This window comes from Platalea leucorodia (assembly GCF_965183815.1).
Source record: "Platalea leucorodia genome assembly, chromosome: 7".
Taxonomy (NCBI): Eukaryota; Metazoa; Chordata; class Aves; order Pelecaniformes; family Threskiornithidae; genus Platalea; species Platalea leucorodia.
In genome coordinates this window covers 29,594,063-29,666,151 of record NC_138829.1, presented here as the reverse complement: position 1 = coordinate 29,666,151, position 72,089 = coordinate 29,594,063, and the positions used below count along the sequence as shown (strand labels likewise).

At 44.3% G+C, this 72,089-nt stretch overlaps 2 protein-coding genes across 7 annotated transcripts in view; one reads left to right on the top strand and one right to left on the bottom strand.

Moving 5' to 3' along the window:
- Positions 1-4,284, top strand: part of NPAS3 (neuronal PAS domain protein 3) — a gene marked incomplete at both ends in the record, with an annotated part of 624,151 nt that extends 619,867 nt beyond the window's left edge. For 5 of the 6 annotated variants that reach the window (XM_082317264.1, XM_082317263.1, XM_082317262.1 and 2 more), the window contains 2 exons: positions 53-180; positions 2,975-4,284. In XM_082317264.1, coding sequence (XP_082173390.1) covers positions 53-180; positions 2,975-4,284 — 1,438 coding nt within the window. The remainder of the gene's footprint in view (positions 1-52; positions 181-2,974) is intronic. The other variant, XM_082317265.1, reaches the window with a different exon arrangement.
- Positions 4,285-38,805: 34,521 nt separating this feature from the next.
- Positions 38,806-65,758, bottom strand: EGLN3 (egl-9 family hypoxia inducible factor 3; the record flags this gene model as incomplete). The annotated part of the gene is made up of 5 exons (XM_082318323.1): positions 38,806-38,843; positions 40,214-40,287; positions 40,991-41,127; positions 43,056-43,175; positions 65,402-65,758. The coding sequence occupies 5 exons, from the start codon at positions 65,756-65,758 to the stop codon at positions 38,806-38,808; spliced, it is 726 nt and encodes a 241-aa protein (XP_082174449.1).
- Between the last annotated feature and the right edge of the window lie 6,331 nt (positions 65,759-72,089).

Here is a 72,089-nt window from a genome sequence, read left to right as displayed (position 1 = left end):
TATGAAACTGCAAATCATCCAATTGTGTTTATATTTGCTACCTCCTCTTCAGTAACCCAGAGTACAAGGACACTCCAATGGATATTGCACAACTTCCTCATCTGCCAGAGAAAACCTCAGAATCCTCGGAGACCTCTGACTCTGAATCGGACTCAAAGGACAACTCAGGTAACACATATGGTGTACCTTTACCCCCACTAAAGGTTCATATCATGAGAGCCACGTGGTTGGCTTTCCAGTTGCTTTTTTTTCTCAAAGATTGTTCCATTATAACAACAACAACAAAAATTCCCGTAAAATTAAATAGAAAAACCCTAGCAAAATCTTTCAATGACCTCAGCATTTCCACAGTATCTCCATTTCCTCAGTATTTCTCTTCACTCTGTGCACGTATCCTTGCCTACCTTGCACTGAACTAAGTACTTGATTTCCCAGCTGAGCTTCATGAGTAGGTATTGTGCCTTGTGCAGAGGACCTGGGATTGTAACTGTTGAATGTAATTCTAGTTCTTTCCAGAGTAGGCATACGTTCTGAAGATAAGTCTCTACTGTCAATCTTTATGACCCTTTTTGCTGTATAATACATTTTTGAAGAGTCTCGCTAGGGGGCAGTGAAGATTGCAAAATTTGAGGGTTTTCTGGGGTTAAAATATTTTATAATTTTTTTTAAAATATATTATAATATATTTTATTAGAAGGTATGTGTTCAAGCACTTGTTTCTAAACTCTTTAAGTCTGGGACTTCAGCTGTTTTTTAAAAGCTAAATGTACTTGTCAAACTCTATGTGTAAATTAGTCCTACATATCGTCCAGTGCACAGATGGTTCACACATTCCCCATTAGTTTTAAAAGTGGTTACCTAGGCACAGGTACAGATCATCTTGCTTTGAGAGGAGCATGGTTTCCTGTGGCCCAAGAACTAAGGATGTTACTCTGCTGTAGTATGCAATATATATATATATATATATATATGTCTGATTTTTCTCTCATGTCTATGACAACAACCAAAAAAAATCTGGAGAAAATGGATCACAGTGACATAAATCAAAAAAAAGCAAGAAGAGGATCAGGCCTTAATGTTATATTATATGATACGGCTGTTCTCTTTCATCTTTTGCCTTTATTTGTTCGTCTTTGACAGCTTGGTTTGATGGTTTAAGTCAACATTAGGCACACATACGGGCTTGTTGCCCACCATCCCTGGGAACCTCTTCGCCCATTCCCAGTGCTTCCTTTATGCTGTCTTGTTCCTAAATAGCCAAATAACGCACATGTGGAGAACAGTTTGCACTGCTCATGTGCACTGTAAGTTTCTCCAAGCGAGACGTGCATGTGCATTCATGACTCCTAAGGCTGATGCAGAGCAAGAGAGCATTCTACAAAGGTGCACGGATGTTAACAGCTCAGAAGGAGATATCTCGGAGTCTTGGAAGACAGCAGAGGCAGGGGGTTGTTTCTTGCAAAAAAAATTATATAGAAATGCCAAAGGACCTGAAATCAGAACAGCATCTTGGATGAAACCAACAAGTTCAGTTCAAGCTCTGATAAAATCCCAGGCAAATTTTGTGCAGCTTTAGACTACCTAAGCCCACTCTTGACCAGCTAGAAACCATGTCCTTAAAAGAAGGCATCTTCAAAAAAAAGAAAAAAAAATGTAGGAGAAATTCAGCCCTAGGTAGAACAAAAAGCTGGATGAAATTTAGGGGTTTGTGGCTGTTACTTTGCTTCTGTGGGTTCTGTTTTTCAAAAGGGAGGGTCTCTCTGCTGCTGGTGACTCAAGCAAAAGTCCCACCAAGTGACTTGTGAAGTGCATTGTCCTGAATCCTCAGGCAGCTTCCCTGTCAAGCCCACCTTCTCCAGCACTTCTGGGAAACTGTTTGGTATTGACATAGCTCCAGGAGTAACCAATCTTTAGAGGAAAACTGGCCCTTCCCCTCTCCCCCTAAAATGAGTATATTGAAAAGGGTAGTACTTGGCTGTGATGAGTGAAAAAACATCTTTTATTTCCCAACAAAAGATTTCTGGCTGGTCTGTAAAAGACAGGGTCTCCTGAAGCCTTTCATGACCCTTTCAAACATAGTATAATAATGGAGAGTATTCATTCTCAAAGCTGCTTTGGCTGTCTGAGTCCAGTGGACTAGAGTGTTTATCTCATCCATATTAGAATTAGGTGAAAATCTAAAACACAACTAAGTTAATTCAGGCAAGAAGAGTGACAGCTTCTCAGTGCTGTAGCTGGACTATTTTCAATAGCCCTTAGATGATTTGGATCAATCAAGAATTTAATTCACTGCCTGAATTTTTTTTCTGGTTTTTTTTTTTTATTTGTTGCCCTTCAGGGGAATATGAGAAGACAGTCTAGCAACGTAACAAAATTGTTATAACTGGTTTATTCATTCAGATTTATACATGTATGACCTACTTCTCCTCTCACACGGAAGGAAATCAGGAGTAATTCCACTGAAGTCAGAGAGACTATGCCACTTTGAAAGTGGCAACGGTGAGAGGAAAATGAGATGAGAGGACTAGAATCTTCATTAGTAAATAGTGCTGCACCTGGATGCCTGCCCACTGTGGGAGAACACGGATGTGAAATAACAATCACCAGAACATAACGGTCATAATGGGATTGTTCACTGACTCCTCTTTGGATGACACAGCTACAATGCCATTGTGCTCACAGTTGTCAAAATGATTCTTGTCCAGCAAGCAGATGAAAAGGCCCCCTTCATTTAAGGTGCAGGCCATATAGCATAGGCTTTTAGTGCATTAACAATCCTGAGTCAGAGAGATTCGTGGTGACCAAAACTCACCCAAAACAGCATTGAAAAAAAATTGTGGCTCTACAGAAGAGACTGCGTTTTGCCAAAAAAGTTTACAGCAATCAAATCTCATTGGTAGGTAGAAGTCTGGACTTGGGTTATGATATTATGTTCCTGTTGCTAATGGTTTGTTTCACTTTCCTTTTGCTCCAGAGGACAATGAGAACTCAAAGTCAGATGAGAAAGGAAACCAGTCAGAAAACAGTGAAGACCCTGAATCTGACAGGAAAAAGTCAGGAAATCAGTCAGATAACGAAATGAACTGTAATGATGATGGGAACAGCTCCAGCAACCAGGACAGCAGGGACAGTGACGACAGCTTTGAAAACTCTGACTTCGAGAATCAAAAGGCCCCTGAGGACAGTTTTGGCACTCTTGGTTCTATGCAGATCAAGGTGGAGCGCTACGTTGAGAGTGAGTCAGACTTGCGGTTGCAGAACTGTGAATCACTGACCTCGGACAGTGCCAAGGACTCAGACAGTGCAGGGGAAGTAAATGCCCAGTCTTCCAGCAAACATCAAAAGAGGAAGAAGAGGAGAAAAAAGCAAAAGGGAGGCAGCATGACCCGGAGAAGGCTGTCAAGCACCTCAAGTCCGAATGGACTTGACTCAGCTTTGGTGGACCAGCCCCAGCTGCTCTCGTCGCCAAACAGTGCCTCAGTGCTCAAAATTAAAACAGAAATCTCAGAACCTATCAATTTTGATAATGATAGCAGTATTTGGAATTACCCACCCAACAGGGAAATCTCAAGGAATGAATCACCCTACAGTATGACCAAGCCCCCCAGCTCCGAGCACTTCCCTTCCCCCCAAGCCAGCAGTAGTTTACATGTCTCCATTCCAGACTCCGTTCTCACCCCACCAGGGACTGAAAATACTGCCAGCCGTAAAACTCAGTTCAGCACCTCATCCAACTCAGCCTTGGCTCCTGTGTCCTCTGACCCTTTGTCGCCCCCACTTTCAGCATCTCCACGGGACAAACATCCAGGAGGTCCCACAGCTTCCAACTCTTTGTTGTACACTGGGGACCTGGAAGCCCTTCAGAGGTTACAAGCAGGCAATGTGGTGCTTCCTTTGGTTCACAGGGTAACGGGAACCCTTGCTGCGACCAGCACTGCTGCTCAGAGGGTCTACACCACTGGCACTATTCGCTATGCTCCAGCTGAAGTTACTTTAGCCATGCAGGGCAACCTCCTCCCCAACACCCATGCTGTTAACTTTGTTGATGTTAACAGCCCCAGCTTTGGGCTGGATCCTAAAACACCGATGGAAATGCTCTACCACCACGTTCACCGACTCAATATGTCGGGACCGTTTGGAAGTGCTGTGAGCGGGGCCAGTCTGACCCAAATGCCTGCAGGGAATGTGTTCACAACTGCCGAAGGACTTTTTTCCACTCTTCCATTTCCTGTGTACAGCAATGGCATTCACACTACACAGACTCTGGAACGGAAAGAGGATTGAAATATGACCACATACTGTGTTCAGTGTTATACTCTGAGGCATAGACTATGTTTTAATTTAGACCTTTAATTCTAGCACTTTGAATTTGAGCAGGTCAGCTTATTCTCTCAATATGATGGTCCCCATTTCATTCCCTTTCTCTTTAACTTGACTTATTCTTTAATGTAAAGATATTTTTTTATTTTTGCCTTCAGAGAGTCGAAGTACCAGTTGCCTGCCATTTTGTCTTCTTCTAAGATGTGTGTTTTTTCCTTTGCATCTTTATTAAGATGCCTTTAATATGTGTATGCCTCTGCCATAGAATACTCAGTGTTGTGGTAAAGAGATTTTAAAGTGACAACCATTGGTTTTACTTCAAAATGATCTTGATATGATCAAGATTAAAAGAGACAAGCATAAACAATGTGCCCTGTTTGACTAAGTCAAATGAAAAGGGGTTTTTGTTCCTAATTCCTTTAAAAATAGGGGATAGTATTTTAGAATTTTATGCAGAGTTTAATTCTCTTTTTATGGTTAAGATTTTCTTACTTGCACATAAAATAATTTGGGTTCTTAAAAAGTTAATTTCTGGCCTGTGACTAGAATGTTAAAAAGTTGGACTAAATGTTAATTACTGAAACTTTAACTTAATTTCTAAAACCATGGTGCTATCATTTATTAATCTGTAATGTCTTCATACAATATGCAGCTTGTGGGCTGGGTTTTTTGGAAAGAATGTGTTCCGTACTGGTTTATAGTCGGGTGCTGCAGTCTCCTTGGTTAGTTAAGACAAAAGCCCTCATTAACATTTGCTGCAGGACTTTAAATTTTTTACCTCCAAACTAACAAGCATAGCCTCACATCAAATTTAAATGGGTCAGGAAGCCTTTTTCAAAAAGTGCTTACAAACAAAAAACTCAATTTAATTGACGCGAGGAGCAGTTTCTTAGGTGCATATTGTTTTGCTTTATTTTTTTCTCAGTGTAACTGAGGCTAATTTTACAACATCAAATAACACTTCGGAGTAAAAAAAAAAAACCAGAAGAACTATTTAACATGTTTTGTTTTGTTTTTCATTTAATATTATAGAGGGAAGGTTGTAAATTTCTTTTTCTTCTTTGATTTGGGTATTTTTTGTTGGGTTTTCCTTATTTCTAGTGTTGAAACCAATATGTTTTAAAACTAAAGAATGGGTTAATAAGCTTGAAATAGATAACTACAACTGAAAACTGCACATTAAGTAAAAGAAAAGAAATCTCCTATTTTGTCTTTGTTGCCAGAAATCACAGTGTAGTGTCAAACACTCCAAATGACTGTCAAATATAAATTCTTCTTCCACTCCATCTTTGGCAGCTGTTTGTTAAGGCATCTAATAACAGATGTGAGAACTGTAATGTGTACAATGTGTAAGTGTCCTTGGCTGTCAGTCCCATTGCAGTTTCAATGTGTGTTACTATATGCAGTATATACTAAGCTAATGTAGTTGTTTTGTCCTTTGTCTTCTCTGTGCTTTATCTCTAGTCCGGAGTGGTAAAGTCCCATTCCTGCAGTCCTAGTGAACCAGTGATTCTTGGGGGTTAGTGGTTTTTGTGTGGTGGCCTTCCTCTGTAATGTCACCTTATGCTGCTTCCACTGTCTGTATACCTTTTAATTTCTGCTGTTGCTTTGCTGTTGTGTATTCTCAAACCTCTCTCTCCCCCTTCCTCTCTCCCCTCCTCTCCACACCTCACCCCTCTCTCTTTCTCTCGCTCTCTCGTTCTCTCCTTCACTCTCAGAGATAAAAGACTCTTAACTAGCTCAAGGTTAATGGAGCCATTTTTCCCACAGAGGAATTCTGGGTATGACTTACTCTTCCAGTGTACCCCACAATGCACTCCAGAGTAATGCTCAGATATATTAAGCAAATTGACGCCATATAGCCTCAGTTGTTAACATTCCCAGAGTCCCTTGTGCTCAAACTGTAAGCAGAGGGTGCATTTCTTTGGTTTTCTCCCAGGTGGGCTGGCGGAGTAATACGTAGAGCAATTACCAGTGAGATAGGAAATGCTTTCAAAGGTCAACCGGCATTGTTTGAAAAGGAAACTGAGCTTAGAATTGTCATATATATTTGCTTATGTGTGCAATGCTAATATATTAACTCAGCTGTCCTTTGAATTTTTGATCACTCACTGTGTCGAGTCAATTCCTGCGGTAGCTTTGAATTTGAGAAGTAAGTCCAAGCCACAGCGGAGTAATAGCGAAAAAGGAATTGGACGCCACAAATTTAATTAATGAGCTTGTAAAAGTTCCATTGGAAGGATTTAAGTAGGTCTAAAAAAGGTGAGAAAGCTGATTGGGAAATTCAAAGTTTCATTTTGGAAGCTCTACTCTAGCTATGGAACAATCAAAGGAGTGCACCTATCAGCTACAAAGAACAGCTAGACAGCTGTTGTTGTTTTGTTTTTTTTTTTTTTATAAATGTTTCTGTGTTGTGTCAAAATGATTTCTGGTGATTTAAACTAACAGATAATCACAGCTGCTGTCTAAATCCATAGTGTTTAAAATTACAAAATGAAAAAAAAACTTCATTACCTGTGAAGACTGTGTCTGTGTTTTTAACTATTTCTTGTACAAATATATGAAATCTTTTATGAGGAGACTGGTGCCAAGTAGCTGAATAATGGGGAAAGGGATTCTGTTCGTATAAATCTTAGCAGTGTTACCAACTCTACAATATAAAAAAAATTAAAATGTTAAAAAGTGACAGCTATGGTACATTTATTTTGTGTTAAGCTAACCGAATCTAACTTCTTGAGTGCCTGGCTTATTTGAAACATTTTTTTCATTGATCATTGATAATGCTGCAAATCAGAAATGTACATACTTCATTTACAACAGGGTTCTTTTTATACTTTTGTAGATTCTCATACATGTCATACATGGTTGTCTTTATGTAACTTAATTTTTTTTCATCCCGCAGGTGCCATTTTCATAATAAACTTCTCTTGGATTTGTTACTATCTGGCATCATTTCTTTTACATATAACCATCCTGACTAATGAATGCTGGTAGTATTTGTTTGAGCAGGTATTTTTTAATTGTTTTGTTTAAAAAAAAAAAACAAAAAACAAGAAAAAATAACCAAAAATCAAAGAGGATAAAGCTAGATTTTATTAACGCTTGTGAAATGAAGAAAAGAAGCTGTCAAGATGTAGGTTAAGAATGCTAATCCAAATACTACAACAAACTTGCCACCATCCTAAATTCTCAGCTACCCCAACTCATTGTCATATTGAGCATTTTTATGCACATTATCAAAGCTGAATAATGGACCTGCAACATTAACCACTATAGAAAGTGTGCATTTTTTCTTGATTAATGCGCACTGGAAGAGGTCGGCTTTTGTACATTAATCATTTAAAATGCACTTTATATTTTCATTTTTGTACTCTACGATGTTACAGTGAAACTCTTCAGTCACATTATATTCTACCTAGGCTGCTGATTCTTTTAAATGTGTACTTTCTTTCCGCAGACTGGCAACATGTAAGTTGTTGGTGTCGTGTGGCTAGACTTTCTGCCTTACAAACTGAGGACAGAAACATTTACCAGCGTAGAAAAGACAAGGCAAAAAGCCTTGACCTCACAACTGAAGGGAAAAAAAAAAAACTTAAATACAGTTTTGATTACGCAGACATCCACGCACAGTGGCTGACCCTAAAAAGGGAACAGCCATCGGCGATGACACCTGCATAAGTTCTGAAAAAAGGCCCAGAGCAAGTGTGTTTGGTCTCTGCTGTGGAAAAGCAGGGAGAAGCTATGCCGCAGGAGATGCCGCCCCAGGTGCCCATCGCCGTGTGCTGACCCTGGCGGTGGCTGCTGCACGCACGAGGAGGGGCTGGGTCGTGGCAGGGCTGGGGAGCGGGAGCCTTCTCACCCACGGCTCACGCGGTCTCTGCGTTTCTCCCTCATTCACTGGCTTGCTTTACAGTGCCTCCCTCACCTGCGACAAAGATTTCCAGATTCCATATTTTATTTTGTTATTGCTGAGTGTGTGATCTAAGAACACAAATTTTAGGCATGTGAAATCAAGACAGGGCTGCCCATAGCCAAAATCTGTAAGCAACTTTGAGTGCCCAAATCTTTTCTCCTCTGTGTGACCACTTAGAAATTAAAACTATTGGGCTAGTCATTCTGGATCAGATTTTGGTTGCCTTATTAATGCTGAGTAAAACTGTCTTATCAGTTGCACAGTTTTCAGCACATCTTTTTAAAGCAAAAGATAGATAGATACACTCAGCTGAAGAAAGAGCATGTGGGCTGCTAAACCAAAAAAAACCCACAAAAATGTATGCACAGTTATAGCTTGGTGATCCAGTCCAATGGCTTAATAGCCTGAAGTCTGGCTCTTTGCGTTTCCAAGCAGTTCAGGATTCCCACTTCCCAGGCTCCAAGCACTGAGTTTGATATGTCTCCAACTTGCAGGGGGTAGAAAGGAGCAGAGGTTAGCGGTGCTTCTTTCAGCTCTGCTCCCATGTCCCAGTTGGCAATGCATCTTGTTTATGAGGTAGCTAAGGGTACGGATGCCAACCAAGAGGAAAACAGAATTTAAATGGAGATTGGAAGAATGACTAGAATAAAGCTTAATGGAAGAATAACATGCCTGTTCCAAATAAATGTTAACTAATATTAACTAAAGCCACTAATCCCAAGAAGGGGCTTGAGGGGGGCGTTTCCAAGCTCTTATAAAGGCTCATTAAACCTCAGCCATACTGCCCATACATTGCACCAGAGCACAGAGTTGATGGTCAGAGTTAATAGACTGCTCTAAGACTTCCAGTTGAACAAGAAAGTTTGTGCATTAAAGAAAATGATGGAAAGGCTGTTTTGTGGTTTGTTTGGTTTTTTTTTTTTATAGTGATGATGTTACATCAATATAGCTCTGGGGAATGGATTTTGTAAATTATTATTTGTAGCAATTTTAAGAAACAAAAACAACTGCTTGAAAGGGTTGAATCCTTTGACAAGGGTTCTTTGGGGTTGGTCTAGTTGCTATTTTTATAATATTTGGAGGAAAAACTGTCTGCCATGCAGGAAGCTGGGCAAACTTTGTCAAGACATTTCATCAAAGCGCTTGTAACTACCATCTCTGGAAAGTTTGTTCCTGAGCCCCTTGTTTTGCAAGGTGATATATGCAGGTATCTAGAAGCCACCTGAAGAGCTGCAAGGGGAAAAGGGCTCTTTTGAAGCGCCATGACTCTGAAAAGTTACAGTGATAGAAAAATGTTTCAGGACTACTTGGATAACTAGCTCTGACAGCTTGCAGTGGTGCTATTGCAAGGTGGTCATGTCACTGGAGTAACCGTGATGCCCCTGACAGCACATTTATTGTTATGATTCTAGGAACTGCATTAGTTTAAATGTGTCAGTGCTTTCAGAGGTATTTGCATAGTATTTTTCCTTCTTGCCATTGTAATTTCTTCATTTTAGGGCTGAGGGAGGAGGGTGGAAAGGCTGGATGTGCATTGTCAACTAATTTAATGAACTGTCATCTATCCAGTGAGTTTACTGAGGAGCCTACAGAAACGTGAACAAATGGGATGTCACCAGAGCCACAGATGCTCAGGTAAGATCAAACCATTTATAAAACATGCACGTGCATGCACACAGACACACAGATCTGCTATCTCTGAAAGCCGGTTGGGCTTTCAGACTGGACAGGGTAGTACCTATGTATATAAGCATAATAAAGGTCCTTTCTTCACCTCTTCCACCTATTCTTTCTTCATCAGGAGTGAATACTGGAAGCTGTTATTCTCTCTCTCAGTGTAAGTAGGGTTTATGTATGTATGAACAGGTATATTTTACTGGCTGAAATAATAACACCCCAGTCATTCCTCTAGTAGTCTTGAAGTTTCCAAATAGCACTCAAGACCCAATTTTCATAAAACATAGCCATAAATTGTTTAGGTTGGAAAAGACTTTTAAGATCATCGAGTCCAACCGTTAACCTAGCACTGCTAAGTCCACCACTAAACCATGTCCCTAAGCACCACATCTACCCGTCTTTTAAATACCTCCAGGGCTGAGGACTCAACCACTTCCCTGGGCAGCCTGTTCCAGTGCCTGACTACCCTGTCAGTGAAGAAATTTTTCCTAATATCCAACTTAAACCTCTCCTGGCTCAACTTGGGGCCATTTCCCAATCACATCAACACTTTCTTTCACCAAATCAAACAGGATATTTCTGAAAGCAATAGGACTCAAGCCAAGGATGCAGAGTTCTGCTTTTAATTGACCTGAATCAGGATGGGTATTCTCCACCACAGTTTTGTTCAGAATCCTAAATTCAGCAGGATAGAGTGGAAGAACAGCTTTCATTTCCATAATCACCATGAGATGGGTCTTTTGGCAAAATAAAATCACAGAGTAGTTTAGAATTATTTCATATAAAAAAAAAAAAAATCACATTTCTAGAAGTATCCCACTCTAGAAGGAAAACAAGAGAGCTTAGTGACTCAGGTCCAAAGCCATGAAAATGAAGTCAATAATTATGAGTTTGATTACATTTGCAGGAAGTTAAGAATCTTTCCCATCTCGTAGGAATTGTGTAGTCTAGATGCAATGCAGAAAATAAGGGATCTTTTAATAGACACCAACAGTACAATGAGTACTGACTTCATGCCCAGGCAAAAAGGACCGAAGAAAGGCTTATGGGAAGTTAGTGGGAGAAGGTTTGTATTGCTTTGCAGATAGAGGACTTTATTGCCCAGTACTTTGTCTCAAATTACATTTCACTGACTCTAGAGACATGGAAAGTATTAAAATTACCTTTCCCATTACAAGTTTTCCCAAGAAAGAAGACCTCTGTCTTGTTTGTAATAAAAGGGAGTGTAATATTTTCTTGCAAAAGGAAGGGAATCAGTTTTCCCTCTTGTTTTAAAAGCATTCACAGATTTATAGCGGAAATGACAGGAACAGGATGTATTAACCGTATGACCCCAGCAGAATGAGTCTACACCCTTGACTGATTTAAAAGTTTATCTGTGTCCTCTGAATAGCCACAAAGGGTCAAGTCTTGGTCCTGCTCAAATCAATGAGAGCTTGACTAATGACTTTAATGGCTTCAGGAACAGGACCAAAGTTTTGAGCCAATACTCATAAGCAAATAACAAAGCAGAGCCTATAGCACAAACCGCAGACAAATGAGTCTGGCTAATTGGTACAGTGCATCAAGTTTCCTTTCTAATCTGGTACGACGCCACTCACACGCTAAGAGAGCAGCTCTTTTCTGTTTAATTAAAAAGTCTTTCCCAGTCTTCCCAAACTGCATGATCTGATCCTTCCAGAGATTCCTGCCTTTAAAACAGATGGAGAGTGAGGCAGAGGCACAGGTAGGACTGGGAAGACTGTTTTCTCACGCACGCTCTGCGGCAGTGGGTTTGGCTGCCTGGATCTTTAATATGAAAGCAAAAGTCTCTGAGGTGGAAACTCTGCTGGATGTTGAAGCTTGTATTCTCTTGAACTACCAGCAGTGCAAACCCTGATGGCAGCACCAGCGTCATCAGTACATACTTCCCAGCCCCTCTTTGAGTATTATCCAAGATATGGGGAAGTTGAGCACATTATAAAGAGGTTAGTATTCACTGAAATCAGTTTCCAATTTCTGTTCAGTACTGTGAGTCTCTGAGGCCTCTTAGCATCCTTTGCAGTCTCTCCCGTACCTCAGGTAAAATTTCATTTCTTTCTTCTAGCCAGTTCTCTGCTTTATTACAGCATGTAAGATAGCATCTTGCAGGGTAGTGACAAAAGCTGATTGCGGCTCAAGAGGTCTGGTCTCCTTAGATTATAGCAAATGGAAAGAACTAGGATTCTCCAAAGATTACTTTGGCCTGAAAACACACCCTAAATGCCGTGACCCATCCCCATAGCAAGGACCCAGGGATCTTAGACTTTGCAAGGTAAGATCAATTTCTGAGAACATGCCTCCCACTTATTGCTCATTGGCACTTTGAACAAGCCCTGATTTTTGCCTTCTTTCCCACTTAGAAGGAAAGGTCCTTGCTGCTCTGTATACTTTCACCTCTGCCGCAAGACCTGCAGCTGTGGGGCCTGGCTTGGTCCCCTTCAGTTCCTAGATAATTTTCTTCACTGAGTGTTACCTGAAATTTCCAATTGCACATTGACATGATCATTCACTTCCCATGAGGCTGTAGCCTCATGCCTTCATGTTTTCTGTACGGCATCATTTTTCTTCTTTTTTCCACCACCTTTGTTTCTCGTTTTGCCCGTGCTTTTTAGCTTCACAATGGCTTCAAACACACACTCCTTGGTGCGTAGCACTTCCCCAGCATGATCTATAACCATTGCTGCCACTCCCTGGCCCTTGTTACCAAGCCAATTTTATATCCAATCGAGTATTTTACCATCAGTCCCATACTTGCTAACCTTATAAATTAATCTGTTATGTGGCACTGTATTGAGAGCCTTTTCAAGTCCAAGTAAATTATGTCTCCTTCTTCACCCCTGTCCATTCTCATTGTCACTTCCTCAGAGAAATGAATCAAGATTGTTAAGCATGACCTACCTTTTGTAAATCCATGCTGACTATCTCTAACCAATCTATATTAGATTGATATTAAATCAGGACACAGACTCAAAGGGGGCCTGCTATATAAATGCAACCTAACGTTGCTTCATGTGGAGATGAGCGAAGGGAATCACTGATACACTGAAGTTAACAGTACCAGGTCTGATGGTTTGCCGATAACTTATTAGTGGTCAGATCCCTCCCCAGGGTGGCAACCAGAACTCCTCTGGAGAAAACAAAAGCTTTTGTCTGCATTTGCCTAGCATGTTTCTATTGCAGAAGTGAATGTGATCACTGAGGACGAGAGAACTGGGTTCTGCTTTTAGTCATCCATGATGAAGTCAAAATTACAAAAACACTGCAAAAACTTAAATTTCAATAGAATGTTGTCCCACAGCTTCCAAAAAGAGCTGTATCCGCATTACCTAAGGTGCATATCAAAAGGCAGCATGGGCATTTGCTTCTTGTACAAGCACAGCCAAAGGATACCAAGAGAGTCCCCTGCCTTGGCCAGGGTGCTGGAGAGCACGGGTGCTACGTCAACTATAACAATTTTCCCAGTATCCCACTAAGACATTTGGGATCTTGCTTCCCCTGAAGCACACGCCTGCTCTGAGTACATGTCACTACTGACTGATGCCAGAGAAAAAAACTTTTTCCATGGAGATAAACAATAGTGAGAGGTGGGCTCAGGGACTGCAAGGTACAGCTGAGTGAATTGCACACCACATCCCCTTGCTTGCTTGCTTGCTGGGGTACAAAGATGGCAGCCAGCACAAGCAGGTTGAAGAAAGAGGCTCTCAGCAGTGAATCCTGGCAGCAGTTTAGGTATAAATTAGGTACATTTTGCTAGCTTTTCTACTGCTGTGACTGGAAATATCTCCCTAAATGCTGTAAGCATAATTGAGGTCGTCTTAGTTTGGGTGAGGGAAAAAAGTGATCCCAAGTCTGTCTTGAGCTTGTTTGACAACATATGCATCAAGCACACTGAGATCCAGAGGAGGTCAAAGATATCCCTTGGGAAACCAACCTTTGGCCTCCTGCCTCACAGCACACCCAAAATGCATATGGGGAGCCTTCTAATCTACACCCTGTGGAGGCTTATTGCTTATATCCTGTCTATACGCATCTGGTTCCCTCGCACCTTCAAACTGGGGACGCAGTAGTCCATGTATGGTGGGAGAGATGTTGTTCTGGGAGAGTTCAGCCCAGTCAGTGCTGCTGCAGGGCTTAGATATTCTGGCAAACATCCACTGAAACAAAGGAAAGAGGCCCCCAAATCAGTTTGGCTTGCTTTCAAGGCCTTGACCCTGTAACAGCCAGTACAGACATGCTCACAAAAATAACTTGCAAAAACAGTAGGTCAATTCAGAGAAGCATAACTTAAAGACAAGGGTTATAAGGGTGTAAAGAAATAGTTGGAGCATGTCTTCCCTGTTCAGAAGAAAAGACTGCTCACATGCTTTATGATGAAAGAGTTCTAAGAGGAAATAAAACTATCATGTATTTCTTAGGTAAATAAACAAGCAGAAAAGCAAAAAAACAAATCAAAGCAATGTTCGAGTTGCTAGAGTTATCACATTGCTAGTATCTGCAGCTAACACATGTAATCTTGTCATTGGCATGAAGATACTTCACAGCTATATAGTGTCCCACAGTCAAAGAAAGATGGTTTAATATCAAGGGCATAATATAGAGTTATACATACACTCCAAGTTACCAAACATCTTTAAGGAATCAGCTACTGGACAGGCATATACCCTAGAAATTTCCATCAGCCAGCAAGGTATATACCATACCCTTCAAGCAGAAATTGTATAGATATTTTTCTGAACAAATCTGATCATGGGTGACAGATCGGATGATGGTAACCACGCCTTCTGTGGATAAAGGATCCCTCTCTGGAGGGTGCACCAGATAAAATTGAAGAAGGTGCCGAGAACCAACGCAGCCTAAGGGAAGGCCACCCTGACAGAAAAACCACTGGCCCTCCAAGTCATGGGGGTTGGGCAGGAGGCCAACTACCTCCTCCCGGAAAAAAATAAAAAGTTGCAGAAACGACGAGCATCAACTTGGAGATGGAGAAAATCAGTAATGAAGTGAGGAGGAGGAGATGGAACTGGATCGGTCATGTCTTGAGGAAAAAACCAACACTGCGCTGTGGCCCTTGGGACTCCAGAGCACGCAGCCGCAGACCGATCGAAGTGGAAGAACGATGTTCGCGCCTTGTGTGCCTCCTGGCACTGAGAGAATTCAGATTCAGAACCACGCCTTCTGACCATAAGACCCCATTGAAACAGTGACCTTGCTGACACTAATAAGAAATCTGCTCTTTAAGTGTGCAATTTGTAGAGTTAAGGATTAGACAAATTAGGAACAATAAAAAGTGAACAAAAATGTAAAACAAAACCAGCCGCAACATTATTTGTTATGACTATAAGCTTCTGCCTATGATTTCCATCATATTTTTGTGAGCAAATAGTGAAGTTTTGTGAAGGTTCAGAAGTATCTTTTCATTATTATGTTGGCTTCATGTTCTGAAGCAGCAGGTGAGTTGTATTTACAGGAATCAGCAGTGCACTTCAGAGAAAGCATCTGTGGGAGGAGAGGGTGGGAACTAATATTTAAGATAGGACATATCCTTTAACTTCAGCATTAAGTGTCTGCAGGGCATCTGCCTTCTCTCCTCCTTTGGTTCACAGCTCGAACATCTCCATACCCCAAAACTAAACTGGCTCCCCACGACAAGCAGGGGCTCACGCCACCCGGACAGCTCAAACACCATGCGGCAGTGATGGCAGGGCAGCACGGGACAGGTGACTCCAGTGCCAGCCCGCCTCGCTGTCAGCCGTCACTGCACACTGTCCCTCCTACACGTCATTCCTGGCTGGCAGTGTCAGGGATATACTGACTCGGGTGGGCGTGGGCACAGGACAGAATTTCTAAAGACACTTGGGGCCATCTGAATTAAAATCAAGTTGCTTGGAATATTAAAACTCACATGACCAGAAAGCATACCATGAAAACAATTTTCCCAAACATCACAGATATTAACTTCACCAGTGGCTCAATATCAGACTCAAGAAAAAGAATACGAAGCTCAAAAATTCTTCCATTGCTTTAAGAGCATGGTGCTGAGGTGTGCATTGTCTCAGATATACACAACTTCGGCTTTGTGGTGCTGCAATGAGACACCGACTTTGTCACCTAGCTATGCATATCCCATTGCTTAAATTCATTTTCCGATACAGACAAGAGGTTGTTTCCAAACCAAATTAAGTCACTACAATATCCTAGACCCTTCCTTAGACAGTTAACACAAACCTTCCTTCCTCATGGAGAGTCTCTGTAACTGAGCCACTGCTGCAGATGGAAAGGTATCTCCCTGGAGTCCGCACATCCTCCTTAAAAGCAGGAAATCCCAAATGCCTCCTTTGAGAGATTCTTGGTTTGGTTCAAAGTATCTTCTCCCCCTATATTGACCAGGTCCAAAAGAAGAAAAAATGTTGGAAAGAGTGATAAGTAAATGGATATAAGAAAACGGTCACTTCTAATTAACTAGAAATGTGTAGTGATACTACTGAGTAGCGCTACTTAGTAATGATACTGCTACTATTAGCAGTAGTAATTGTATTAGCATCAGTAGTAGTGGTGGTGTACTGTAGTAGTAGTATCACATCTACTATCCCATAGTAATGATAGTAGTAAAGATTAAATAGTTGAGGTATTACCAGGATAAGTTCAAAGTACTGCTGGATTTTCCTGTGCTTATGAAAGTGTGCTTAACTGGGAACGTTTACGTCCAACTTCCTTGACCCCGTGCTTGCTTCTACCCTTTTTGGTCACTGATAGACTCATTTTTTCATTTGCGTACAAGATTACACACTGTCAAAGGTTAGCAAAGCAGGCAATTTGGAGGCTTCATTTTGGAATATTATTTGTCTGTTGACCTTGTAATACTATCATTTGATAACTGCATATGACACCAGCATTTAATACTCTGTCCGGGCTGACAGATAAAATCCAAGGCGCAAATCAGTAACTGTCCAAGGATCTGATCACCATGAAGACAACCTGCCTTTTCACACCTTGCCCAAGCTAATACTGCCTAGAGAAATCTGCATGAGCAATTAGGAGGGGTTCATCATGGTGGGTCACTGGCTCTTAAAATGATTCCCTTTATAATTTGCTACAGTGGGAACTTGACAACCTTGTAAGAGGCATGCAAGCTTTTCTTTAGTTGTCTAAAATGGCTGATAAATGCCGTGATGTTCTACGTCAGAAATAACATTTTCTTTGATGATATGGGTGGGTCTGGGGGCCTGCAAGGCAATCCTCTGCTGCTCCGTATTATAAGATGTCACAGACCAGGGCTCAAAGAGTACCAAAATGCTGATCAGTATCTCAACACAGTTTAATAATAATAATGATAATAATAACAATAATAATGAATTATTACACAAGCTTATTCATAATTATTAGTTAGAACTGAAATCTGATTAGATTTTCGTACACATCCCATCTGTATACCTGACAGCCCTCTGCTGAGAAATAAAGATGAGTGGCACATGCTCAGTGAAGCTGACCCATACAGTGAAATGGTTTATGAGAAATGACGATATATGATGAGAATACAAAACTTGATAATAGGTTTATTTATTGATTGAAAATAAAATTCATGAACTGTGAAGCTGAAAACTGCACCGGAGGGAATTGGTCCAAGAGGACATTGGAGGGAGGGAGGGGGAAGGAGAGAGAGAGAGAGAGAGCGCGCGTGTGTGTGTGTATTACACGTAAACTAAGTTAAAGGTTGCCTAAAGGCTTCTGATTCCACAAGCAGAGCCTCTGAGGATAGGATCTGAAAGCCTTTAATGCTACTAAAGCTTTGTCAGTAAGATATTTGCATATTTTGCCTACAAACCCAAAACGCTGTATTAATTCATTTTTATTTACCTTTCTGCTGCTTCCAAAAGAAACCTCACAGGAAGCCATTAATGACACAGCTTCATAAGAGATAATTTTCAGAGAAGCTTTGCAGGTAGTGACTGAAGGGGGAAAAAAATGTGTGTCAAATTTAGGTTATTAACAACATAATCCTTAAGCAGACGATATCTCAAAAACTAATTCATCTTCAAATTTGACTGTAAAAACTGCATGATCCTTCGCTCTGTGTGCATGTGAGTTTATATTGCATGAATTTTTTTCTTCATGTTTACTAGAAAAGGAAGCAGGAGAGTTTTGAAGCACCAGGCTGGAGGCTGGAAAACACAATTTCATCTTCATGCTATCACACCTTCCATTCAAATTCGGGTCCCTTTCTCCACAGTCCACCAGCAAAACTGCTGGGCAGGCAGCTTTCTCTCACAGCCCATGTGCAAAGCTATTGGGTAATGCAAGGGACCATTTCCAACAGTAGCTGCCTGGGGAGGACTATTTGGGCAGGGTGGGATGGTGAGGAGCTCTCTGTAGGACATGCCCCAGTCCCCAGCAAGTGACAACCCGAAGACTTTGCTCGCTTGGGGAGTGTTTGCCATCTCTGGCATCACACGCAGGGAATTTGGATTGCCACAAAACTCACCACAAGCCAAATCATGCTGGTATCTAAGACATCCTCTGGGTTCTCCCACACAAAATCGGACCTGGCGTCCCTGATTTGTCTGTGATTCATAGCAGTAAGCATTTGGGATAGAATCGTTTAGGTTGGAAAAGACCTTTAAGATCATCAAGTCCAACCACTAACCTAGCACTGCCAAGTTCACCACTAAACCATGTCCCTAAGCGCCACATCTACACATCCTTTAAATACCTCCAGGGATGGGGACTCATCCATTTCCCTGGGCAGCCTGTTCCAGTGCCTGATTACCCTCAGTAATTTCCCCCAGTGATTACCCTCAGTGATTTCAGTGAAGAAATTTTTCCTAATATCCAACCTAAACCTCCCCTGGTGCAACTTGAGGGTATTTCCTGTTGTCCTATCACTCATTACTTGGGAGAAGAGGCCGACCCCCACCTCGCTACAGCCTCCTTTCAGGTAGTTGTAGAGAGCAATAAGGTCTCCCCTGAGCCTCCTTTTCTCCAGGCTAAACAACCCCAGCTCCCTCAGCCGCTCCTCATGAGACTTGTGCTCTAGACCGTTCACCAGCCTCGTTGCCCTTCTTTGGACACGCTCCAGCAAAGGACGAGACTGCTGTATGTTGTTATAACTTAAATAATACTTTTTGTTTAGTTTAGTGCCAGGTTCTCAGTAGACAAACCTTTGGACAAACTGACTGAGAAGCAATTGCTCTGAAATCTGTCACCTCCTGCAAGAAAGCAGGAGTCCCATTTAGTACAATTTTAACAGCATGATTTGTTAAGCATAATACAGCAAGAATGGTCTCAACCTTTCCCCCACTTAAGCATAAAGCACCAAAACGTTTGTATCTTCCCACACTGAGAGAAGTAAAATCCCTTTTTCTCATGTAAACTTATAATGTTCAGTACAAGCTTCTTTTAAACTTTCCTGCTGTTGAATGTACATTTTTCTTCCCTCTACTCAGATCCTTTTAAGATATATAATTTATTAGAGGTTTCCTCTTCCTTCCTGTACTTTTCTGCTCTGGATGCTCTATTTATAGTCCTTGTAATGTCAAAATTATCTCTGAGGAAAAACACACAGGGTTATATACATAGGCAATGTGAATGGGCCCTGTTCCACTGCCCAGACTGGCACCTTTGCAACACATTTGTCCTTTAAACAGAGGAACTATTTCTTCTAATTTATCTACATACTAATTTGTCTACATTTAACCTATGTTTAATCATTTTATCTACATCTAATTTATCACCATACAGTAGCTCTGTCTCCCCACGTGCTGCATAGGCTTGGTCTCCCATTGCATCCCTTGCTGAGCTGGCACGTACATCGTGTCCCTGTGTACAGGCAAGCACCGTGTCCTGGTTCCAACTCATCAATGGCTCTCAGAGCCGAAACGAAAGGTTATCTATGTGAATCATACAAGGCACGGGGCTCCCAGGCCCCACTGCCCCGGAGGCTGGGCAGAGAGTGGGAAGAAACATCATCTTCATTACACGACCACCATTCTTCCACTGCCTCTTGGCCACGGTGCCTGGTTGAAGCCAGTGAGATTTTGTGCAACTGTGAGGCTCCTTGGGGATGGAGCAAGGAGGAAAAAGTGCCGCCTGGTCATACCCTGGCACCTTCAGCCCCTGCTCCCCAGTTGCACCAAAGTGGGTCTGCACCCAGACTTTCTTTTTTGTTCGGAAAAAGACTTGACCCATATTGTCCTGGAGGAAGATAAAACACCACTATTCCTCGCAGAGCAGTTATTCCCAGGAGCAATCCCACTGAGATCAATAGCACTCCTCCAGCAAGTCCCCACACCACAGTGCAAGTGTTTCAAAGCCTGACCCTGCTGCAGTGGATACACCTGGAGTCCATTACAAGGCCCCTTCTTCCTGTGATAGATGAGCAGCTGAAATGTGCTTAAACGAGGGCCCCGGCCTTCCCGGGCACTTGCCACCCCTGTGTGGCACGGGCAAGCAGGGAGGCGTGTGGGGAGGGGAAGGACGGCGAAGGCAGCAATGACAAATTGTGAGCCAAAAGGCCTCAGTTTCTAGTGGAACATTACATCTGTTTGTTTTAGAAAGGTTTTTGTGGCTCTGTACTGAAAGGCTACAGTGCATTGCATTTATATTTCTTCTTTCCAAGTGCTGCTTTGTTTTCCTGGGTTTTTTTCCGCCAGAACCAAGGAAATGTTGCATCTGGAAAACTGCAAGGTCAACTCACGCCAGTAGCTGTTGCTGGAGCAGCCCTGTGACACCATTAACCAGGCCACAGCCACAGCTAATTAGTAGCAAACCCCAAAAATGTTTCTTAGATCATGGCATAGAGAGGTAGTGGAGAAAGTAAGAAAAAGAGATTTCTGAGTAAGAAACTTCAGGCTGGAATATTTCCTAAAGCAATTAATATGGGGGAAGAAAAAACTAGAAAGCTCAGGAAAGTATGAATGTTGGCCATTTCTTGCTCCAAATACAAGTGCTTGAGATATCTTCAAAAACCAGCAGCAGCTCTGTGTGACTGTGTCCTTTCCCACTGTGTGCTGTCCCAGGGACGTGGCAGGGGAAGGTGCTGCAGCAGTGAAATCGGGTGTGCAGAAAGGGGGGAGGGTGCGTGTCTCCAATGCACACATGTTCACTGAGTGTGCATGAGTAGCATGCAGAAAGGTCTCTTTGTGCTGATGTTCATGCCCTGTAATTCTAATATGACAATTATTTTATAATCCTTTAATATATTTTTAACTAATTTAAAGTTCTGGGCTGACAGTAGATTAACCATACAGCTCAATTATTTAAATGCTTAAGCCTTTGCTGACATACCAAAAAAAAAAGGGTAGTTTAGGTATTTCAGCTTTAATGCCCCATGATTATTTCCCCCTTCCTTCAAAAATGGCTGCAAAACAAACAAACAAACAAACAAATAAAGTGAAAATTCAGGGCCAGAAATGGTTTCTCTTTGCTGCTCCTCAGAGGTCATTACCAAGGTTTAATCCTTACTTGCAGTCCTGTAAAACAAGCAAATCACAGGCAGTGCTAGAACAGGGCTTGGGGCTATGCATTAGCACGGGGCTGGTCCGTCTGACCCAGCTGGGTGCTCGCATTGCGTGCCCACACGGCCTCGCCGGTGGGAGCAGCTGGCACCGCTGGAGGTGATTCAAGCCAGGCAAGATATGGGTTGTGCTCTGGAGGTGTCTATCTCCAGACACCTGGAGAGGTTAGCCTGGAAGATTATTTACCTAATTCAGTCACAGTGCAAGAAGTTAGTAGTAGCAAACCCAACCCTTTACCCCCTCGTCCCTGACGGATTGTGTGCGTCTGCTTCCAGCATCCAGCAGGACAGGGATCCGTCTCCAAAGATGACGATCCTGGCACGTGGCCTGCTGTGTGCCACATCTGTCACCTACCGCCTCAGAAAAAAACAGAATGTGTCTTTGCTGCTAGTGGGTTGCCTATTGCTCATGGCCATTTTAATTTGCGTGAATTGCCTCCAAATTTCTTCTCACCCCACTATAGCCCTATAATATTTGGTGCAGCATTTTGCTCACCAAAATGTACACACTCTGCTCAATGAAATATACTTGAGGTTTTGGGGTTTTCTTTGGGTTTATTTCTGTTTTTGTCAAAGAGATATAGCACAGTATTCACTAGATATTTAACAGCTTCAGTGCAGGCACTGTTAAGCCCATAAGCAAAAGTAGACACAGCTAGAAAGCTTCCTGGCTCTTGTAAAGTTTCAATAAAAATAAGATGGTCCTAAATAGTTGCCAAATACCTTGCTTAAAACTGTTGATGGACAGGGTTTTAGCTGAAGTCATAGAAAGTTGTCCAGAGATTCCTTTGCATTTCATTTTAACATGGTTTTATGATATTTTCTATTTATGTTTCTGTCTCTTCGGTAAGAGAAAGAATTTAATAGAGAGGAAAAAAAGTATATATTCTGCTTACAAATGTAGGTGTGACAGATATACAGATATACAACAGATATAACCATGTACAAACAACTGTGTCATAAATATTTGGCCTCTTTCATCTGCAAAATCTCACCGGAAAATAAAGAAAAACTAATTTTGCTATAATAATTTCCAAAATAATTACTTCATCTGCTAGTGAATTTATTATATCAAATTGTCTGCTTGATTTATCTGTGTTAATTATTTTTTAAAGGAGTAGTAGTAAAAACAAGAAGTGGAAGAATCACATATAAATGTGATGTCTAAAGAGCAGTCATCATATTGGAAAAGAATTAGCTATTCATAAACGGTCAAGTTAAACTTACTCCATATAATAGAGTAAAACATAAGCCATTTCAGGCAAGTTCCCGTGCTCCTGATAAGACATATTCTAAATAGATCTGATATCCTAATTATAATCTTTTCCCTCTGGGTAACAATGCTAGGTGTTACTCAGGTTAACATCTGCCTTTACATTTATCTTCTTTCTCTTTATAATATAAAAAAATAAAATTGAAATGTATTCACACTCACACTTGTAAGAGCTTTGGAAGTGATGCAGCAAGATTTTTGGAGACCTTTTCTCCCATCAGGTTTCACTAACATATACATTTGCCAGTTCCCTTCTAGTGGTTCCTTTCAGGAGATCAGCTGCATTAATTTAACTAACTAACTCCTCTACTGTGATTTGTAGTTAACAGAGACTGAACCTGGGATAAAAGGAGCTTGGTGACTGCTTTTGCCATCATTTGCTTGGTCTGAAGATAATGGTGGCAACACTGACAATGTTAAAAAAAAAGAGAAAAAGAAAAAAAATGAGGAGTACTTCAGGCTTTCACTCTGAGAAATAAAAGGCAATTATCCAAAGACACAGAGAAAGGGAGAGGTTGTTGAAAGAAAGCTAAGAAGCGGTGTCTGCTGAGAAAAGATGTCAGCTTTGAAAAAGCATCTTTTTGACCTAAATCTTTCCTGTGGGGCTCCTGTTCCAAGTATTCAAATTATCCATGTGGCCAACCCAGCACCACGCTCCCACCCCTATATGAGGGCCCACTGCGACTCAGTTCTCCAGGCTCCGGCACCACCCGCCCCTTTCCACCCACCAGTTTTGCTGGTGCTGGCAGCCACACGGCGTGGGAGGCAGAGAGGTACAAGACCTGCAGACCCTCTGCACCCCTGGCATGTGCTGGGATTTAAACGTGCGTGCCCGGAGGTGGGATATCTCCGTGTGTGTGTGTGTGTTTGTGTGTGTGTGTGTGCACGTGTGCATGTGCACAAGTCTCTATAGCCCTCACTTTGCCTGCTGCTGCCTTGTGCCCCGAGCTGCTCTGGGGAGCCCTCTCCCCATGGGAAAGGCACCGCTCAAGAATAATATGTTGTGTGCCTCACAATATAAATAATAAAGAAGCACCTCAGTCTTGTCTCCCCAAAAATTATCTTTTTTTTTTTTTTTTTTAATCTAGGCTTTCTAAAAAACAGGGAAGCAAAGGACATTATTCAGCTCCTGCACAGTAAAGAAAAACCTGTGGCTAAAGTACAGCGTACTTAGAACTTTGGCTGAAAACCAAAACACCTTAACACACATGTAAGTACCATTAAAAAACATATAAATTTGCAGATGATTTTAAAAGTGTCCAAGTCACTCAGGAGGGGCTGCACTGGAAATGGAAGGGGTGGGCTGGGCTGTTCCTCAGCCAGCTGTCAGGGCCTGGGGGGCATGTTCCCCTGCAGGGCCACTCTCTCCACTCAAATGTGAGGTTGCAGAGGGAGGGATACGCCACATCCCAACGAGACAGGAGACTGTGTCAAAGACAGCCTGAACAGTCCCATACACCCAGAAGACCCTTCATATTTGCCTCTCTGCCGCCTGCAGCTCCGGAAGAAGCTGACAGAGGCATGTAATACACCCCGTGACTGCATGGAAATGGGTGCTAGTATTATTGTTTAACACCATGGGAAGTAAAATGCATCACAAAAAGAAAAAGATAGCTAAACAAAGCAAAAAAGAATCTTTTTATAAATATATCAGGGCATCTCAGATACAACACTGTGATCTATAAATTATGAGCTACTGCCTAACACAGCTTGTACCACTTGGTGGCAACACTTCCATGTTTGATTTATTGAACCTTTCTCGTAATCTTTCTTCTGACACTTGAAAGGACAAGTGTAGGCCCTGATATGTGCAATTAATTACTCTGGAGAATAAAAATAAAAGTTTTGAATGTCTTTCTTTGCTACTAATTTCTGTCCAGGAGTCATACGAAATAGTTTACAAGGTCCTGAGACATTTCTAATAGGAAACTTTCACATGCCAGAGAGACATCCCTGAGCAACCTTGTACAGCAATCATCTTAAATACTGGCAGCAAACAATTTCTTCCACTGTGCAACCAGAACCATGAAAGAAGGTGCTGACCAGCTGCTTGCAGAGCACCAGGTGCTCTGGAAAGACAGAGTAGATTACAACTGCGTAAGGTTCTCCATTGCAAGTGTGTTTTAAGACTTGCAGGTACACATCCGAATGGCATTCAAGCTGCAGTCTTGCATGGTACCCAAACAACAGCCAAGTCATACCATGGCTCTTTCTTGCAGTTTAAGTTTGATCTGCAAGACTCATTCTTCAAGCAAAGATCACTCAGCGTCCCCACCTGCTCTACTCTGGACCCCCACTAAACCTAAGTAATGTCGTTAATAATTTCCCGAATTGCAGGATGTGCAAACTCACTGGCATTGGGCCCATACGTGCAGTTTGTGGTGTCCTGTTCTGCCACATGTCCCTACAGTAACGTCACCCCAAGGCTATCAACGGGCAGGCAGGATAGCTCTGGGAAAAGCAGCTCAAAGTCACGCAGCAGCCCAGGGGTGGTACTGAGCATGGGGATGCTCCTGGGTCTCTGTTCACTGCCACAGGCAGATTCTGGGTAGCAAAGCAGTCCACAGACGATGAAGGTGAGGTTCATGTGCTGCAACAGCCTGCAGGTGTGCTCTCCAGCCCAGATCACCGTAGCCTCAGGCAGAACAAGGACAATGCAAAAGGCACCTGCATTTACCTATTCCTCACCCCTCAGGAGACAGAACACAAATTTAAAAGCACAAAATCCTTGAGATCAGCTGTCACAGCAAATGGAGACATTTTTGGAGTCTTAAGACTGCAGGGGAGAAGTCTCCTAGATATTCCCTTGCCCTTTGTGCCTGCTGCACAGGGTGATGCTGGTCAGGCTGCTGGCACGGGTGCCCTATCCGGAGGGTATGGCAGCGGGGTCCATCCCCTCCAAAGTGCTGAGCCAGCTTGGAGAGGATCTGCCATCTGCAGAGGCTGGGGAAGCCCCTCACCTCCTCCAAAATGGCCTCGTCTAAATCTTCTGGCCATGATTTGCTGACAAGGGGAATGAAAGGAAGCTGAGACTCCAACAATTTTCATGTGCTCCCTGTGCATATTCACAGAGACTAAGCAAAGGAAATACACTAACAATAAGGAGGGAAATGTTTGGCTTATGGTATTAATGTATTTATAGCAGCAAGAATATTATAGGTCCCAACCTTATATAAAATTTTGATGGACTGCCAGTTTTAAAAGTGAAAGAAAATTTTGCAAGAGCTACCCATGGTATTTAATATTAATAATAAACACAACTAGGCTCAAGTACTGATATTCCAAGTGCTTGAATTTATGATCACATTAGTTAAATCAAGTTCTTTCAGATGTGTTGAAAGAATTGATGACTGAACTGAGAATTGACTTACAATATATTTGGAAATCAACACAGCTTTGCAAAGGAGAGGAAAATGTTCAATGCAGCTAGCAAATGCTGACTTTCAGGTGGACGCACACGTTCTCTTTAATCAGGACATGAATTGGGGGAGGGACCAGAGTTCCTGACCTCAAAAATCCAATGCTCTCAAAGGCTAACTTCTGATACTCCACTGTACTTCCTCATTCCCTTTTTTTTTCCCCAGTATTATTTCCATTTGTAATGAATGATTGAAGATGACCTATGACTCAGCGCCTCCTAGAAAACGGAGCCCAACCAGCTGCACGGCTGCTCTGGGTAGGAGGGAAAGCAGGATGTTCTCCCTCCTCTAAAATAGTTCTCTGCTCTACCTTGAGGCTAGATCGAAAGGGGCATCAGGCTCAGATCGCAATTCCTGAATCTGAGACAGGAAAAATAGGAGGACAATCCACAGCCTTAGGCACTAGATCAAAAGGTTTAGGCATCAAATAATAGGATAAGTGCAACCTGCATGAACTATCCGACAGGGAGCGGGTACAAAAGGAGCTACCGATACCTTGTTGGTGTGGAAAACGTGGGTTCAGTTCTTTGCTGCACAGGAAGACAAGAGGTGTTGCTAAGCACAGAGCAGTGCCAGGCTGCAGGGTCCTCCTGGGGTACGTGCGGTATGTGCAGCATAAGTACCTGCAAGTGTATCATCAGGCCAGAAAGAAGGGGGCAGGAGAAGCCAGCGACTCACAGCAGTGTCGGGCTGAATTTCACTCCTTGGAAAGGGCAGCCCTGGCCTAGTTCCACATCAGTGAGTGTTAGTGGTCCCCATAACTGTTCGCTGGAATAGGACAACCCCAAACCTCTTTCCCTCCATGGAGTACCTCGACCACTTAGGCTCCAAAATCACTCTTACGTTACTATGACACAGGATGTCACCTAGCCTGGTCAGCCCCTACTCACTGCTCCAAGAAAAAGATCACTTCTACCTATGTTGCTCCTAGCAGATGTTTCTCCCACCACATCTCTGGTAATGGCATCTCCACAACCTCTTCAGGCACTCCAGTGGTTCATTGTCCCAGCCATAAGAAAGCTCTTCCTAATAGCTAACTGGCAACTTCCTTGCTGCAATTTTATTCCATTATTTGTGTGTTATCCATCACAGGTATAGAGAACTAACTACTTCCTTATTCTTTGCAGGAACCTTTCCTGCATTTTCCGACTGTTATTGTGCTTTTACTTCCTCCTTCACTCCTCTCCCCAATCTCCTTATCCCTAGAAGAAACGATCCCAGGTCTTTTATCTTATCCTCACAGGTCATGTTTTCTAGGTCCCTGATCATACTCATTTTTTTCAGTGGACTGATAGGAGAACAGTTTTTACTACATCTTTCTTGAAGACAGCTGAGCCATAATATTCCAGTTCAGATAAATTTCCTCTTGAATCCATGAAAATGTATTTATTCCCTTGGAAATGGAACAGCTTCAACGGGTTAGCCAGAAAGGTCACACTCCATTACCACAAGGACATGCTGTGTAGCCTAATACTCAGGGTCTTCTCCTGGTGGGTGAATGAAGCTGGTTTGAATCTCCTTGGGTAAGTCAGTCTGATGTCAGACCTTCAGCATCCTGGCTGTATGCACTGACTGCTGGGGACCAGAGAAGGGCAGAGGGGGCAGCTCCTCTCCCTCCTGCCATGGTCCACATGGGACCCAGTCCCAGAAGATTCATGTCTGCTCAGCACTGTTAAGACTGAGGCAGCTCTTGATGATCTAGAAGGAGATCTGCTGGTGCTCTGGGAACTCTGCTAAAATAAATGTAGATGACTGTGGTGGTAGGCAGGAGGTTGGGAAGCTCCAAATGTCAGTCTCAGCATGCAGTGTAGCACTTGGGCACCCAGGGCCACACGTATGCTGATTAGTTATTACAGTTTAATAAGCTGAACTGCTCAGTTGATGGTGGCTCAGAGTCCTCCATCTCCCTGGCCCTGGGAGGGATTCACACCCCAAGCACTGCATTCATACAATTGCACCACAGATCACAGCACCAGCTTGGCTCTAGCCCAGTCATGTCCATGCATTGGGATTGCAGCACAGAGAGCTAAAAATAAAGTAATTGGCTTTTCTCAAATCAAGGAAAGATATTGCAGGTGAGGATCAACAGAGTGGGAGCTAAGTAGAAGGGGAAATAAAACATTTAAAGAAAGAGAAATCAAAACAACTTTCTGTATTGACACTTGTTTTTAAATAAAAGACATAATTATCCTGTTGCAAGCCTTGGCTACAGAGAAAAACATCTTGTTGGGAACTAATTAAAGAATTAGCCAGTGTTTAGCTTCTCATAGATAAAGGAGCATAAGCTTTGAAACAGAAGTGTTTGCAGTGAGCTTTTGAAAACTCTCTGAAGACAGCCGAGCTTAAGTCTGTTAAGCCTCTTCCTTCACCTATTAAATGTCTGTTCAGATGTCTTCTTTTTTTTCCTTCCTTTCTTTTTTTTCCTCTTATAAGAGAAGCCCCTAGTACTGCTTAACAACAGGCATTTTCTCCCTTGCTTGGAGCACGGGGTGATGTGCTACCGTACATCACAGTGATGAACGGAGGGCATCCACGGAACCACTATAAAGGTGGGACAAGTGTCAAAGCTGGCACGAAGTATGCTGTTTAGTAAATAAAAAGCAACCCACTGTTGCTGCATGCCACAACATCACTCCGAGGTTATGTGCTGACCAGACCTTTCCCAGGCACAGCCACCTTGCCTGGCCTGCCTGGATCGGCACCGTGTCCCTGACAGACAACCTCTGGGTGCTGTAGGGGATGCCCAGTTCCTTTTAAGAAGCTGACCAACTTCTTGGTCATGTGTGGGGCAACTTTCATCCAAGTTTCCCTGCCTATGACCTCTTTTTCCTTTCTGGAATATCTTTTATCAGTGAAAATTAAAACTTTGTTTATGTAGGTGGAGAAGCTGAATGTTTTGCAACCCAGTTCCACCTACTGGTACTTTTCTGAATAGCCTGCTGGGCAATTGGTGAACTTGGCTGTATCCCTCATGCTCCACTGTACATGCTAGAGAATGGTGGTGGTTAAAATACGTAGATTCACAAGGAGATCCCGAATCCCCTCTGCCAATTGCCTTTTTGTAAGTACTTACCCCGGGCATTGGATCTGCGCTTCTCCCAGTGCCTCCGCTGCCTACGTCTTGGCAGGGCCCAGCAGCTGACATCTGACTGAGCACCTGAAATCATTTTGGCTCCACTGCCTAAGCGGTCCTCCCGTTGAGGGAGACGGACCACCCACCTGCAACCCACAGGCACGCTCAGTGCAGCCCCAGCTATGCACTCAAGGGTCCTACCAAATGCAGTGGCAGCCACTGCACTGGGTTTGAAACAGCAATGGCATTGCCACTTTATCCCCTTTGTATACTGCATGTAATCATTTTGTATAATAACTTTCTGCTCTCTCTATAGACTAGCGACCAAGACAGAGCGTTTAAATGCAACACAGAGCTCTAATTGTCTTCTTGCTTTAAGGATCCAGTTTCTTTTCCTGACAAAAAATGCTATTAAATCGTCTTTTCTTACTTTTCTGGAAGTGTTTTTGATTCAAGCTCAAGAAGAAAACCAAGCCTTCATCAGTTTCTCTTTTATTTCACATGAATACACCATATATTGAAACACAAAGATATTTCCAACATAAAATGTGAATTATTTTCTCTGCCTTTGGGGAAAAAAAAAAAAAGCAGCATTTTCTTCACTTTATTGGGGTATCAGCAGTCACTGAGGAGGAAGGCAGGCGTTTCCCATGGGTGATCAGGAGACTTTACAGTACCACTACAGGGAAATACCAAGCCCTCTTGGGTGCTTTGCATGTGGTTAGAAGTAACATGATTGGCAGGTTGATCAAGCCTGAGTTTTTAGCCAAATGTGAAGTGTCGGTCTCTTTTTTCTTTTTCTTTTTCTTTTTCTCTTTTTTTCTTTTTCTTTTTCTTTTTCTTTTTCTTTTTCTTTTTCTTTTTCTTTTTCTTTTTCTTTTCCTTTCTCTTTCTCTTTCTCTTTCTCTTTTTCTTTTTTTTTTCTTTTTTTTTCTCCTTCCAGATTAAATATGGAAGTGTTATGCAGTTTTCCTGGCTTTCAAAAATTTTTACATTTGTTTTCAGGTTTGCACACTGATGGTCCTTTCTTATCTCTGCCGTTAGGTCTGGCCAACACCTGGGCCACAGGCTCAGAAGGCCCCTCCAGACCCTGAGGTCTCAGAGCAGCTGGGACGCGTGCTTGTGGTCATGCAGGACACTGCCTGAGGCTGCTGAAGCTCATCCTGGGCCATTCGCCTTGTCAGGGCAGCGCACAGGGGCTCATCCCCAACAGCTTAGCAGCCAGTGGTGAGGGGTGGGCCACAGCAGGTAAGTGGACAAAGGCCTTGAGTCCCAGGTAAGAGCATTAAGCTCTTCGGGAATAGGATTTTGGAGATGTATTTTTCAGAGCTATTAGGTCCATCACAGGCAGCCTTCTGTAAAATAGCCCAGGGCTGAGGTTTGCCCCATGAAGGCATTTGCTGAGAGATGAGATACGCTGAGTTAAACGAATCCAGAGGCAGCAAGAGTGCAATAGCACTGTTTTTTATTTCCCACTTTGCATGCTCCTGACTGACATGCAGTAATGCCATAGTGTAAAGCAGCTGGCAGTGGACTGGGCATGGGGACTGCTGTGGTTTACTTAAAAGTGCTGCACATTAGCCTAAGCCTGGTCCCTTGTGAGAAGTGCTCTACTAAGTTTTAGTTATACCATGAGCAGATGTTATTACTCAATGTTTTTCTAACTGCCTCTCCTTCAGTTTACTTAAGAAAAAAAAAAAAAAAGGAGGAAAAAAAAAAACCAAACTTCAAAGATGCACCTTTCAGGAACAGTAAATATTTTAACTATAGATGCCTTCCTATGTCAGTCCTGGTAAATGGAATGAGTCCCTCCTGTACACTGGAAAACACAACAGATCTTTTCTTCAGTAACAGTAGCGAGGGAAAGAGCCTGGGAGGTTAGCTGAGCCATAACAAAGGCTTTGTGCAAAATTACTGCTGTCTAAATTATTCCACTTTCAAAAGATGCGCTATATGGTTTCATTTTGCAGTCCTTTTAGGAAAAAGAACTGGTTTATATTACCAACGTTTGTTGGTAGCAGAGGAGCAACTTTCAATTTTCTCAAATGAATCCCCCCTGGAAGTCAGGCTGCCCAGGGGAAAAAAAAAAACAAAACACCACCACCACCCCCCCCACACACACTCCCTCACCCCCAACACCCCCCTGCCCCCAGCCAAGACCTGCGGTGCATCAGATGCTTTTATCTTCCCACGGGCAGTGGCTGCTGAAGCTCTGCTAAAGCACTGCAGAGACATAGCTGGTTTCTAGTACTGAGAGGGAACAGTGACAGTAATGTCACCTTTCATAAACTTTAATAGCTCACCGTCCTATGCCAGGGAAGGGCTGACCCAGCCTGAAGAGCGGAGGCGGCCGGCCTCTGCATGGGCTCCCGTGGTGGCGTGTGCTCCGCGCTGGTTGCTCTCCTCAGGGATAACTGGGGCTTGGCTTCAAAAGCAGCTTTTCTCCACCGTGAAAGCAGAGTTTGTTACTACAGCTGACCCAGGCAGGGCAGCAGCCACCACTGCAGTGGTGGAGCTGCGGGGGCAGCCTCACTCTGCAGAAAGGAAGCAAAAACAAAATTGGGACAAAACCAGTCATTTGTCGTAGGGAGGTGGGACATAAGTTACAGACAGGGGTGGCCAGCAGGGACTGGGTGGCCACGTGGTTCACCCTGTGAGGGATGGCAGTCTGTCTACAGCAGCAGATACCCCTAGGAGTCCTTGTCTCACCCAGTCTTCTGTAAAGCTCACCAGCACCGGCCATGCTATCACCACTCCGCATAGCAGGATCCGGGATGAGCGAGGTGCTTGGGCACTCTCCTGTGAGGTGGGAGATGTGCGAATGACTGCCCTGTGCCGAGAGGGAACGAGATCCTGCTCCTCCCAGCTCCAGTTGCAAGGGCTGCCATGGAAGAGGAAACTGCCCCTGCCTGTTCCCTTGTGCACCACCGTACTAAATTTTTTTTTTTTTAACCTATTTTTTTCACTGCTTCCATGCACCAGAGGGATTTGAATCTCTTAAGTGCTCAAAAGATGCAGACATTACAGTACTGGGTGCTGCAGCACCCACAGGTTACACCCTCCATTCCCAGAGCAGTTCCTTCCCTAACACCCACACCTGAGAAACGGGCATTTCTCAATGCTACATTGGCCCGCAGCCTACACATGCAAACACCTCAGCCAGGCCACCACTAATACTGAAGATGGGGCAAAAAGACCCCTTTTTGCACAATTCCAGCTGAATCTGCAGTTCTTGGACAGGTGCTGCTCCAAACCTGAGATTCATTACTTCCCAGGGCAGGGGTTTTACTGCTGGCTCATCCCTCACACAGCTCCCATACCTACCTGCATAATGCTCTGGTCTGAAAGGAAGGCCTGGATGGAGGATGTCTGCTCCCTCTGCCCAGCGTCCTGACAGGAGCTGTGAATTCACTCCCCTCTGCCAGGAGCAAAGGCAAAGCCTGCAGAGGGTGGTCATTGCTCCATGTTGTAACCTCAAATGTGTAAATGCTTGGGCTCCTGCTCTCAGCTTTCTGCATCAGGCTCCCCAGCTGATCCCTGGGCTCTTCTACATTTGCAGGATGATGTGCCTGGTCATAGCACACACTGGCGGTGAGCAGCTCCGTGCCAGCGGACCCTGTTCCCAGGGTGCTGGGCAAACTTCTCCACCACACTCTAGAGCCCGCACCGCTGCCCTGTGTCAATTCTTGTGCTAGCCCGGGTCTGCTCTCACCTATTGCTGTCATATGTCCTGTTTATAGATACACATAACAAAACCAGCTTGCCACAGCACCACCACCAGCTCTGTAGGGCAAAGGGGGCTTTAAATAGCTTTTCCCACCTCTTCTGAGTAATGCCGTCCCTTCTGCTGTTTCTTTGCTAAATTGGATGATGATTTCTCAGTTGAGAAATCTTCTGTGCCGCATACAGCATTATGGTGTTTGAAAGATCATGCAGCAGCAATGCTTCATAGATCATGGGGCATCAGGGACCAGGAAAATGCTCTAAGCCCACAGTTCTGGAAGTTACTAAATAATAACAGCTGTATCAGAGAGGCAAGGCTTGTAAGGGGAGATAGTATTTTTTATTAATCAAACTGACACAGTTGGGAAAAAAGGGACACATTCCGGCACAGAAACCCTTCTGTCTAAATGCACTGGCTCTACTGTTTGGAGGGCTCTTTCCCCCTAAGTGCTCTAGTTTAAACCTCTGTTCTGGTTTTGCTACTCTGAGGTATTTTAGCAGAAGACACTCGACAGGTATGAGCTGAGAAAACATCAAAATTAAAGGAAATAAGAACAGTTGCATGTAATCACAAGTAGTCTTCAGAGGTCTGTTAGCTTGGACTAGAGGGTCTTTCTTTCCGTGCTTCTCACCAGCCACCCATACAGAAGACTTTTAAGAGCCAGGCAGATTAACACTTTCCCAAAACCTTCGGACTAGGCAGCCACACTCTGATTAAACCAGTCTCCAGGGTGTTGGCTGCCATCGGGGACCACAAACTGCCTCCTCTCTCGCCTCTAGCAGGAAGATTTACCACTGTGGGTGCAGAGCAAAGGAGCAGACCTGCACACTGGCACTGACTGGGTTTCCCACCACATGAGAATTGCCGTTGACTTCAGTTGGTATAGTGTAGTTTACTTCGCATCTCCAGCATTGTTTAAAATAAGCACACATGCAGATGTTATCCCCTCTTTCCACAGACAGATTTAAAAAAAAAAAAAAAAAAAAAAATCTATCTACACTTTGTGAAAGAGGATGGGAGTTTTATCAACTCTCTGAAGGGGAAGTACTCCACAGAGACAAAACTATGTGGGAAAGGGGAATCAATTTTTACTAACCTCTCTTCAACTGTCATGCTACTTTTCAATTTTCAGTGCAACCTCTGATATCAGATGCATTCTCAAGAGTCATGGGAATTGTCAGTGCAAGTATATTTAGCCATATCCCTTTGGGTAGGTGGGGGAGGAAAGAGACCCCTAAATAGCTGTAAGATAACAATTACTGCAAGCATATTTGCTTAGAGAAAGTTTAGTCAGAGTTCAGAGAAAAGACAAGTCCTTGGCAGCTGGATGGCCAATGGCCAGCTTCTTCTCAAGCAGTCCCTACAAAGACTCACTCAGTGAGGAGCATGCTCAGAAGCACAACCGCTCTGCTTTCCTTAGGTTTTCTCCACATGCTCTAAGCATTCCTCAGTGTAAAAGAAATGCTTAAAGAAGTGGCAAATTATCTAGAATTCTCTCCCCTCTTTAACCAAAAAAAGTCAAATCCAAGGCCTCCATGATAGAAAGTATCTTTTACATAGCAGGGGAAATTCCCACTATTCACAGTATTGCAAAAGAGTCAAAAAAACTTCACAGCACTTTTAACAGATGAGTGAAAATGTCCTGGCTTTCATTCAACTGCAATGTTAGTGGGAGTGGGGAGAAGCCTCCCCTACAGCTGCAGGAGAAAACTGTGGGACTCAGGCTGGAAAAGTAGCAGGGGGAGGATGTGAACTCTGTTAAAAATAAAACTTATCAGACAACAATTGAATCATGAGAATGTTATCTGGTTCAACAGGAGTGTGAAAACAAATAGGCATTTCAAGAAGAGGGTCACTAGCAAGGTAAATAACTTCAAAATAGCAGGAAGTGACCACGGAAACGTGCCAAGCTGATGGCAACAAACAGCCCTCCCCAACAGCGGAGGACAGCAGCGGCCGCGGATTTCGGTGTCACCTCTGCAGTGCCACCACCCTTCACCCAGTGTGTGGCACTGCACCCACCTGCCACAACCCTGGCCGTGGTAGACACAAAGCTGAAAAGATTTGCACAGGACAACGTTTAACATGACCCAGTGTTTATTGACTCCTGCCACATATATTTTTCTTTTAATAGTAACAGGAACACAAAATGTGATGGATGGTAAAATACTACTAGGGGTTTCTATATCAATCCGATGCAAAGTGCCAGCATTGTTGACCAGCATACAACCTGACAAGAGAAGATGTAGTCATAACTCACTCTCAGATATCTGCTGGGAGTACATCACAGTCAAAGTAGAACTAGTTATTTGCCTGCAAATAGATACATTTTCTTCTAGATGCAAGTGGTGTTAGAGCCAGCTATTTTGCAACAACAACAAATATATATAATAAATTCCAACATTTTAAAAAATGCAATAGGAAAGGACTAAAGCTGTTTAAAGAGAGAAGGAAAAAAGGGTGGATCTTTTTAGACACTACTTTGCAGAGGCCATTCCTCATTGAACCAGAAGTAATCTAGAGAAAATAAGATTTATTAGAGGCTACTTTGCTGAAAAGGCCAATGGATACAGGTTTAAGAATAAAAATAGTCTCTTGATTTTCAGTACTGTCTCCTGGCCTTTTCCCTCCCTGCACAATAAAACCCACCTGTTGGAAGTTGTGGCTTGGTGGCTCTGCATATTTTTCCAATGCAATTGCATTTGGAAAGGCAACTGTGTTTCTTAAAGAGCCACAAAAAAACTTGCATGACACACACATGTGGCATGTAACATCTTCACAGATATGAACGATGAAGGCACATTACCTAAAGGTTGGGCTAAAAAAAACAAACAACCAACAACAACAACAAACTTTTGGAGGATTAAAAATTAAATGCCTTCGAGAAAGCATTCCTTTTCACAACTGGATGACAAGTTCTGTTTAGCCATAGATGTTTCAAACACTTTGCCATGAAGACAAAACACACAAGGTAAGAGTCTCCTTGAAATGCCCTCCCTACTGCAGCAGCCTGCTGCCCCCACAGTTCTTCATTCTTGCAGAGCAGTTTCAACAATTCCAGAAACAGGCAAGAAAAATCTGTGTAGAAAACATCAAGCCTGTGGATTTCTACATGACCAACATCCCCACACCCCCAAATTAAACTACAGCATCTTCAAGGAGATCATCCCACTGATCTAGATATGGGATAAAGGTCTGGAACAGGGGACTGAGAAATTGGTTTCAAAATCCTGTGCCCTCAACTTTTTTGTACTTAATTATATGTGTTAATAAAGAAAAAGACAATGCTCTCTGCCACAGAATAATTGCTCTCTCCTCTATCTACCTCAGGAAGATATTGGCTAAAAATGAAAATATGTACTTTATTTACATTAAATGCATCTATACTGCTCCATGCTCTATCCACTACACACATGTTGCTGACCACTGCTGAAGCCAGGTGGTAGCAATTGTGGTAACTGAAGTACCTTTCTTTTTCAACCTTTATACAAGGCCTTTCCTCTCCCATCCCATTGCTTTTCCACTGTTCTTGGCTCCGGTGAGATGTGTACTAACATCTTTCTAGTGCATTTTTTTTGAGGTTACCATTTCTATAATGGAAAAGCAAGACTTGCTTTGCTCTGTTTTAGCTGTCTTTGCCCCCCTTACAATCATGTAGGAGTTTCAAATTTACATGCCATTGTCAACTTTGCATAGCAATACAACAGGTTGGGCTCCCTCCCTACCTTTTAAAATAATAATCCTGTGGCCCTCCTTTTTCAACACCTCCCATCTTTCAAAGGGTGACCTCTCACTCTCAGGAAAGAAGCCTAACCCTTTCTCCTCCCACATGAACATTGCAGAATGAGAATTTCAAGTTGTCATTAAGTTTCCTTCAAGTCTATGTTGTGCTACTTAGAAGCAACTGTAGTGGAATAATGTTTTTCCTAACATTAAAGGACATTTATCAGATTATATGTCTTTTTCTAGTCTTGAGTTATAAGAACATTTGTCACACATGTTCCCTCATATTCCTCTCTTAAGGTGCACAGTGGTCAGGCTGAACAAAGTCCAGCCCATAAGACCATAGCTGGATCTCTGGGAGAAGTCACAGAGAATGAGGGGTTTCTTAGCACTACTGTATCTACATTGAGAATTCAAGGACAGGCTGAAGGATGCCCAGCTTTTTTTTTTTTTAAGAGATGTAACTGCTTAAAAAAATACTCCATTTCTATTACCATTTTTTATGTCATGAAAGTTTTTTTTTCTGTCCTATGCAGCTGTTACCCTTCTGTCACTGACATTTAATAGTTGCCATTGCACACTACCTTTTCATTCCCTAGCTCAAGTGCAACAGCGCTGGCCCGCAGACCCATCACTAGCACAACAGCCCGGCACAGCATGGCGAACTGGCACAGGGGCCGGCGGTTCAGACAGGCCACCTTCACCACTGTGGGCAGGTGGCACAGGAAAACATGGGACACTTGAAGAAGGCATCTATGTAGAATATTTAGTAGGGTCTGACATACATACTGACAACATGAGAAAAATGAATGTAAGTGAGTGTATTAGGTTGAGAACAATTAGTGTGAGTGATAAATACATCCACTGCCAACTCTCAGCTTCATTAAGAGCTATTCTGAACTGCATAGTAAGTGCTGGTTGTAGAAGCTTAGGCAGATTGGAGATAGCTCACCGCTTACTCATTGAGTCTAATAAGTTCAAAAAAAACAAGGGAGGAAAAAAAAAAATGTGCTTTGCCATTTGAATAACTCTGATCTCACAGCTTGAGCACAGCAGAAGTAGTCACCTGGCATAACAGATCAATTGAAACAGAGTCGTCGCTTCATTCAAATTACATATGCATGCAAAGTTAAACAAGTGTGTTAACTAAGGATAAGCAGCACAAAAATCAAGTCTAAGTTACCCATTATTTATCATACATTTATCAGACTGCCACACACATCTTTTCCTTTCAGATTTATACCTGTGTCATACAAGACATAGTGGATGAAGTCACGAAAATAACATGTAACTCTATATATCATTGGCCTTTAGTGCCAATGCATTCTGTGCCATCAGCCTTCCAAGTTTACCAAACTTTTGGGAGAAAACAGCTGCTTTACCAAACAGTGAAAATAGAAACCGTAGAACCCATCCCGCTCAGAACAGAAAGGAAACAGTTTTACAAAGTTGTGGACAGATGCATAACTACTTCCTCCTCAGTCCTGGGACAGAAAGGGCAGCACGACAGCACAGCTACAACTTGACTCTTGAAAAGCAAACAAAACCCAGGAAATGGAATGACTGTGTAGACAAAAATCTGTTTGGAAAGTCATGCTATCGAGGAGCTGAGCCAATGTTCTGTGCAGCAAAGTGATGAACAGTACATCGACAGGCCCATGTGGGACAGACCACATGACACTCTACAAAAATCCAGTTTAATTTCACATTCCCAGTATCTCTCCTTACCCATTAGCAGTCTGCCACAGATTTTAAACTTGTAAAGCTCCTTCCCATTGAGCTAGATTCCCCGCCCCCCCACCCCTTAAAGTGCAAATAAGACTCTGGTTTTTACCACAAGTTCCAATGATCATTATCTTGGTTACAAGAGTGATCAAAAGCCAGTTGGCTGAACCACTACCACTAGGCTTGGTGATACTCTTTTTTTTTTTAACCCTGGTTACTTTTTCCAGCAAAAGGCAAATAGAAAACAAGTGTTTCTTCTGCCAGGTCCAGGCATGACAGGAGGCTGCCTGAAGTACCATCAATATAAGATGCACATGCTAGACACAACCAGTGCGCTCTTGTGCAGAATAAGAATTTGCCCTTGTTCGCTGGAAACGGAAGTCATCTTTGGGATCTTGTTTCCTCACAAAGAGTTCAGGAACAGTTGATTAGTCTTCATTAATAGGTGCTTCTCTCTTTCTTGCATCTACATCAAAAAGATGAAAAAAGGAGAGGCCATTAAGCCAGAGGGTTCTGACAGCATTCATCTGAAAACTCAGAAACAGAATAAAGTTAGTTTGTTTTCAACGGACAGCACTTTCCATTTCAGACTCATGATATGAATTCACTACATGGACTGAAACTGTACGAATCCACAGCACATTAACGAGATAATCATACCAAGGCTTTGTACGTTTGCCCTCGTGAAACTGAAGACAACTCATGCAGTAATTAAATAGCTCAATAAACTTTCAGACCCCAGATCTGTGATACTTTTCCCCGACTCTTGGCCCCTTGCTCATGATCCACTTTAAGAGTGAAGCCAGTATTTGCTTTGCATACCAGCTACATAGATGACAACAGTCTGTGCTGAAAAGCATTTGACTAATGATGACTTTGCTGGTCCCCTGCTGCACACCACCCATTTTAAAAAAGACAAATGCTCTCCACACTGTATTTTGAGGAACTGCCAGAGGCAGTCCCTGAAGACGAGATCTTAAACTGCTCCAAACAGCTAACCTTTGAGCATGGCCCCAGGTAGGGTGTTGGAGCACATCTGGACCACTCAGTCCATTACTCATATGCCATTACTACAGTAGCAGGCAGTGTGGCTGCCATTAGGAAAGCTGGGGTCACCTCTTCCCAGGCTTCTGCAGAAGTGTCTCTGGGCTGGCTTTAAGCTATCTGTGAGACCCAAAATGTATGTAGCTCTTGAAGAGCACCATGATCACAGCTACTCTAGCAACTGCCTGCCAAAAGATACACTTATATATATTTCTAAACTTAGTTTCTTTCCAGCTCATTATCTATACATTCCAAGGTCATTATTCCCCACTCAGAAATTACTTGTAAATCAAAGGCAAATCCCCTTTGCATTACTGCAGGCCCTAACTGCCCTTCATTAACATAGAAGACAGGCCCTATTCAGCCAGAACATTTAGAGAACATGGTTATGAAACTGTTTGTATCTCATGACTTTGTGGAGACAGAGACATGACAAAGTTTGGAGAAGACAAAATATACTTCCCAAATAACAAAAGAAGAGCTTAGAGACTCCCACTGACTGCAGCAGCCACCTGAGGTGGGACAAAATCTCAGCAACCATTTGGGAGAGAAATCAGAAACCGCCTCTCCCGTGTTCTCCATTACGCTCATCAGGGACACTGAGGCCTGAATCTTCTTCTGTCATTTCTCCACTTCACATAAAATGACCAACTAGTGATTAGAGAAGAAAAAGCTTTCTAAAAACGAATGTCATACCCATCTAGCTACAGAGTTATTCCCAGTCTGTCTCTGACTTTGGAAATACCAAAATGCCTTAGATACTTTCTGGTGAACACTTATAAAGAATCATACCAGTTAAGTTCCTGAACTTTTTTTTGGCTTCTGCTCTTTCTTCAGCATCAAAATACCACACAGTCATGGCATATCTATAAAAGAAAGAAATCCTGTGTTTGTTTCAACTTTTGCTATTAAAATAGAGCCCTAGAGTTTTATGGTCATGGAGAAAGCAAAAAAAACAAAACTGGATTTGTAAATAAAAAATAGGATGCAAATGGCACATGCTTACAGACAAATACAGACAGCATTTTAAATGCGTATTTTATCAAGTAAGATAGAAATATAGGTAAGAATTTCTGCTTGGAGGCACAAAAGAGTGCACAGCCCCTGGTAACAGAGGGCAAAAGCAGCTTACAGACCTTTGCATGTTCTTCTGTTCTGGGATGCCTGTAGGCAGCTTGGGGGTTGCCCTGCATCACACCAGTTTTTCATAGCCTGTTGACAGATGGTAGCCCCAAAAATCCCTATAGTGTTACAAGGGCAAAACCATAACCCAGCACCTCCCAGCTAAATAGCTATGCCTGGCTTGGAAGATTTCTTCTGTCAATGGTAAAAAGGGCTTTTTTTTCCCATCACACAAGGAACCTTATCATTCAAACTTGTTCTTCCTCACTTGATAAGAGAATTCCCAGTGATTCAAAAACAGAAAATCCACTCAAAATCTAGCTATCTAGTTTTTATCCACATGTGTATTTAAACAAACATGATGGCCATAATTTTAGACACAAATATTGGTAGAAGAGATGCTTTGTTTTTTCCTGGCCAAATATCAATACCAAATATGCTACTTACCTGGTTGCATAAGAAGGCTGGACTTCATGTGGGTTCCTTCGATCTGACCAAAAAAAAAGTAATCGGTCAAAAATCGGCTCAACATCTGCTACATAGGACTTTCCTTCTGGGAATATCCGAAGAATTCCACCATGCAGCTAAAAGAAAAAGAAAAGTTACTTTTTACATATATAAACACCCACACATTCATGCAAACAATGACTTATTTCTCCCTCCTCAGCACCCAACAAATGGAGAATAAACATCTAATGATAACCAAGACAGCTACATGACAACACTGGAAAACCGTACACTGAATCTCTTGGCCACCTTGATTTTCCCAAACAGTTTGTAATGTTTCAGCATAAACATCTGGCTAAAGTAAATGAACCAAGATAAAGACAACACTGGCCCTGTAACAAACACTGGGAAGCTTCTGAGCTCCCACTCACGTCTCTAGAACCAGTGAACACCACGAGGCAGGTAAGGGTGCTCCACCTGACTGGTCTGAGATCAGACTCTCCTCCCAGCAATTGGTAGATACTGCTTAGGGTATTTCAGAGTCTGCATCTGACCATATAGGAATTAACTTTTACACCCTGGGAAGAGTGAAGTCCGCTCTATTGTTGTATTTGTAATAAACTTCTCATAATTGTATTATATCTCCCAGCCAGTCTTTTCCCTGCTTATGACGTAGCCTGGTTTTGCTACCACATCATTTCTCTCTTTCCATGAGCCACCAGTTTCAGGGAAAAAGTCTGCTGATCTGCACACACTGCAGAAACTTCACAAGATGCAGATGAACTCAGCAGCAGGGAGAAGGCAGTTAGAGGGCTCTTGGGAGGCTTTTATACTGCACCACAGAGTGCAGGGAAGATGCTGTCAACCCAGCACTGACCTGACGTAGTACCTCCACATGGCATGCAAACCTCAGTAAGAAACTATTAGGTCAGGTTTAAAGCAACATGTTTGCTTTCAAAGGCCAGCATGGTTATATTGTATATCTCCTCCAGCATACATTTGCATAAAATTACCACCACTCCCATGTAATACTCTCCACCAGTGTCCTGGATTTCAGTTAGCTTTCTGAGTGTCCACCTGGGTGCTTCCTCACTATTAAAGTAAGAGTGCAGTGCACAAAATAAATCGGATATTTGCATTTCCTCCCACATCTGCTCCTTCATTTTATTACATTGAGATGTTTCACTGTCATACTCTCCATAAAGGAATATGTTTTTCTCCAACAGTGCATTTTTTAGTGGCATTGCCTCAAAATCTGAACTCGCTTTTGGGGGTTCATAGTATTTACGTGTGCTTAAAAACCATCCACCTAAAGTGGCCAAGACAGGTTAGAGAGACAAAAAACATTGGGCAATTTTCACTAGATAATCCATGTGAGTGGTTTGTGCTGCATTATGACAACAGAAGTGTAAAGAGACATCTTGCAATTTTACAAGCCTTTATTTTGTTTCGAACTTAAATGTATGGTAAATTCAAGGCTGACTTTATTGCCTTATAGTAATACAGGCAGAAACAAGAGCACCATCCTGTCAGGAGACCCCCTGGTGGAGTCAAAGATGGAGAGGACAAACCAAGCCATGTGCTTGTTCCTCTTATTAAGCCCCATCACTTCATAAGGAAGAAAACCACAAAGGCAACTGCCTGAAGATCTGCAGGTTAGCCTGAAGGAACAGTATCAAGACTGCTAAAGTCCTAAATTTGGGCTGTCATTTTATTCTACTCCCAGAATCCACTTACTCCTTAGTGGATTATGTTTTTCTTTCTAGCGCTTCATTGCTCTTTCCTCTAAACAAAGCGTAAGAGCCAGCAGCCCAGTGCTTAGAAGCTTTATTCTATAGCAACAAAACAGTATGTGTGTGGGATGAGAGAGAATGACAAGGAAACAGTTCAGATTCTTACTTCCAAAAGGGTTGCCATAAACACCAAGAAAATAAATGTAGAGATGAAGAATGGACCAGCTGTTCAAAAGTTCACCAGATTTCACAGAAGCAACAGACAGCTCCAAAGCTCTGTTTCTGAAATACTTTTTCCTTCGTGTTCTGCCTCAACCCCATGGCTTACTCACCTTGGAGTCCCAGTTCTTATTCAGGTAATAAATACAGGTGATGCAGCGCCCGTCGCCATTTGGATTGTCCACATGACGAACATACCCAGTTCCATTTCCAGGATAGCAAGCAACCATAGCCTGAATGAAAGATAAAGATTGTAAAAAAAAAAAAAAAAAAAAATTCTACAAGATGCCCATCTTCAGTTTTAATTTGCTAAGCATCCTCCCACCACCAGTTTGGCTCAGTATTTTTCAGACAATCGATCCAAAACCTACAGCAGACACCACCAGAAGATATCTTTGCACAAGCTTCTTTCACTGGATGAGTCAGCCAGTGTGAAATTCCAAACTGGCAATAAATACCCGTCATATTTCACAATATATACACTAAAGTAGGAGAAAAAAAAAAAATGAATTAAACGAAAACACTGGTCTATATGGTACAAGCTTATTGGTCTGTACAAGTTACGTGACTTTGAGGCAGTTTCAGCTAAAGTTTGCCTGGGTTTCTAAAGCTGAGCAGTCATTGTAAAACTGATTTCCCAGTCATAATGAAAGTAGAAAGCAATCCCCATAATGAAAGTAGAAAGCAATCCCAGGCCTTACTACCACCATCCTGCTCTATTCATATCTTCCAGTCCCTGTCATATACATCCCTATGGTCCAACACAAAGTGAGGGTCCCCAGGAGGTGTGGGTAAAAGTCCATAAAGCAAAGTCTGCAAAAATTTGCAACTCCTTTGTGCTGTGTTTGCACAGGGCAGTGCATGTTTGCTCTCATGGACTGAGTCACAGAACTAACCAAACAGCTTTCAGAAGCATACTTCTCTCTTTGATCATCTCCAGACTTGCTGATACGATCGCTTAATTCACGGTTTGTTTAAATTTCACCTTGAATGATGAGATAAGCCTAACATGAATTACTCCAAACCACATGACAGTCAACAGGTCTTAAAAGGGTTTTTACAACAAAAACATATTAAACGAGTTGACACCATTAGCAGTCTAAGCAGGATGCAGGGAAGGGCAGGTGAGACTGCTGGTAAAGTACCAGATCTTGGTCTCAGAGTCACTCCTTCACTACTAGGACTACTTGGTAGTGATACCAGTCACCTTCCATGGAGTCTACTCCACTAAAGCTGTGCCAATAGAAGTCTTGTTCCCACTCCTCTGACATCTCCTTTCATTGCTTGCCAGTATTAGCAGCAAGAGCAATGGGAAATGATGGGCTAAGTTCGGTTGGAAAACTGGACACCGTATCCAGATGTGGTCTTCCCAGGGCTGAGGAGAGGGTGATAATTACTCCCCTCAATCTACTGGCAGTGCTCCTGTGACTATTGCCCTGGATGCCGTTGTGCAGGGAGCACGCTGCAGGCTCATTCAGCTCACTGCCCACCAAGACCATCAGGGTCCCCAGGCTCCTCTGTGGAGCAGAGCTGCTCCCCAGCCCGGCAGCCCCCAGCCTGTACTGCTGCAAGGGGCTCTTCCTTCCCAGGGGCATAACTTTGCATTTGTGCTCGTTTAATTTCATAAAAGTTGCCATTGGTCTGTTTCTCCAGCCCTTCTGGGTCCCTTTAGGTGGCAGCCCTGCCCTGGGGTGCATCAACTGGTCCCCCTCAGTTTGGTGTCATGTCCACATTTGATGACAGTGCACTCCGCCATCTGCTTCGGATTACTGACAAAGGTGGTTAACAGGTCAGGTCCTGTGACAGACCCCTGTGGTGCTCCATTTGTTACCAGCCTCTAGGTATAATATGACTGATTAACTACCACCCTCTAAGCCCAATCATCCAACCAGTTTTTTACCCATCTAGTTTTCCATCCATCCAAACCATAACATCCAAACTCCAGATAAAGAGTATTGTATCCACAGAATGAGGATGTGATTGTGCACCATTTGCATGACTTGCCCCTAATAATCTGCCAAGCACAGTTGATGGCATTGAAGATTGACAGTATAGGCTTTACCAAGAGCAATTCAAATTTTTATCTAGGAACAAGACAGAGGTCATGTTTTCTGCTTCCTAGCACATGCTAAAGGCATGCTGTCCTCACGGGACACATGACCAGCTAGAGAATAGCATGTGCTGCTTTAATCACAAAGGTAGTTTTACTGCACCAACACTGGCACAGAAGTTACTGCCAGCCAGCGCGGTGGATCCCTTGGGCCCTCTGCTACCAAGAACAAAAGTCTATTCACAGGAATCGGCCAGTTAGGATGGGTGTACACATACAGCTGTGAAAATACTGCTCTGCATCTCAAGTCATGTATGAATTGACTTTCCTTCTTCCCCACAAGCACCAGCAAATGGTACCTGCAGGCAGCAGTAAGTCGCCAGAGCCTGCTTCTCATCCCAACACCTCAGGCCACAACTGCTTTGGGGCTGGTGGCCCACCGGGGCAGGAGATTATGCTGAACAAGAGCCAGTAGCTTTAATTCCCAGTAATAAGCCCTCTTCCATCACGCCTGGCAGTTGGCTAGATGCCTTGCCATAGGTCCTGTCTGCTCTGTTGTCATTCTGCTGTTACAAACGGCTCCACAGCTGAACCTAGATTTCACTATAAGCCTGATAACAGCAGTAAGGGCCAGTCTACAGCCTAGCACTGGAAACAAGCCTGGCTTAGGGGCACAAGCCTGATGGAAACCACAAGCCAACTGTAACTGCAATGTAGAAATGGTCCAAGGGAGCTGTACCCTCACCGGGGAGGATAATCCACCTTGTGCATCCCCTCATCCCAGCTGCTAGCACAGCAGCTCATGCAGGTGCACCCTTCAGCCATCCCATGCACAGCAAGCTGGATTAGGTCAAACAATTAAAATAGTAACCCTTTGATAAACCTGAGCCTCGTATGCTGGGGAATGTGACCCAGGGAGCTGAGAGAGCAGAGGAGAGGGGGCAGTGATACCAGCAGACGGGCAGGGAAGAGGGCTGTGCCGGGAGAGCCAGGGGAGCAGGGGGCTCATCCCTACAGCGAGCACAGCTGCCGCAGAGAGGATGCGTGCCTACACTGCCAGCACGAGGTCTGGCTCAGCAGAGCTCTGCTAATCGTACCAGAGGGATGGATGATGCACGGTGGGAATAAAACTTTGTCGACTGATAATACCTCGTTTTTAAGTCAATGTACAACACAAAATTATGGAGGCCTTAAGGAAGTCTCTCTTTGGAGAGAGAGCAGACATTACTCCAAGATTACTAGACTGCCTAAAAATCAATCCAATATTACTACTATTTTTTAATGCCACAATCAAAAAGCTGCTGAAGAATAATAGACTGCAGGCCAGATCCTTAAAGGGATTTAGGTGCTTTGCTTACTACCAAAATCTGGGCAGAAGGCCAGAGTTTTCCCCGACCTCCCCCACATAATATGTTCTCTTAGCAGAACATGTGCTTTGACTCCGAGACATTGATGCATTATTTATTTATTTACAGCTTGCACCTTTTGCAACTGCAATGCACAGAGTCCCTGGGGATGAAGAAGTAGAACAATTCCCACAGAATCCAAAAGCACTGGCCACACTCTAGCGTAACTTTAGGAAAAGAAAAAAAAGTTTTCTAGTAGCAGCAACGAAGGGAGAAAAGCAGAAGTGAAATATCCTTTTTCCTGGCATGGCGAATATTTGAATGAAACCTTAAACAATGAAAGGAAATCATTCTGGTCCTCCTAGAGCCTGTTGAAACGATATCAAGCTTTATCAGAGCACTGGCTGGAGCAGCTCCAGAGCAGATCAAGCTGGCCTCAGCAGGGATTCCAGCTGTTAGCACTACTTTTGGATTCATTCAAAGCAAACAAGAAACAGGAGATGAGATGCATGACCCAGACTTAATTTAGGTAATTGGTGAACACTGGTATTTGCCAGTTTAGTGCACGGGCTAGCTACAAAAGCTGGATGCTGGATCATAATAATCAAATCATTTACCAGGTGAGCAAGCAGAGTGTCAGTAAAAAAATGTTTCCTATACTTTTTCAGCTATTGCGTCCAGAAGAGCACACTCTGTTTTCAGAAGCATCTCCCTTCATTAACCAACCCCAAACCTAAACTAACTATAGCAGGCAGTAATGAGCAGGAACGTACTTAATGTTTTGGGGTTTTTTTTGCAATACAATCCATTGCAATGGCTGCTAGTTGGCTTAATTTCCCAGTGTAAGCACTCAGAGCAAACTTCAGCAATGACACCCTCCCCCCCCTTATTTTAAGTTAAAATAGACAAGTTTGTCTTAAACAACAGCTGAACAGTTTAAAAACTCTGATATACAGATGCATGCCTTTGCAGTCGCACATACACATGCCATAGTTTGAAGACCAATGCTCTGGTGGTCTAGTCGACAGTCGTAAATTAAAGCCTACAAAACTTGGAAAATGAAAAGCAAATCATCAAGACTGCGGTTTCTGCACTGTCATTTTCAGAGATGCTAGGTTTCCCAAGAGAGTGCGAATCAACGACCAGTTAAACAAGCAGCAATTACCAGCTTTAGTAAGGAGCCAGGAATCATCAGTAAACTCCATGTTGCACAGAAGCTTGCAAAAATAAGTTATTCATCATTCAGTCTTTAAGTATTACACTCAAGTCAGCCAGAGAAATCTGCAAGTCAAAATGCAAGACACCAGCAAAGTTTGGAGGCAGATAAAAAACAACGGTTCCATAGAGAGGATTTTTGCCTGCCTCCCAGTGCTTCTAGCAAGGGGAAAAAGAAATTCTCTGAGCTGATAGCCAGGACCATGCTGTGAGGCATCATTCTGCTACATTTCATAAAATAAGCAGCGCTGGAGTGGACTGATACTTGGAACAAAACGCTTCAGAGAATACCTTAGCTAGAAAACACTCATAAGTGGAAACGAACACTGCTTAATAGGAAGCAGTGATGACAGCAGGTCAGAAGGAGATGCTCTCCGTGCCTGCTAGCACTAAGCCAGGGCCCCAGTGTACTCCTAGTGCAGACTGTACAGGCGGTATTGCAACCCTATACTGATCCCGTATTTTCCTCTCAGAACGAATATGACCTTTGCAACCAGCAGAGAAAATTCCAACCTGCGTAACTCTATCCTGCCAACACCAACCACCCTTGCAGATTAAGCTAAAGACTCCACAATATGCTCTTCCATTTTCTGTACCAGATTTGTCCTGTGTATTGTTGAACAGCTACTACTTTTGATCCCTAGTATAGATCGTCTCTGCGTACAGCTTGTACATCAAATAGTTACGTTCAGAAATTACTTGTAAAGTCTGTTAGATTAAAGGTACTATATACATACAAAGCAATACTGATCTACAATATCACTATGATGGTTGTCTAGAAAACCAAGGTATTAATAAGAATTAACAGTTCTATAGCCACTATAGATTTCAGATACATTTTTATTTGGCTGCACACTTCCAAGTTTCCCAAATTTCAGTCCAATATGTGGTTCTCAGTCCTGAACTAAAGCGCAAACAAAAATCACTTGACCAGACTTTAGGAAATTAGGACTACCAGGATTCACTTGATTGACTTAGGTCTGAGTGCATATTGTACTCAACCTGATTTTAGTTTGTAGACACGCACAGTCTGTACAGCCAGAAAGGGAAAGGCACACAGCATGCTCTACATTAAAAGAACATGAGTAGTCTGACATTTCATGATCAAAGACAAGAGATTCTCAGTTGAGGCTTGTCTGACACACAGGCACAACGGGGTGTTTCTTAAGTACTTTCTTGTTGCACCCAATTGTGCCCAAGTGTTTTCTACTGTGTAGCTTATAATGGTTAAGTATAAAATATTCATGAACATTATTAAATATTAGTTTGTTTGAATTTATAAAAGTTAAAACACTCAACTGCTATACTGAAGCGTGAACTAGGAAAATTGGTCTAATTTAATACTCCATAGAGATGGGAGGGAACAGAGGGAAGAAAATTATGTTAAAACACCAAAATATCAGAGACATTAGCTTCGTGCCTGTTGGAAAGGGAATCATCAATTCCAAGCGGGGTGAAACCCTGCTTGCTTCAGTCATGCAAAACATGAAATGGGCTTCAGTAGCAGCATTGCATGAGAAACCAGTACCTCATTTCCTCATCCATAACTTGATTACCAGTCTTCAGTCAAACAGCAGTTGGATTTACAGACCTAAACCTAGCCTCCTCTCTTTGATCAACTTCTTGCTCAGGGATGGAGGCAAGAGAGGGGAAAGGTTGTGTGAGGAAGAAGTCTATTTTTAGAAACTAAGAAACACTGGGGAAAGGGCTAGAATTTGGCAGGGCAAGTCACCTGCACCTTTCCACTTCAACTTTCATCTTCATACGGAGGCCTAAACCAAAGTCATACAGAAGACATCTAAAAAGCAAAAAAGCCAACAGAAATAACAATAAAAATGCTGGGGCAGTTACCATCTTTCATGAAACACAAAGCAGATCAAACTCTACAAACTCAGCTACGAGCACAGTTTGCTGAAGACTTCCTTCATTAGCTTGCATAAGTAGTCCTACACAACGAAGGTACCTTGGATGCAGGTGACAAGTGTCTGCTGAAGGGCCAAATGAGGCATGGCAACCAAGATATGAAAGGCTGATATGACCTTGTACTGGTAGCTGACTCATCTCTGGAGCACTATATCTTGAACCGATTGACATGATCACAGCTACTTTTGCTCCTTGGTCTGGTGTTATATCAGCAACCCTGAAAATTTGAGAGGAAAGGAGAAGACACTTCTATGGCCAGAGACACAGCCACACAAGGGAAATGCATCCGTTCTCAAAATTTCTCATCTCAGGAGCACAATGCTGTTTTCATGATGCCCATCGGCACCTCTTTTTTTTTTTAATAGTACCTTCCTGCCAGGCAAGTACTTATAACTGTACAAAAAAATCCTGCTTTCATGGACAGTATTTTAGCCAGGTGGTCTGGTACTTGCTTCTCCCTGCATGTATGTGACCTTGATCATCAGATTCAGATCTTCCAAGAACTGGAAAGGTCATCTCTCCCCTTTTGTTCTATTTTGGTCTTTCATATGCACCATTTTAGCTTGATTATTGTTTCCAGGTGCATTGAGGCACATTTTGGAGATTTTTTTTGAGGAACAGCCTGAAAGTGGGAATTGTGGGAAAGAATATTGCTCTCATCTGCAGGAAAAAGATGCAAAGATACTGGTTTGTCTCTGCTTACCAACCAAAAGGCTGTTATTACCTGATATTACTCTAATTACCATGAGATAGAAAACTGTTCCTGCTTAGTAGATTTCTTCTGGAACCAATGGTAGAAACAAAGAATTACCCATGAATGCTCTGTTCATGGAGTATCTCCATGCCACACAGCTGTTGATGACTGGCATGTTATCTAGTGGTAGCTCAAGGAGCCCCTAATAAGCTTTCAAATCCTATGGAATCTGTCTGTAAGAAAGCTAGATCACAGACTGATGCTGCTTTAAAAATGAGCTCCCTATTAAATGAATCTGTGATGGGGCTTAGGAAGCTTTTCTAATGATTGGCAACAAAATTTAGTTCTTCATGGCCTGCAGAGTCCTATTAATGTGAAGGACGGCTTCGGCTCGTGACTATTTTTTATTTCTTTTCTTAGCAGAACACCCACTTAGAGATAAATCTGGATGCCCTTCAAGTTCAAGCTGGCTGCCAGAGCAATGCTGCTGTGAAGTGGGAAGGCATGGAACAGCCATGCCTCATGTTGGCGGTGGCCGTCCACCACTGCCAAGAGAATAGCGGGCATTTGTGAACCAAGCCTTGGAGACAGTGGTGAGTTTTGTTGAGCTTTCCCCTTGCTGGATACTCCCTGGGATCCTAAAGTGAAGGGGCAATTCAGCAAACTGCAAAAGGACCTGACTGAGGGAGTTCTCCAGGCTTCTGAGGAGAGAAATCTGACTTGTGGTTTCCTGCACAAGAGTGTCCCAGGTATTCATCTTCCTTTGTATGCTGTCTACATTGCTTTTTTTTTTTTTCCTAAAGCCAAGTAAAATAATGTCTCTTGCTTTCAGACCATCACCCAAATTCTCTGTTCAGCCTCTTGGCATGGCCAGGAAAAAACAGAATACTGTTTAAGTTTAAGGAAAGAAACCTAAATTGCCATACAACTGCCATACAACTGTCCTTGCAGTGAGCATCTTTGTCTCTTCTAATAATTAAAAGGATTAAACTCCTTTCTTCTATGTTTAATTAATCTACATATTTCTGCATGTATGTCAGTTAATGCTTTTCTCCAGTTGCCCAGTGCTCCTCTCTTGTATTCTGCAATGGAAAAAATCAGGTAAGATTTTTATTTTACATCCTCCTCTGACCTAAAACTACATTTTAGGCTGCAATGTTGCTCAGTCGTCGTGCCTTGCACGCACACAGAGACAATACAGTTTCAGAGGAGACTAGCGTGCTGTGAAGAGCAGGCATACCATCACGGCAGGACCTGAAATTTAAAAGGCTATTGCCAGCAAATTAGTTCAGTCAAGGATATTCAGATTAAGCCTTCAATTAGCAGCTGTAAACATGCGCAGTGCATCAATGTATCAATAAAGGCTGTTTCAGTTTAGAAAGACCGCCCGCCCCGTGCTGCCGAGCCCTGGCTTGAGGCCAGCGAGATGATGGCTTAACGACAGTGCTACGTGCGGAGCGTGAGGCGATCGGCGATCAAACGCAAACTTTACTCCCGAGTACGCTTCACAGAGAGGCTGCGGAGGGAAGAGGGGAAACCCACGCTTGCAGCACAGACACACTCAAGGCGCTTCTCTGTTCTGGTTCTTACTGGTCTCCCTCCCCCTCCTGCTGCACACTCACACACAGGCACGCAGGCTTATTTCCCACACTTTAAAAAAAAATATTCTCTTTAATTAAATTTTAGGATTATTTTTGCTTGTTCTTGAAGCCCTCTTTCTTTCATCACCCAGAAAACTATTTCAGTCCCCTCCTCTCCCCGAAGAACCAAATCTGGACAAGCTGCACTAACGAGAAAGCATCGCAAGCAATCAATGCAGATAGAGAAAGCATCCCCTGTAATGAGTCCTGGGGGACATGGTGACAAGCGCCACCCCCGCAGAAAAGCAAATTCATAAGTAAGTGCAGGCTCATTAAGGAAATCTGTAAGGACCATCCCTGGATGTTCAGGTTCTCAGCAGGGAATAAAGGCATGGTAACAAGCACAGACATCCTCTGCGGAATATCCTCATCTCTGTGGCTGAAAGATAATTTAATAGTTCTTTAAATATTCTAGCCTTTCATTCTTTGTCAGCACTTAAGACCTTTTCAGTTCTGCTACTAATCACCCAGAGGATTACACCACTTCTTTTTTCCTGCAACATTTAAAGAACTCTACATATTTTGATGCTCTTGTGGGTGCATTAATAAAGGTCAGGAAAGACGGCCATGACACAGGCAAAGCTGTGTCTTGCTGGTGTCACAGTTGCCCGAGCTGGCCAACATCCCTTTTTTACTATTATTCATTTATTTTTAGCTTGTGGGCCCAAGGCGAGTGAGCAATGCTGCCCACAAGACTTTATCAGCTCCCACACAGCAGGCGGCACCCCTAGTGCTTACCAGAAGCATTTTGCTTCGGGGGCTCACAGGAGGCACCCCGGGCACCTGCAGGCAGAGGAGGTGACAAGCCACTACCTCGAAGCCAATGTGCCATCGGGGCAGGGAGGTCCCAACTGCACAGCATGGTCCCTCCTTGGGACCGCTGCCGCCACCTGGGACACCTCTCGTGGCCTCGCACACTCCCGCCACAGCGGAGGCAGCACCACACTGGGGAGATGGTTTTCTTCATCCTTTTTGGCTCAGTGAAAGTCTCTCTCTGCTGCCAGAGAGGGAGGCAGGGTTTAGACTAGCACCATCACACTTAGTGGGTACCCCAAATATGCCTCAAGGGTCCTCCCAAAACTGTCAGAGCCCTCTGGGCTTCTGAGGCTGCTGAGACATTACTGCACTATGTAAATTGAGAGAGGAACAGTTCTCAAGTGTTTGTTATCACAGCAGTAGCACCAAATTAAAGCTAATTGATGAGACCAGTTATCTCCTACGTTAACTTCGGAAGGAAGCCATCTCACTCACCCTCCACCCATCTTCTGTTCCCCCACCACCTTTTCAGAGGACCTTGCCTAGCTAACAGCACATTTATTCCTGCATAGGATTTCGTGCACATGAATATTTATGGGTAAAACTCATTAAAATTACCTATAATAAATTACCATCAGAAATAATTTCTGCTATGCTTAAGCAACACGTGTAGTTTTTACCTCTAAGGCTTTGCATGCACATAAAGTTGTACTGCTCTGACTACACATGTACATTACAACGGTACAATCTCTCTAGCGTGGGTGCAATTAAAGAGGATGAATGTGCATAGAGTGACACAGCATCTTTCCACACAGGAAGGGAAACAAGTTATTCAGATTCCAGGCACTTTTGTAATAATATAGCTATACACCTGTTCTAAGGTTAGACAATAAAAATGTTTCAGTAAAACAAAATAAAGTGTTTTAGTGCCTGCCCTCTGCACCACCTACACAGTTGGTACTTGCACCAGTAAGAGGCATGTAGACAAAAACTAGGCAACTCTGAGCAAAGAAAGCATGCATAAAGACAGACAGGCACACACACAACAAATTGAGCTCCAGCCTTACATTTGCACACCTTAAAGCTATTCACAAAAGCTCTCAGCTCATAGACAAGGAAGCTTGGTCCTAAACCCAGCTGTAAGGCAACATCAGACTACGGATTTGAACACTGGCTGCTGAATTCCCACTTTTCTTTTTCCACTGGTCAAGACTCTCCCATGGATTTATGCTGCCACCACCTGACAGAAGAGACCAACCCTACAGGCTGGCTGCATTACGGCCGCTGCCACCAGCTTTGAGTCGCCAGCCAGGGCAGTGGCCCTGCACAGGGACACAGCCATGCCTGAAGGGTGCCCTCCCCAGCTTCCCCTCCGGCCCCACTCGCGCCTGCTGCTCTGCTTCACCGCAGTCCCCTCTGGAGCCTTACCCAACCATTCCCACTGCAACTCACTGAAGCAACAGCCCTTGAGAGGTTTCTCAAGACCCAGTTCAGGACTGGGTCTTAAAGTAATAATGTTCTTCGGCATTTAAGGTAGTTTTTGCAGGAAGCACAGCAACTGTTGAGCAGGGAGGTGGTCTCTCTGTTGTGGGTTCAGGATGTTTCCTGAGGATGCAGAAAGCCTGGAGTGGTCTTTCTGGCTCTGTTCCCTCCTTTTTCCTCTTCCTCTCCAAAACCTTTCCTCTCTGGCAGCCAGTGTGATGAGAGCAGCATGTACTCGGAGCCACCGCAGAGGCAGCCAGGGGTGACCCAAACTGGAGGTTGGAGAGGGGCTGCTCTCCCAGGATGCCAGCTGGTTGGGCAGCCAGAGGAAGCAGCCCTCATCCCTGCCCCTCCTGTTCCCTGGGATGGAGATGAGAGATGGCGGCTGCACAGGCATGACAGGCTGTGGTAAGAGTGGGGGTAAGAAACCCTTTGGTGAGAGGCTGCAGCTGGCTTTGCGAGGTGTGGGGCGCAAGTGCTTCTCTCAGTAGAAAATGCAGAGGGGGAAGGCAGTACAGATATGTGGTGGCAAGTCAGAGCTATAGCAGTATATATCCATATTTAGGTGTGGGGGTGAAGTAGGTACTGTATCTGCCCGTAGATATGGTCACCATTGGCACAACCAGTGCCTCTCCTAACTGCAGCTAAGACATTGTACTAATACAGCTCATAATTAGCAGCAATAGCTTCTATAGATGGTAAGCAAGCAGTGAAACAGGCTTTTAACCAAGTGCCAGCAAAAGACAAAAGTAAACTAAGAAAAAAAAATTGTTATTTTTTTCAGTTGCAGACATCTTAGATAAGTGTAAAGAAAAAGAAATAAAAAACAAGTCAACTACATTTTCATCCTTGCCAAGAAATTATCACTGTGTCAGACTGGCACTGAGCCTTTAGGTCACCAGTTAGACGTCAAGTTATGCACTGAGAAACATAATGGTAAAATGCACAACCTTGACACTTCAGCCTTTGACCACCATCAAATGTTGAATTATAGTAAATTTGGCAATGGGGACCGGCATTTGCAAATCCTCTCGTTGCTCCTCCGTGAAGAGGAAGTCTGTAAAACAGTCAACCAGGCAGTGACCCTTCCTGTTGGCCTGCTTCAGAGACACCATGCACATGCTCCACAGGCAACGGAAGACAGAGAACAAGTTAATTTAGGGAAGCGGAAACATTGGTGAATACTGTAAAGAACAGAGTTATCGATACATCCTGGGGGACCCCGTCCTGTTTGTGCACATCTAGTTATATGCCATGGTTTACATGCCTTAACAGCAGGACATGTTACAGCATTTACAGTGAAGCTTCTTCTTTTTCTACTTCTCAAACCACTTCTACCAGATTCCCTATGGGAAATCAGAAGGGGAAGGTGCAGCTACACACAGAGCCTTCAGCAGCAAGCACAACACCCTAAGACTGTTAACAACCTAGGAACAGGGAAGGTAAGGACTAATTGACACTTCCCCACTCCCCACATTTCTTTTTTTAGTATCTCCTCTTCCCAATTCTCCTGGTTCTGCATTTTTTTTCTACCTGCATGGTCCAGCAAGTGGCTGTGTGCAAGAGACTTTCATCACTCCCTGGAGCCTCGGGCCAGTCGGAAGGCTCCATGCCAGCATCCACCGCCTCAGAGCCTGATGTCCAACAGTGCCTCGTACCCCAGGCTTTTCCCATTCAGGGTGGTGTTTCCCAGCCTGCACTGACTAGCACCTGTCTCCTCGTATGCATTACTGGAATAACTGCTACTGTTAATAGTATAAGACAGGTTTGCTGCAAGACAGTCAGTTGCAAAGGTCAGATAAGAATCATAACTGCTATCATCTGTAACTTCCATCAAAGTAAGGCTCTTTGCTCCCTCACAAGACATCATGTAAAAGATGGCCTGTATTTCAAATCTAAGACAAAATGTAGACAAAGACCGAGGGTGGCACAAGAAATCACTGCAACTTTTCCTGAAGTTTTCTAAACATATTCTAGCATAGCCTAAGCCAAGCACCAAAGGATGTGCTTCAGTCCCGTTGATTTCAAAGAGCCTTTAAAAAAAAGTACTTAAGTAAGTGAATTGCTGAACTGGGGCCAAAACTTTAAAAACATTTACCTTATCAATTTGTATAAAAAATGACAGTGCAAGAAGACATAAGCAGTGATTCATTATTATTATTATGACTTACAGACAAGAAAAATGCAAACATTTTTCTTGTTTGGATTTTCAGGTCCAAAAAGAAAGCACAGAAAAGTCTGTTGCGACCAAAGGATTCATATGAACTAGATATATACAAGACTCAAAATGGGTATCTTTATGCTACAAAGTAGGATGCAATTCCCTGATGTTTGGCCAAAGACATGGCTACCCTGCCATTTCCAGCTGACAAAGCTTTGGACAAACCGCTTCCAGTCTGTGCAGATAGTGTGCTATGCTGTACTCCTGCAATTTATGCTATTCATTTTAAACTGGGTGGCGGATGGCATGAACATTTAGTAAGCCTCCATGGAACCATTACAGTCAGCAAAATCTCTTGCATTACTTAATTTGTGAAAAATCAGAGCAACAAGTAGCTTGTTTAATCAACTGCTTTCTATTAAGTGCTTTGCATGGTGGCACTAAGTTTCTTTGTCTACTAATCTTATCAAAACACAATGACAAGAGAAAAATGACTGTAGCGAAAGGCTCCTTTCTGTCACTAAGAGATAGTAGATGCATATGTGTGAGTGATGGAGGGGAAATGGGGCTTACAGCTCTCTCCAAATCACTCTCAGGAACAGTCAGGAGTGGTGTGCTGATGGGATGACATGCCTGTGAATAGTTTAAACAGTAGGAGATAGACTACTTGGCATGAGCCTTCTTCATCTGTTTTCTTCCTCCACCTCACTGCCTGAACAGCTACAGACTACCTTCTTGCTTTTCTGATGAACCCCCTGTCATCTCTTTTCAAAGCAATAAAAGGTCTAAAACAAATTGCTATGGAATGTTATGCATCAATCAAAATATAATCAAAATATTCTGTCAAGCCCCCCCACGTTCTGTGTCAATGCATCAATTATTCACCCTGGAGCCCACCACAGAGGCCATCAGCTGCCCTAGGCACAGGTACCAGAAGCGGTTCCCAAAACACCTCTACCCGAGAGCTCCTCTACTAATCCAATAAAACCTTTTCACAGAAGCTTAGGGAGTCTTGTGTTGCTGGCAGCTTTCTAACAACGTCGTTTCAGTCTTCAGCTTTGTGACAGAAGGATTACAGTCATGATAAATCCAATCCAGGGCTTCAAATTCCCTTGAGTTGGTATGCACACATCCTCCTTCTCCATAAATCTAAAATCGGCAACACTTACTTGCAGGCTTCCCTTCCTGACCTCCTCATTCTCACAAGCCATCCACCGCAAGATGGATGAGCGCTGTGTGGCCTGCTGGTGCCAAAGCACCACTTGCCCCTGACCTATTACACAACGGGAAAAGGCAATCCAATTGAAACAGGAGCAGGAGAAAACTTTTTAAAAAGTGAATACCTAAAAAAAAAAAAAAAAAAAAAAAGATAAAGTACTTTTTGACTTTGTAAGAGTCATCTTGAAGCATTGGATAAAAGTATTGATCTCTTTCAAGTGTGTCCAGCCTGTTCAGCAAACATCAAGATTTCATCTGATTAAAAATGCATTCATGTTTTGGTCATTGTGGTTTTATCTTCTCCCTTTATCCGACCCCTTCCACATATGGAAAGGAATAGCTGATGGAGTACAGACACTGTTGAACATCCCCCCCACCACCACCCCAGGGGAAAAAAAAAAAAAAACAAAAAACAAAAAAAAACCAACCAAACAAAAAAAAAAAACAACAAAACTGTGCAGCATGAGAGAAAGAAGAGGGAGAAGACATTTCCACATGCTAAATCAAGCAAATTGCTCAGGAAGCAACATGCAAGGTAAGGCTGTATGACATTAAGCCATCATCCAGGTAAGTTTGGAAGTCAAAGAAAGTAGAGCTTACTGTGAAATCAAATAAAGACACGGGGATTAACACAGACAGCTGGAATCCTTAATGCAAAGAAACAAGTTCACTTTTACTGTGTACATGCTGCCCTGCATCAGTGTTATGAGCATCAATGCATCTCCATTTAAACATATACTGTTATTAGCTGTGAGCTGTAATGACCTGAATTATTCATTAATAATTACCTTGGGAAAAGGCTGTGTACAAATATTAATAGCAAGGACCAGCTCCCCTTCCTCCCAAAATGCCAGCTCAGCAGGAGGGGGCACTGAACTCCGAATCTTGACGTTTTTCCCAGTGGCTCTCCCAAAGATACTGTGCCTTGCAATGCTGTACACACCCCCACCAGTCCAAAGGACAAACACTTCGCGCACCCAGAGGCATTAATGCCACCTGTATTACAGTTGCCATCCCCACACACACCTGTGGAAGGCTACATTGACATTTAATGAGCAACGAGTCCTCACACAAAAACAGCGAGACACGTATTTACTTAGGGCTTGCAAGTAACAGGGATATTAGCAGGCACACCAGTAGGGCTACCACTGCAAGTCCCTGGCTTTAAGAGCTGACATAGTGGTACTGGAAAGGACTGGTACCAGTGCAATGGATAAGACGACACTAAGGAAAATGTGCTACCAGCATGGGACAGGTTGTGGAAAACCTCACTGCTTTGCCATCACTGTGTAACTCCAGAGTCTAACAAGACTCATTAAGCGCTGCCTGACCGCAAAAGTACAGACAATATGAAAAAAGGCAAGTAACCTGCCCTGATGCCACAAACACGTGCACAAAGTCAGGATAAACAGACCACTCCATTGCCTGAGAGCTCAGACTGATTCCCCTTCTGTTAGAGGATTAGCCACCTTCTGCCTTCCTCTGCAACTATGACTGTGAAGCACACAGACAGGCTCCTAACGCGGTGTAACAACGATCGCTCGCTGGGTGGTTACAGACTTCTCCACAAGAGAGGGAAAGGAGGACCAACAGCAGCCACATGGCTGCTGAAGGCTCTGGTGTAACACACACTTAAGATGACATTTTTTTCCACTGCCTAGCATGGAATAAGTCTGCCAACACACTACAGTCAGGTTCTCAAGAGTGATGATACATAACAGGCACCAAATTCAAGCTGCTTTAACTTCAACACCCAAGTATGAGCTCAAACACCATTCCATAGAGGCTACTCACGCTTCTGAATCCACTTACAGATACGTGCATCACTGTCTGTAAAATATTGACCCATTTCTCCAATACCCTGTCCCTGCTGAGTGAAGCAGCAATCTGAAAGATTCTCTGAGTGCCTCTTTCAGAGAAGAAGCATCTTTTGAAAGTTTCAAAAAGTCATTGAGAATAATTTGATGAAGAACAAAAACAAGAGCTAATATGCCCAGGTTTATACTCATTTAGTGCTCTGATTGTCAAGTAAAAATTATACATTCCTGTGTATAATTAACCAGGCTAACTAATCTTGCTTGACAAACACAGATATAAACATCAGCTTTGACACCGAGCCAAAGCAACCGCTCTAGGATCTGTGCCAATGTTGAATTCCTCAGTCTGATATCATAAAACGACTTGCCTGTTGTATTTACAGTTCCAGTGGCTCTGGACTCTGCCGGCAGCCAGCCAGAAGAACAGATTTGAACTTACCCATTATGCCAGAACATGTGCATTTGATTAGAAGGAAAAGAAATTATGCATATTTCTTCTGGATGGTGGTGTTCATCAGACCTCCCATTGTAAACTAATTGCAAGGCATGCTGCTACACAAGTATCAAAAACCCTCTGTAACATACAATAAACCAGTATATTTCTATAGGCAGTATTGCTCTTCAGCTCTATAGCCAGTTTTCTGTTATCCTGCTCCTTACATCCGCACCTCAAATCAGAAAATGCACTATTTCACTCTGTTTTAATTGCAAAGGATAGAATTTGAATGCTATAGAACAAAACTTTTCTTTCTTTATACATTACCTGAGTTATGAGGGACTTGGTAAAACCACTCAACCCAAGCCTGTGACATTTCACACATTTCTTCAATCCTCAGGAACAGAAATCTTGGTAACAACCTGCTGGACAGACCAGGTTTCAACAGCTACCTAAGAACACCCCATTGTGTGGTAGGCAGAAGGACGCGCTCTGGTTTTCAGCAAACACTCACTAGCCATGAAGTGCCACCACAAAAGACCTGCTTCTCCTGTGACAGTCAGGGAGGGTCCACCAGGGTGGGGTGAGCAGAGAGGAGTCATGGCTACAGGCGGAGGATGCAGAAAACATCCAAAAAAAGTGAAAGGACCACACAGAGATTTTTGAAGCAAGTTTTCAAGTGGGTCCACATCCCACAGGAACTTCTAAATTAACTCATATTGAAAACACTTTTTTTTTTTTTTAACTTCAGGCCATATACTTGACACTGAATGCAAGCAGTTGGGTTCTGAGCTAAAAACATCAGTCATGGGCTTCCTTCGACACAAGTCATCTCTTAGGGTTATGATTTCTTGCCTCATTTTCTAACCAGCAGGGCTCACTCTTGTCCAGCAGGCACAAGATGAGGTCAAGGTCCCCAAAGGCAGCCCTGACATGGATTTCAATGCATGACGGCATGCAAGAGGGTACCAGTGACTCACAGCGGGACACGCTGATGTCAGGACCGGGTGCAGAGTCCACACAAGGCGCAGCCACACCAGTTCAAAGTACCTTCCACCCCTCACCCATGAGGACCAACGCAGCCCGCTGGCAGCAGGTCAAGCACTGACTCAGCCGAGGTGGCCCAGGGCAGCAGGTGCTGACGGCATCACTCTGGGACCCTGCCTGACCATGGGAGAGCTGCCCTTCTCCAGCAGAGGGAAAACGTGAAAGGGGGAATAGCCACAGCCTCTCAGCAGCAGATGAGCTATCCAGGCACCCCGCTGCGAATGCAGCTTCTACATTTCCACACACCGGCCAGCCAACCCGGTTTCTGCCAGCCCATGTGCCCTGCCTCCCCGCAGGAGGGACTTCCAGGGCTCCCCAGGCTCTGCAGCATTTGAGACTGCCAAAGGGATGGATATCCCAAACTCCACAGCACCTGGCACATCTGCAGGTTCTAACTTAAAAAAAAAAAAAACTCCTGTCTTATGCCTTGAAGGAGAAATTTCTCAAATGGCTTCTCTTCTGGAGTATTTTCCTGCCTTGTTTTGGGAAGGTTTTTTTTAACGTTGTTGTTTTGATTTATTTATAATACAGGGATTATTTTTCTACAGGGCAGACATTTCACCACCTACAAAAGTTTGTAATTGCCCCCTGGAAAATTTTACAATACACAGCAGGCCCCTGTGCCACATCTGCACCTGAGCAATATTCATTTGCAAGTGCGCTCAAACCTTTTACAGACAGCATCACCTCCACCATCTCCTCAAGCCCCTGCAAAACCCAATTCACCCCCAAGAAGGGACTTTGGGACCTGAGGAGTCAGAAGCTGCAGCACATCACCCTTTCACCTGCGGTCCCTGAAGCACCACCTGCCCCGGGGGCACTCCAGGTGACTGACCGTGGAGACCAAGCTGTGGCCTCACTTCCCAGCCCAAACCACCTGACAGCTTTGCTCTACCAAGTGTGAAAGCTTCAGCAGAATGGAGACAGGTCCTCAAAACCAGTCTGACCTCTGTCCTCAGGCCAGAATGTCCCTCTGCACAAGGATGTGAATCTTCTCACACTGAGGAGAAGACTCAACCTGGGTCAACGATGCCTTGGTGAGATCCCTAGCTACTTATCTACTACAAAACGGGAACCATGGTATTATTTTACTAGAAAATGGAAACTCTAGTTGAGGCGAATGCAAGAAGCCAACAAGCAGTGCACTGGGTCTGTCAACAGAAGAGTCCTTTAGAAGAACGTTATTTGGTTATTTTGATCACTTAACCATGTCGGCTAATATTTTTAAATATGACTTATTCCGAAGATAGAGTTGGATCACTGGTCTTCAAAGATGAAAGGTTACATTTCATGATCAGCCCTCGAATGTCAACTATCAGCTCTCAAGAGTATCCAGTACCCTTGTAAAATTTTACTTCCATCCATTCTCTTTGATGCAATCTTAACTTTCTTGTAATGCTGTTGGAAGTCATTTGGAAACAGCAAAATCCTGGCTCATTTCCCTCATGTAGCTACAAGGAAAGCTTCCTTTATTGGACAAAAGTCATTCTTGTCTTATGTTTGTGTAGCTACAAAAAAAAAAAAAAAAAACAAAAAAACATGAAGCACATCACACTAAGCTGACAGAAGTTCATTTACTATGCAAACCTCTCCCTCTCTTCCAACACTTAGGCTGAAGATTAAAGTCATACTATTGTTTTAAAAGCATAAAGCTCTAAAGAATGATAAGACTGATATTACATAAATTCATTTCCATGACAAGAAGAGTTGCCATGCAGCCAAAGGCTTGCACTTTAAACAAATTGCTCTGGACTCTTAGCCCCATCTAATACCTATATCCCAAAACAATAAATTATAATAGCACATGTCCAGCTAAGAAGTTCTGGTCCAGTCACTCAGAAACACCCCACACCCCTCCAGATGTTAAGCCATGGAAGTTTTCTGGGCACCCATTTATGTGTATAATCTAGCAGATAAAATAAAAATTAAAAAAACCCTGAATTTAAATTTTGGATTTTTGTGTATGCATTCACAACACTTCAGAAGATAAGCAAAATGGACAGGTTTAATGGTGGAAGGGAAATGTCTATAGGTGACATGGGAACCTGCATGCACTGTAGTAGTCAGTTGGTGTGGTGGGTTGACCCTGGCTGGGTGCTGGGTGCCCACCAAAGCCACTCTATCACTCCCGCTCCTCAGACAGACAGGGGAGAGAGAATATAGCGAAAGGCTCGCGGGTCAAGATAAGGACAGGGAGAGATCATTCACCAGTTTATGTCACAGGCAAAACAGACTCAACTTGGGGAGATTAGTTTAATTTATTACCAATCAAATCAGAGTAAGGTAATGAGAAAATAAAAACTAAATCTTAAAACACCTTCCCCCCCTCCCTTTTTCCCAGGCTCAGCTTTTATTCCCGAGTCCCCCTCAGGGGGAGGACTTCTTCAATATGTTATCCCAGAGGCACTACCACCATCGCTGATGGGCTCAGCCTTGGCCAGTGACAGGTCCGTCTTGGAGCCGGCTGGCATTGGCTCTGTCGGACACAGGGGAAGCTTCTAGCAGCTTCTCACAGAAGCCACCCCTGTAGCCCCTCTGCTACCAAAACCTTGCCATGGAAAACCAATACAGTCACAGGAATAATCTTCTTGCTGAAGGTGTCCCACATCTCAGTTACTGATGGCAGCTGCTATTCCAGGGCCTCACATATCCATGGTACTTAACATTATAGTAAGGGGATATGTTACTATTAATTCTGACAGAAATTCCTCTGCCTTTAGTTTTACAAACGCTATTGAGTCCCTTTCAGTCCTGGACTGTTGTGTAGCACTTCCATGCACTGTTTGGAGTCTGACACCTTCCACACTAAAGCACAAGGGCCAAAAGTCTCTCTTTATAGAAAGTAGCTTGGTACCTATTTTTAAAACAACTTCTGTCCTATCTGTTATTACTACTTGTGCAAAAATTACTGCAATAACACCACAACTCTGTTTTAAAATCATCTCTACAACCCAAGGTCACTCCCCAAAAGACCCTTCTCCCCAGCCAGTGCCAACAGCCTTCAGGCATCCAGTTGACTCTTTCTCCAAATATCTTGTACAAATACTGGACCACCTCCTTTCACTCCAGTCCAACTTTAACATAAACGCCTGTTTTTTCCCCTCCAGGTGGCCAGCAATGCACTTCCAGCAGTAATCAGGCAAACAGAAGTCACCCAGAGAGAGAACCAGGCTGACCTTAAAGGCATGCCAAAGCAGAACGGTTATTTATACCTCTTAACACCAGGCTCCCACCAGGAATAAGTGAAATCCAGTCTGCTCACATTTTAAACCAAATCTACCCAAGCTTTAACTGAACTGATGATCAGTAGTTCAGTGGAGCTAAGCACAGGAGAAACGTTTCAACCTTTTATTATTCCCATCACTGTGTGGAAGTGGGGGACGGGAGGGTGCACAGGCTTTAAGGTGTTCCCAAGCCACTGGTAAATATCATCATACCGTCCTCTTCGTTTTCTGTGAAAAAAAAAAATCTCAGCACCACTCACACATCCCCTTAGTTCAGGGCAAGTTAGGACCAAAAGAAATGCCTAACTTTTCACTTTTGTAACTTTTTAAAAGTTTCACCGTTGCTATTTCTAGCATATCTCTAAAAGAAGTGGGTGTTTTGAAAATGTGCTATGTATTATAGAATTCAAGTCAGAAATAAAGAAATGGGGATGTTTTCAGCATTTGGGACAATGAAGCAAAGTTAGTTCCAAGCCAGTCTGCTTTGCCACAGCAAAAGAGACGAGGAAAGAAAAGGCAAGTTATCCCAAACTGAAGTAATGACACGGCAAGTGCAAATAAACTTCATTTGGGAAAGAAACCTGTAGCACAAGTGTCCTCTCCATTTCGGAGTGAGAAAGCCTAGAAAAAGTAACTCTTCTCTTCAAAAAAAAAAAAAAAAAAGTTTGTCGTGCTCAAACAGAGCATCCCTTATGTTGTGCCACATACCCAACGCAGTAAGGATAACCTCTTCAGCTGTAGGACGCTGGCATGAGTTGGACCATCAAAACTACTCTGGATAACACTATCACATGGGAGCAAACAACCCAATAATCGGATCCGAGCCGCGTACGTGCGCAGGGAAGGGGTAAGGAGCTTTTCCCTCCACCTGAAACGATCCTCCGAAGGAAACGATCCTCCGTGGTCAGGGCTAGGCTGTTTTGGCGGGGTCCCCGCTCTCCGCAGCTGGGGCGAGCAGCAGCCAGCCGCGGGGTGCCGCCGGGCTCCGGCCCCCCGCCGGGAAGGGGGGTGCCGCCTGCAGCCCCCCGCTCGGCTGCGAAGCGACCCCCGACGGCACACGGAGGGGCAGGCAAGGGCCTGGCCGGGGTCCGGCAACCGAGCGGCCCGGCGAAGACCCGGCACGGGCACGGCGGTGAGCCGCCCCGGAGCGCTGCCGGCACCGGCGGGGCGAGGGACCCGCAGCGGGCAGCCCCGCGGCCGCGTTGTCAGCCAGACCCCCGCACCCGCCCGCCGCCGGCGAGGGCTGGCGAGCGGCTGCCCGGCGCGGGCGTCCCCCGGGCAGCCCAGGGCGCCTCCGCCGCCCGGAGCGGTGCCGCCTAAGCCACAGGCACCCGCGGACAGCGCGGACGCGGCACGGCGGGGGGAGCCCGCGGAAACTTTCGGCCAGGTCCCACCGAGAGCTGCGAGGCGGGCCGGGCCGGCCGGAGCCGGTGCCCCGCGGCCCCCTTACCTTGGACCGCTCCTTCACGTAGTACTTGCCGAGCCGGCTCCCGCAGTACATCACCAGCCGGTCGATCAGCGTGAGGAGGAAGTTGATGGCCTCGCAGCCCTCCTCCGTGCCCCCGATCCACTTGATCTGGTCGCCGCGGAGGTGCCGCTTGGCGACGCCGCGGCTGGGGCCGGCCAGCTGCCCGTCGGCCAGCTCGCCGTCGCGGTGCATCCGCTTCACCCGCTCCAGCACGCAGTCCCCCACCACCTCCCCTAGGAAGTTGTCCAGGTAGCAGAAGCCGATGTCGTGCAAGCAGGGCACGACGTACTCCAGGGCGATCCTCTCCAGGTCGAGCCTCATGATGTGCCCCAGCGGCATGGCGCTGCGGGGACGGGCGCGCCGCTGCCCTGCCGGCGCCCGCGTCGGGAGGCGATGCCCGCCGGGCCGCCGCCGGCTCCAGGCCGAGCCGGGCAGGGGCTCCGCCGCGGCGCGGGGCCAGGCGAGGCAAAACTTTCGGCGCGGCGGGGTGGGATGTGCTGCGCTCCGCAGCCCGGCGCTGCGGGGGCGGCGATGCTGCCGGGGGGCGGCGATGCTGCCGGTGCCCGGCGATGCTGCCGGTGCCCCGCGCTGCTGCCGCTCTGCTGCTGCCGCTCTGCTGCTGCCGCCGCCCGAGCAGCGTGCGGTCCCCCCGGGGCCGTGTGGGAGCGGCGCCCGGCAACCCCCGCCCGATTTATGGGCCGAGGCGGCAGATGGCCCCGCGCTGATTAAGGCGCCGGCTACGTGCGGGATGTGTGTGCTCGCCCCGCCGCCCGCTCGCGCGGCGCCGCCGCACGTGGGTGGAGCCCGCCCGGCGCGGCACGGCGCTGCTCGCCCCGCCCCCTCCCCGCCCGCCGCGGGCCGCGCAGCCAATCGACGGCCGCGGGGCGTGGCCAGCCCGCGGGGAACAGGCGGCGGGGGCTTCCACACGTGCGCGCGGAGGGCGTGGCCTACGGCCCGGCAAGCCCCGCCTCCCCGGGGAGTGGGCGTGGCCAGCGCCATTGAGGAATTCCGCCCTCGCATGTCGGCGGCGCTGCCCCCCCCCCCCCCCGGCCCCGCCGAGCCCTCTCGCCGCCGGGCCGGGGGCACCGGGACCCCGCCTCGCCCCGCTCCGCCGGCCGGGGCTCCGGGGCTCCCGGACTAGCCCAAGGGAAGTTTGCGAATCCCCCCCAACACCCCGGAGTTCTCCGGCCGCCTCTGACACCCGCCTCCCGCAGTGGCAGTTTCAGCACCAAACGGACGTATTTCGTTAGGCGGCAGGTACAGCTTTTCTGGGCGAGGAATGCGCTATTTTTTAAAGTTTTTATAATAAAATAGTACTTCCCTTAATTTTTTACCCCTGCCACGAAATACGATCCCGCTGTCGCTCTTCGGTCTGTCCCGACTGAACAGCATGCATGCAATTAAAGCTGCCTCGTGAAAAGGAAAAAGTAAATAAGGACGCGGCTCCGCTCACAACACTCAACGTGCCCGCGATTTGGTAAACAAACAAACAAACAAACAAACAAAGCCTCCGCGGAAACCCGAGCTAAAGCAAAGGCGCGTTACGGAGAGACGCTGTCTGCGGCCGAGCCCGGCTGGAAGCCCTGCGGGACGAGGCGCCCGTGCCCAGCCCGCTGCCGCCGAAGCCACCGGCACCGCCTTCCCCTCTAATGCTGCCGCCCCGCCGCCGCCCGTGGGCGAGGGCCGCCGCCAGGGCGACCGGCGGCGAGCGGCGCTGCCCCGCGCAGCCCGGCCGTGCCCGCGCCCCCCCGCCCCGCCGCCGCCGCCGCGGGCCCGGCTGCCGCCCGGCGCCCCCGCAGGCGGCGCCCCCGCAGGCGGCGGGGTGCCCCGCGCCCGTGCGCGCGGCGGGACGCGCCCCGCGGGGGGCCGCTGACGGGGCACGGCGCGGGGGGCCGCGCGTTTCAGCCGGAACCCGGCACATTTCACCCCGAAACGGGCCAGCCCCGCGCTGGTTGTTTTCTTCCCCTTCGAGGGGCGAATCCTGCCAGGGTACAAGCAGCCCGCGGCGCTGGTGCCGCTTGAGCTGGGAACTCCAGGCCCCGACCCGTGCCGGAGCGGGTCACGTATCCCACGTTTGCTCTCCCCGAATCCAGCAGCATCTGCCCCGCAGCGCGTAACGCTAAGCACGGGTCTAGTCCTCTACAGTTATTTCCCGACAGCTCTGCCGAGAGCCGAGCAACAATTTTACATCAGATAAATTCATAGGCTGTGAGATACGGACTGTCAAAGGACTTCATTTGATTTAGGTACACACTTCACATTAAAGTGTGGTTATAATTAAGAAGACGATACAATTCTGAACCTTATTAATCCCTTAATGCTTATCTGAAAAATCAGTCAGGCATGGTAAACTAAGAGCAGCTATAACAATCAGCAAGGGATGCAAGATTAATTCAACTGCAAAATGTCAGTGTTATGACATTTGGATACATTAGGAAACAATTGCTGCATTGTTGTACTGTTCACACATTTTTGTCATGTAAAACCCATGATATTCCAAAATGCTTATATTTTTCTTGGATTTCCCCCCCTCTTTCTTGTTTACGTGTACATGCGTGTGCACGGTCCTGTGCCAGAATCAAGTATTTGTAGACCCTGAACATCTAGCCTTTTTATCGAGTGTAATGCTGCCACTTTGACAAGTCAAGGGCTGAGAGGGGTATCTTCTGGCTGTAGCTGAAATTGGTCATTACAGCTCTATTTTTCTCCTTTCGAGAGTTTGAAATTATGAGTTAGGCAGATCTGCATCAGAAAAAGCCACCTTAGAGAGTTAGAGATGTGTCTTAGAAAGCTGAGTCCACAGACCCACTTGCAGAGTGATGTTCACAGAGTTGTAAATACTTTTACTCCGCAAGCATCGAGAAGTCCTGTCTTCCTCAGGAGGGCATCCGCTGCCCTTTGTTGGCGACTCAGGTTTTCTGGTGGAAAATGTGCTTGTTCCCTTGAAACATGATGTGTTTTTCACACCTAGCATTTGCAGTAGCAGTCAGACGCATTACTTTTCCATGTGAAGACAGGAGAAACAAGCCCCAAGAGTAGTGATTTTTATTTATTTTTATTTACTGGTGCTATTTTACTTCATCTGTTTGCCCCGACTTTTGTGGGAAGCGTGACAATAATGAAGGTGTGTGATAGATTGTGATTGCTTAGGTTAGAAACTCTTTCCCCACGCATTCAGGTTGCACCCAGCAATAGTCTCCATATCATTATACTGGAACAAGTTTGTAACCTAAGCACTCACAATCTCTGTCACACACCTTCATCATCACCAAGGAAGGGCAAATTCTTGCCTAGCCCACAAGCACTCTGCAAGAGCTCTCTCATTCCCCTTAGGGATACCAAAGCTGAGCGGGAAGATGCTGGGCTGCAATTGCAATGACTCCCAAGCAAAGTCATCAACTTGCCAATACAAGAGGCAAAGCAGTTCTCAATATATACTACCCTGCACAAGGAGCACCCAGAGGAGTATCAGGGCTGGAGCAGGACCAGACATTGAAGCTCCCCGAGCACTTCTTGTCACCGCTCCACAGCTCCCCAGACAAAGCTGTGGTAGCACATACAAGTGTTGCACAGGTCACAGATAAAGGCATGAAGGTGTGATACAAGGCAGTTCACAATGCCACTTGCACCTTTGGACATGCACAAAGTTTGTTTACAGTGCTGTGTATCACAGGCATGAAAGGCGTCACCACATTTTAATTAAAAATCCTACATCACTCAATTATATATGAGCTATCCCTCTGCCACGTAAAGCTCTGTTTATCCTTACACTGTATAAACTTTTATTTTCCCTTCTAAAATTAATTCTGTATTTTCTTATTTTCCATTCTAGAATCTTACTTTCAAAATTCTTTTGAGTCCTGTGTATCTGTTGCTTACGCTTGCCTCCATGGTACATAATAGAGTTTGGTAGACTAAACAGGACATTATCATGCTGGCAGAATGATTTTAAGGAGTTTTGTTTTAGAGGACAAGAGCAATGGATAAGTGTCAGTAAAGCCCGGGTACCTTGTTACATGCTAACGTATTTTTTTTGACAGCGGAGTTTACAGACAAACTGCTTCACACGTTATAGAGCAGAGAGTTTTAAACACTTTGAGTCTTGTTTTCAGATTCTTCCTTTCAGAAAGTCAGACCGCTTCAGTGCCAAGAGCTGAATTGCAAAGGCCCCAGAGAAAGGGATGAGAGGAAGAGTATTCTTTATATCATTGAGAACTTAAAAATAGTATTTTTAGTACTTCACAATGTGACGAGGAGCTAATGTCTCACGATCTAATTAGACACTAGTTGAAGCCCTGCCTACAGAAGGAAGCTGTCTGACGATGTTGGTATGGCTATACCAACCCCTCTCGCCGAGGGGCAGGCAGTGTTTGTACAGGGATGACACAGCACCGCTAGCAAATCCTGCCCTGACTGCTTAGGAGGTCACTAACCCCACCTGCTCTTCCCACCCCTCTGCTGGAGGTTTCAACCTCTCCTCCACTGGGCTGACAGATGGGAACGTGTGTTTTTGCCTCAGCCACTTCAAAAGTGCAAAGTCCAGAGCCTTAAACCCACCTTCACTGGGGGCTTAGTTCTGCGCCGTTCCTCTGCCTGCTGTGTGGGCAGCAACTCCTGGTAGAGCGGCAAAGCAGCCATGTTTCAGTGTGATGTCTCTTCCAACTACAACAGCGAAACTTGCTGGAGCTCCTTTGTCAGCACACTTAATATTATGTCATACCAAAAGCAGGTGTGAGGGCAAAGGTACATGTCATGGCTTGAGCTGATCTAACAACTTGTTTGGTGGCTTTTCCCCCTCACCCCCGTTTTGTACTTGCTTTGGCACACTTTGGACTCCTCCACGGCCAATCCCATTTGCTAAGGTGGCAGAAAAGCAACCCTGAGCAAAACAATAAAGAAAGAGTCATTGTCTGCCAGGTCAGAGAGCTGAATTGTCTCCGGTCAGGTCCCGTGAGACCTGCTGGAAGGATGGGAACCGTCAGGACTGACCCCTTTGGGCAGGGCTGAAGGTTCGATAGCTCAGCCCTCCCCGGTACCTTTCCGTCACTGTCACAGTCATCTGGCTTGCACTAGGGTTCAAAGTTAGTTAACGTGATAAAACTTCAGGGCAGGCTTTGACTCAGCGTAACATCTGCTAAAGATTGCCTTGTTTGTAGCAGGCTGTTAACACGCGTTAACTGTTAACTAATGCACCAGTAAGTATCATCTTCCAAATCCTAGTCTTGGGAAAAAACCAATGCTATAAATGCTGTTAGCACTAAGGGAGCTCAGCTAGCATCAGCGACAATTGAGTGTTTTCTCAAAGTTTTTCTAAAGCTTTCTAGGTGTAAAAATGGCCCTTTGGGCAGTGAGATTCCCAGCTTCCTGATGAGATTAAGTGCCCCTATCTTGTTCCAGCAGTCCCTGAGATATGCCGAACCTTAAACTTGCAGCTTTTATTGGCCTGCTGTGCACCGCTTCTGGAGGAATGGATGTTTGTGGCATGCTGTCAGCTGTTTGAAGAGCCGTGGGGTGCTCAAAACTGTCCTGACAGGGAGTTAGCAAGAGAGCAGACTGCAAGTGGAGCTGTCAAAGTTGCATAATAAATGCAATTAATGCAGGATGGTCTGACAATATAGCACTTGGCAGTTAATTTTATGGCTAACAACTATCATGCTATCAAAAACTTGGAAGTAAGCATGGCTATGAGGAAAAAAAGGCAACTATTCAGACTTCCGTTATGTAAACAGAGAAGTTCAATGAGGTAAGTAAATAGCACAAACAAGGTGAAGCAGTAAACTTTGGTAGTATAATATTTTTGTAAAACAAAGATTCAATGATTTTTAACTTGTTAACATCTTTTTAGGAATCTGACTGTACAGACATCCATACATATATTTCGATGTTTTAGAGAGGTTTGTCTTATCTTTTTGATTTGGAATGCTAAGTTAAGAACTACATCTAGGGCAAGTACTTGCATTTGAAAGGAAACAGAAAATTACCATAAATAACATCCCGATTACCTTAAAACTGATTTCCTTTTTAAATAGATACTCCTCCCCAGAAACCATATCCTTTGTAACCAAGTGTATCTCAGTGTTTCTGGGATGAAACAGTAAATCTCAACGACAGAGAAATAAGTCTGCCCAAAATGGTGCATTGTAATAAAATAGGAAAGTAATAATCCACCGACCAGAAGACTGGAGCCATAGCTGAATCAGCTGCATTGCCAAGGATTTCAAATCAGAGAGCCCTCAGAAACATAAATTTTGACAGACCAGAAATCAAAGTTGTCAACATTAAAGAGATTTCTACCGAAAGGACCAGGCTTCGAAATCTTTCCTGTGTCTTTTATTTCTCAAAGACATTAAGTCGTCATTTAACATCAACATAGATGAAGAAGAAGAAAGCCAGAAATACAGTATTTAAAGTATCTTCCCTGCTGATTTGCAGTTGTTGAGTTTTCACACTTCTAGTTCTCCCACAGCTTCCAAGGAAAACAAGAAATAAGTATATGATGTCAACAGAAAATCCCCTTTCTCAAAAAAAAAAAAAAAAAAAAAAGAGGATCTTTGGGGATGGACAATTTTAGGGATCAGACTTTCCACTTTTCCAGTTCCATTAGTCAATGAATGAGCAATAGTTTATTATCTGGATTTTATATTTAAAGCCTCCACTGTGCAATTGTCAG